The sequence below is a fragment of the Dasypus novemcinctus genome, chromosome 21 (genome assembly GCF_030445035.2).
Source record: "Dasypus novemcinctus isolate mDasNov1 chromosome 21, mDasNov1.1.hap2, whole genome shotgun sequence".
Taxonomy (NCBI): Eukaryota; Metazoa; Chordata; class Mammalia; order Cingulata; family Dasypodidae; genus Dasypus; species Dasypus novemcinctus.
This window is the reverse complement of record NC_080693.1, coordinates 41,464,992-41,537,080: the sequence shown is the minus strand read 5'-3', so window position 1 is coordinate 41,537,080 and position 72,089 is coordinate 41,464,992. Positions and strand designations below refer to the sequence as shown.

The 72,089-nt window shown below is 43.2% G+C and overlaps 1 long non-coding RNA gene across 2 annotated transcripts; it reads left to right on the top strand.

Annotated features, from left to right (window-relative positions):
* The first annotated feature begins 55,584 nt into the window (after nt 1–55,584).
* On the top strand, nt 55,585–68,406 carry LOC131274850 (uncharacterized). 2 transcript variants are annotated; one of them, XR_011646996.1, is made up of 3 exons: nt 55,585–55,647; nt 67,084–67,184; nt 68,233–68,406. It is a non-coding gene; the product is annotated as an uncharacterized lncRNA (long non-coding RNA). The 2 variants fall into 2 exon arrangements; XR_009182174.2 differs by lacking the exon at nt 55,585–55,647 and adding an exon at nt 64,496–64,649 and having other exon boundaries at nt 68,233–68,405.
* Nucleotides 68,407–72,089: the final 3,683 nt, after the last annotated feature.

Below are 72,089 nucleotides of genomic sequence, written 5' to 3'. Positions count from 1 at the left end.
AGTAAACCCAAGGTTGAGGCCAGTCCTGAAAGAAACATAAGCAAAGGAAAACTCACTTTAGAATTATCATCACAACAACAAGCATATAGGAGGCTAAAGTTTGACTTAAGCAACCATAGACAAAGGTAAATTTAATTTAGAATTACCATTATAATAGCAAGCATACACAAGGGTGAGGCTAGACCTGAAGTAACTGTAAACAAAGGTAAATTAGTCTAAGATTATCACTACAATAGTACGTTTAGGCTACCCAGTAATAGCAGTTTCAGATATTATCCTTTTGCTGTTTTAGAATTTAAAAGCATTAATTGTTAGGTACAGTTTCTAGTAAGTTTTTACTTCAAAACAAATTGGGCACTTTCATTTATTGACTAAGCAATTAAACCTATTTTATTAATAACCTTAACATTGTTAAGTTTTTCTGCTTTTACAGCAGTTGAACTAACTCCACTTGTGATTTCTTCTATACATAAAGTCCAGGGAAATGGACTTGGCCCAGTGGTTAGGGCGTCCGTCTACCAAATGGGAGGTCCACGGTTCAAACCCCGGGCCTCCTTGACCCGTGTGGAGCTGGCCCATGCGCAGTGCTGATGCGCGCAAGGAGTGCTGTGCCACACAGGGGTGTTCCCCACGTAGGGGAGCCCCACGCGCAAGGAGTGCACCCCATAAGGAGAGCCGCCCAGCACCAAAGAAAGTGCAGCCTGCCTAAGAATGGCGCCACCCACACAGAGAAATGACACAACAAGATGACACAGCCAAAAGAAACACAGATTCCCATGCCACTGACAACAGAAGTGGACAAAGAAGACGCAGCAAATAGACACAGAACAGACAACGGGGTGGGGCGGAAGGGGAGATAAATAAATAAATAAATAAATCTTTAAAAAAAAAATCCAATTGCAAGATAGTATTGATATTTAAAGAATCACTTTTGTTTACCTTTCACTGTTATCCAATTTCTAATAGGCAAAACCCAAATATGATTTTTGAACTCCTAGGCACAAGCAGACTGACAAAGTTAAAGCAAGCACAGATTATAACAGAAGAGAGAATTTTATACTTTCTTAGACAGGGAAACACCTGCCTTTACAATCACCTTCATACAAGGCTCCCAGGGACCACCCATAGCAAAAACCTCATGTGGAACCCTCTAGCTTCATTCCTCCAGGAAAATCCCTGGGCAGCAGCTAGGCCTGGAGCTGAGGGCATCCAGGGAAGCACTGCACCCAGTAAGACATGAATTGGGGCTGCATCTCCATCAGCTACATCTTGCAAGGGATAAAGTCCTGCAGGGCTTTTTTTTCCCTGGAAGGATTGGAGTATTGTAAAGGGATTGGCAAGTGAAACCTGCTAGTAAGATAGGGAATCAGTGGATGGACCTGGAACCTGGCAAGAAATCCACGTGGACATCAATATCCCCCAGATGGCTGCTGGAAGACCCCGCCCACAAGATTCTGTCATTCGAAAGAGTTTCTCTTGAAGCCAGGAGAAGCCCCCGATATTCCCCAAGGACTTTATCACTGGGCCCTTATGGGGGATTGATGGGTGGGTTAATCAATCAAAACAGCAAACAGCTAGAACTCCTCCCCTGCTGTTAGCAAAGTGGTGGAATAATTAACAGCTCAAAAACCAGGCGTGCTTTCTCGTTTTTGGACCCCTGTTCCTGCCCTCTGCGCCCTGCTCTTGCTATTTTTCTTCTGCCATGAATGACCACACAAGTAAAACCTCGGCATTTATAATCTATAATGGGGAACTGTAGTCTGTGAATCAGCCCGCTTTATCACTTTTCAGCCCTTTCCTCCTCACCTGGGACCCATGGTCTGTTATTTTCTCTCAATTTTCTTCCCTCTCTACCTGAATGAATTCCTGACCTAACTCACCCAACATGCTCTAGAAATTCATTTCTCCAGCATAGTCAAGAACCTAGACAAAATCTGGTAACACAAGTAGCTAGGGAGGCCATGAACTTTTTAATCATGGGCCGGAGTCAGGGGAGAGGTTTAGTAAACAGCCTAGATCTTGATTTTCCATTCACTCCCCTTATTAGGCACAACTGAGGCTAGAGAGGTCTGGAGTGGCAGGTCAGGACCAAATAAGTGGTTCCCATGTTAATTAAGAAATAAACAATCTTACCGGCCATGTCAAGGGTCACCTGAGTCTCCTCCTGGCTGATGGTTCACACGTGGCTTCAAACCCTTTCAGTCCTGCCCTGGGGCAAGGCCCTGGTGGGACATCTTGGGGCCAGGAGCTGCCTCTCCACACTTGAATGTTCCTCCTTCCATGGAGCCTGGATTTGGGTGGCCCCAAGGTGACAGGGTGACTTTAATGGCAGCAGCTAAAAGGTGAGCCTATCCCCCAGCCTATCCCTCCTCACCTATTTTCTCCTCAGTGGCACAGTCTCAACTATTGAAAAATGAGAAGGCTGTTTCTAAAAGGGAGTTAATGGGAGTTTGGGGGCCCAGGGAAAGTTTTTGCAGCTTCCTAAGGATACCCTAGGCAGACTGGCTAATGAAGTGAGTTCCCAGAAGGATCTGTCCTTCCCTGGAATCAGGATCTACCAAAGGGTAATTTTTTTATTGCCTCCACCAGCTTTCCTTGAAATGAGCTGGGTTTTCATCCTGCCTCTGAGTAATTTCCTTGAGCTTATTGAAATTGACTTGTTTGGTAGTGTATTTCCTCATCTTCTTAAGGGTGAAACACACGTTCTCTGGCCCTCAGATTTGCCTGTCCCTTCCTTCCTTCTTGCATAGGTTTAATTGGAATTTAGGGTCCCATACAGAGGCCACTCTTGACTGTCCTCTAAATTGTACTGTGGCCACGTGGTGTGGCAGGGAAAGACTACCCTCCTCCTTTTTAGACCATCAGTAGGGAGGTAGTCCCAATTCCTGAGAAGACACCCACTGGGGGGTCTGCTAGAATCCTGGAGAGGCTGCCCATTATCGTAGGGGAGGATAAACGTGTTGGTCAGCCCGGGTGGCGTCCCACTGTTAGCCCTGACTGAATGGATTGCTCACTGAGCCAACATCCTGGTGAACTAGGCTAGTGAGATAAGGAATCAATAGATGGATCTGGAACCTGGCAGAGTCCACATGGACATCAGTAACCCCCAAGATGGCTGCTGGAAGACCCTCCCCAAGATTCTGCCATTCAGAACAAAGACTTCTTCTGGAAGCCAGGAGAAGCCCAGATATTCCCCAAGGACTTTATCACTGGGCCTTCATAAGGGATTGATGGGCGAGGTAATCCATCAAAACAGCTAGAACTCCTCCTATGCCATTAGCAAAGGGGTGGAATAATTAGTGGTTCAAAACCCAGCATGAGGAGTGGACATGCTCTCTCACTTCTGGACCCCGATACTGGCTGCCTTCTCCACCATTTGGATCACTACGCAAGTAAACCTGGGCATTTATGATCTATAATGGCGAATTGCAGTCTGTAAATCAGCTCTCTTTATCACTTTTCAACCCCTTCCCTTCTACCTGGGACCCCTGATCTATTATTTTCTCCCATTTCTCCTCCCTCCCTGCCTGAATAAATTATTGGCCTAACTCACCTGATGTACTCTTGAAATTCATTTCTGGGCGGCAGATTTGGCCCAGTGGTTAGGGTGTCCGTCTACCACATGGGAGGTCCGCGGTTCAAACCCCGGGCCCCCTTGACCTGTGTAGAGCTGGCCCATGCGCAGTGCTAATGCGCGCAAGGAGTGCCGCGCCACGCAGGGGTGTCCCCCACATAGGGGAGCCCCATGCGCAAGGAGCACGCCCCATAAGGAGAGCCGCCCAGCGCGAAAGAAAGTGCAGCCTGCTCGGAAATGGCACCACACACACGGATTGCGGACACAACAAGATGATGCAGCAAAAAAAAAAAGAAACACAGATTCCCGTGCCGCTGACAACAACAGAAGCAGACAAAAGAAGATGCAGCAAATGGACAAAGAGAACAGACAACCAGGGTAGGGGGGAAAGGGGACAGAAATAAATAAATCTTAAAAAAAAAAAAAAGAAAATTCATTTCTGCAGCATAGTCAGTAACCTAGACAAAATCTGGTAACACTGGAGGTCAGGAGCCCTGCTCACTGTCCCCACATTCTGGGGATTGAGAGTTTTATATCTCTGGGTATCCCCACAGCCTTAGAGGTCTTGGGAGACATCTGGGTCCAGTTCCCAGACCAAAGATCCCAAGCCAGTCTTTCTCCCTAGGAATAGAACTGGCTAGGGACCCTTCTTTTGACCCAATTACAGATGTTTGAGGAAGTGGCTGTGAGAAAGAGCTCATTTTATGGCCACTGCCAGAGACTCAGTTTTGTAGTTAAAACCACATATTAAGAGGCACATTAAAATGCCAGAGAATGATTATTCTGTAGCTGTATTAGTCAGTCAAAAGGGTGCTGATGCAAAAACAGAAACCTGCTGGGCATTATAAGGGTATTTATTTGGGGTAGGAGCTTACAGATACCAGGCCATAAAGCATAAGTTACTTCCCTCACCAAAGTCTATTTGGAGCAAGATGGCTGCTGACATCTGCAAAGGTTTAGGCTTCCTGGGTTCCTATGTTCCTGGGGCTTGCTTTTCTCTGGGTTCAAGGTTCCTTTCTTCCTGGGGCTGGCTTCTCTTTCCTCTGCATGCTGACTTCCTGGGGCTCTAGCTTAAGTCTTCAGCATCAAACTCCAATATCAGAAACCCCCCAACGCTGTTCTTTGCCATGCCTTTTATCTGTGAGTTCCCACCCACCAAGGGGTGGGGACTCAACGCCCTAATAATAACTCAATCATGCTCAGGTACAGATCAAATTACAAACATAATCCAATATCTATTTTTGGAATTCATAACCATATCAAACTGCTACAGTAGCTTTTAGGCAAACGGCCTTGGAGGTCCTGAAGGTAATGGATTAAGAGGAACCCCAGGGCCCAGGGTGAAAGTCTTGGGGGTATTGCTAATAAAACAAAAAAGGGCACTAATTTAAAAGCCTATTGGGAAGTGGATTTGGCCCAACGGATAGGGCGTTTGCCTGCCACATGGAATGTCCAAAGTTCAAACCCAGGGTCTCCTGACCCATGGGATGAGCTGGCCCACGCACAGTGCTGATGTGTGCAAGGAGTGCTGTGCCATGCAGGGGTGTCCCCCACGTAGGGGAGCCCCATGTGCAAGGAGTGCACCCTGTAAGGAGAGCTGCTCCACACGAAAAAAGTGCAGACAGCCCAGGAATGGCGCCGCATGCATGGACAGCTGATGCAGCAAGATGATGCAACAAAAAGAGACACAGATTCCCGGTGCTGCTGACAAGAATACAAGCAGACACAGAATACACAGCAAATGGACACAGAGAAAAGACAGCTGGCGGGGGAGAGGGGGGAGAAATTTTTTTTTTTAATCTTAAAAAAAAAAAAAAAAAGCCTATGGGAGAAGCAGACTTGGCCCAGTGGATAGGGCATCCGTCTACCACATGGGAGGTCCGTTGTTCAAACCCTGGTCTTCCCTGACCCGTGTGGAGCTGGCCCATGCGCAGTGCTGATGTGCGCAAGGAGTGCTCTACCACGCAGGGGTGTCCCCCGCATAGGGGAGCCCCACGTGCAAGGAGTGCGCCCCGTAAGGAGAGCCGCCCAGCGCGAAAGAAAGTGCCGCCTGCCCAAAAATGGCACCGCACACACGGAGAGCTGACACAACAAGATGACGCAACAAAAAGAAACACAGATTCCCGTGCTGCTGACAACAACAGAAGTGGACAAAAAGAAGAACACGCAGCAAAATGGACACAGAGAACAGACAACTGGGGTGGGAGGGAAGGGGAGAGAAATAAATAAAAAATCTTAAAAAACCTATGGAGCGTGGATGTAGCTCAGTGGTTAAGTGCCTGCTTCCTAAGTACAAGGTCCTGGCTCAATTCCTGGTACCTCCTAAAAAAAAATGCCTAAAAGAATTTAAGGACATACCATAAAGTAGGCAAGGGAGTAAAGAGTTTATTAAGAAACAAGAAAACTAAGAAAAATACACAATCCCAGCACAGGTGTGGGCTTGCTACAGGGTGAGAAGCTTGTGTGGGGTCCCAGGATAAGCCTTCTTAAGACCTTTCCTTTTCCCTTTTCCTAATGTTGGGAGGGGCCCCAGCTGTTTGCTGTTCTGATTGGTTGCCTTTTGGTCCCCACCTGTTAGCTCTCAGGGGACCAATGATGAGGCCTTTTGTTTGGAGTTACCCAGGACCAATGGGGAGGTCTGTCTGGAGTTATTTGGGGCTTCCCCTTGGCCCCGGAAAGAGTTCCAAGTGGGACTGTGTGTCCAGGGTCTTGGTGGGGTCTTTCCAGCTTTGTTCTTAATAGTGGGCTTCCCTCAGGGGGTTTTTGGGTGGGATCTCAGGGCCATGTTCCCTGCCAGGTCCCAGCTGTGACTACCTTCCCTTTTCTCCTATATTAACCTGCCTCAGTATGTGCAGAAAGGACATTCATCCAGCTTAGACAAGGTTTTGTTATGTTGTGGAATGATATAGGAGTGAGGCATGGAGCCAATCACAGGAAAGAAGAGGTGCTCAGTGGAGAAACAAGCACAGACAGTTGTGTTTGGAATTTTAACTGTGGAGTAGATGGTAGCTGGATTGGAACATGGAGTGAAGGCATAGTTGTGTGACAATTGGAGCAATCCAGTAGTGAGGGAGATGGCTATGATCCTGGAGATGGTAATTAGAGAAGTGAAGTCTTTGATTAGATAAGAAGAGGCATTATCTAGAATGTAAATGGAGGGGTCAGACACAAATAGAAGCAGACATAGTTTGTTCCATTAATACAGGAGGTAAGGCAGAATAGATGGATACAAATATATAGGGCTAGAAGAGGAGGGAATTTTTGTCCATTTGCATGCATTTTCTCAATGAAGGAACTGATTAAATAGCCAGTGAGACATGAATGGTGGTAGGTAGGGTGAAAGGTAGGTGTGATGGGAGATTTGAAGAAAGCAGGGTGAAACAGTCATCTTAGAGAATGGGAAAGTGGATTTACTAGGGAAATGTGAGATTTCCAGGTAGTGTTGAGTACGTGAGCTGGCCTGCTGTCCCAGGAGAAGAATGAGAGATGTGGGATATAGCCAAATCATCCCAGCCAACCCCAGTCAAACCAGTCAACCTCAGATGCAGGAGTGAATCCAACCAAGATCAGCAGAGCTGCACAATTGAGTCTAACCTAAGTCAGTTGACCTGCTAACTGACCTGCAGATCAGTGAGAATGATTATTGTTTTTAAGGCACTGAGTTTGGGAGAGGTTATTGCGACTATAAATATCTTCTATAGGGAAAAAGGATAAGAAGGGAAGAGGGGACATGAAGAGGTGATGAATAATGAAAATGGATTGGACTCAAATATTTGTTGGGGGTGGGAGTACTAATTACATGAGCTAGAAATCTATATGGACACAATAACTCTGGTTAGATAATGCCACAGAAATGGTTTCATTCTGAAGCAGGATAGTTTTGGAAGCAGTCATCCATTATTCCCCACACAATTGCCAGAAATGAACAACAAAGTTATTTAGATCTTTATCCTGCGGTACTGGAATTTCAGGAACAGAAAGCAGCCAGGAAAAGATAGTAAAAAACCCTTTGTTCTCACCCCAGAAGTAGTGGTTTGGAGCTGAATGTAACTCAGAAAAACATGTTCTTAAACCTGATCCATTCCTGTGAGTGTGAACTCACTGTAAGAACTTTTGATTAAGGTGTGGCCCATCCCAATCAGGATGGGTCTTAATTCTATTACTGGAGTCCTTTATAAGCAGAAAGAAATTCAGACAGAGAGAGAAAAGGCCATGGAAAGCAGCTAAGGTCAATGGAACCAGGAAGAGACAGGGGAGGACAGGAGAGGCCACAAACATTGCCATGTGACAGAGAAGCCACAGGACCTAGGATCACTGGCACCAGCTCCCAGAACCAGTCTTTAGGAAGAAAGCATCACCTTGATAATGCCTTGATTTGGACTTTTTCCTAGCCTCAAAACCATGAGCTAATAAATTCCAATTGTTTATGCCAACCCATTGCATTGTATTTGTTTGAGCAGCCAAGGAAACTAAAGCACCAGGCATTGGAATGAAGAAGGCATTTGGGAATGGTCACTGAAGGACTCTAAGGTTCATAGTTCACCCAAGCAGATAAGGATGTCCTCCTCCTAAAACATACAGATTATACTTGTAACAAGAGTTAAGAATTAAATGAGGGAAACCGATGTGGCTCAGGCATTTGGGCTCCCATCGAACCCATCCAAGGTTTGATGCCCAGGGCCTCCTAGTGAAGGCAAGCTGGCCTGTGTGGTGAGCTGGCCCACATGGAGTGCTGGCCCACGCGGGAGTGTCACCCTGTGTGGGAATGCCTCCCCACACAGGAGTGCCTCCCCATGCAGGAATGCCGCCCCGTGCAGGAGTGCCGGCCAACACAGAGAAGCTGGCACTACAGGATGATGCAACAAGAGACACAGAAGAGAAACAATAAGAAGATGTAGCAGAACAGGGAGCTGAGGTGGTACAAGAGAAAGATCATCTGTCTCTCACTCTGGAAGTTCCCAGGATCAGTTCCTGGAGCTTCCTAATGAGAATACAAGCAGACACAGGAAAGAACACACAGTAAATGGACAGAGAGTAGACAATGGGGGATGGGGTAAGAAATTTTTAAAAAAGGATTAAATGATTATGATTACTGAAACACTATATAGATGCCTTTTTCCTTTCTAGTATATTACAGACTAGCCAAAAGTTAATACCTGAAATTACTGAAATTGGCTAGACTGGCCTTACCCTTGTGTGTACTTGCTATTGTGATGGTAACACTGTCCCCTGTTTGAATCTAAATAGGGGAGGCAGAGCTTAGGTCATTAGGCCATCTGACCTTCTTGCTATGCCCTGACAATAAACTCTTTCTCTCTTTGAAACCCAGATGTCTTTGGAATTGGTCATTGTGAAGCACATTGGGCAAAGAACCCTGCTTTTGCTTGGTAACAAGGCCAGCAGGTACACATCCTCCCCATAAGCAGCTACCTATTTAACTTATACTCATGTCTCAAACAGGGATTTAGCGAGAGTGGTCATCCCTGTGCTGCAGCATTTTTTCCTTTGGAACAAGATCCATCTTCTGTGCACATTTCAGCACAAAGTCCACCAGATCCAACAGGCACCCTTGGACAAGTTCCAGATCTTTGTCCAGCTGAAAAGCACAACAGACTTTCCAGAACTCCACACTGCCTCTGCAGAAGGAAGCGGGTCCTGGTGTGATGGAGTGCCGAGATGACTCCATCCCTGGTGGGCCTTTAGCCTCTTCCCTTCTTGAAACCCCAACTCCTCCTCTCTTAACCTTGAAGGCACACAGCGCTGTTCTGTCCATGGGACAACATACAGCTGATCAGCAGCTGCAGCATCCTGGGAGGAGAGGAGCTAGTATTGCCTCTACTCCCCTGCTCTTTGCCCCTTCCAAGGTGAGATAATTAAATCCTAATCACAGAACCAGCCTCCTGCCAATTGTTTCTTCAGGTGCCAATCAACACTGACTCCCACAGCTTGCCTGCGTTGCTTACCAGAAAGAGAGCCCCAATCCTGTTCCCAGTGCTACTCAAGGTGGGTTCCATGAGCCAACAGCATCAGCATCACCTGGGAGCTTGTTAGAAATTCACATTCTTGGACCCCAACCCAGACCTACTGAAACGGAAACTCAGACTGCGGCTCAGCAAACTGGGGTTTAACAAGTCCTCCAGGTGATTCTTATACATGACGTTGGAGAACTCCTGATCTAACAGCATCTCCTTAACAGCCTGCCCTGTCAAATTGAAGGTCTGGCAAATGAAGGCTGGTGGTTACACTTGTGAATTAAGTGAAATAGACCTCGTGGATGTCCAATATCCATTCCATGCTGGGGAGAGACATCCTTCATCTGTGCAGTTCCCTTCTATGTTCTCCTACCCACTCCTGCCTCCACCCACAAAGAGAGTCTAAGGTTAACCTTTGAGGCTGACTTAATATACAGGTGTGTAAACAAGCTGTTCCTCAGATGACCTGTGTAGCCTTAACACTCCTATAACTCCTTGTTCCTAGTCACTTTGATGCACCCCCCAAATTTACAGTGGCAGAAGTCAAGCCTAGCTTTCCAGCCAAGAAAGTAAGAGAATTGAAGGTTTGGTAGTGAAATAGCACCTGCCAGATGCTGCTAGCAAGAATCAGCCTGGGGTGGGGAGTAAATATTGGTGCGTTGAATGAATGAACGTGTGTTTCACACCAGTGTGGCACATGAGTTTGGGTGTGAGATACAGCCCAACTTGTTTATAATCATGTTCTTTCCAACCCTTATTGAGGAATTATTTAGTATCTTAATGATATTCAAGTTTTGTTTTTAATGAAGAACATTTCCACCTTTTTCAACTTATAAATATTTTTAAAGCAAGGTATTATTGATTTGTGTTTTCAAGATGTTCTAGACCTGGAGGAAGGGGCATTTTTCTAATTTGTCCAAAGCCAAAGGGGTGCTGATGCAAAATAACAGAAATTAGTTGGTTTTTATAAAGGGTATTTGGGGTAGGAACTTACAGATACCAGGTCAAAAAGCATAAGCTACTTCCCTCACCAAAGTCTATTTTCATGTGCTGGAGCAAGATGGCTGCTGACATCTGTGAGGGTTCAGGTTTCCTGGATTCCTCTCTTCCAGGGTCTTGCTTCTCTCTGGGCTCAGGTTTCCTCTATTCCTGGGGCTTGCTTCTGTTTCCTCTGTGAGCTTACTTCTTGGAGTTCCAGCTTAGGGCTCCAGCTTAAGGCTTCAGCCTCAAACTCCAACATCAAAAACCCCCAACTCTGTCCTTTGCCATGCCTTTTATCTGTGAGTCCCAGTGGACTCAGTGCCCTAATGACGTGGCCCAATCAAAGCCCTAATCATAACCTAATCATGCCCAGGTACAGACCAGATTACAAACATAATCCATTACCTATTTTTGGAATTCATAACCACATCAAACTGCTACAGCAATCCATGGCCCTGACTGTACGTACCTTCTTTCTCTGTCCAGTGGGCCTGATGTCCATTGTCCTGGCAGGACCAATGTAATCAGGTGGTCAGGAGTGCAGAAGGCAGGACTGTTGTTCTTGCTGGCCTCGGTCACGGGCTGGCCTCGGTCACGGGCTGGCCTCGGTCACGGGCTGGCCTCGGTCACGGGCTGGCTTGGTCACGGGCTGGCCTCGGTCACGGGCTGGCCTCGGTCACGGGCTGGCCTCGGTCACGGGCTGGCCTTGGTCACGGGCTGGCGGGCAGACATGGCCACACCCTTTGCTGAAACTCAAGCTTGCTACACCACAGCCCCAGTGTTCTCAGCTTTGCCACAGACACGGCCCATAAGAAAAGACTCAGCTGAAAACTGTAAAGCCTGGCAAGCTAGTGGTGCGAGACTGAGTATATGTAGGTGTGGATGTTATTTGTTTTAAATTTTCATTCAGTTCTCTTGGTAAAATTGTCTAACAACTAAAAAAGTGACACATTTTTATTTTAAAAAAGCAAAATGCGCTGAGTTATGTAATGTATAAAGTAAAAGTTTCCTTTTCCTCCAACTCCTCTAGTCCACTTCCCAGAAGATAACCACTGTTGGTTATTTGCTGTGGCTCCTTCCAGAATTTTCTCTGATTTTACAAATACAAATACAAGTATATCTGTAACTCACATATATCCAGGTGTAAAATGTTAGAAAATTTAGCAATATATTTCCTAAAGAAATAATTAAGAAGAATTTATTTTAAGGAAATAGTTAAGGAGGCACCCTATGATATAGCTCAAGGATATTAATCTTGTACTTATTATTAACAGTAGCCCCAAATGACTGATGATCTAAATCTGTAACAGTAGAAGGTGTAGAAAGTAGAGTATATCCATGCACTGGAATGCAATGTTACTATTTAAAATGTGTTAGAATTGTATTTATTGATTAGGGATGGTGTATGACACTATGTTAGTAAAAAATCATACATACACACTAGTTTCTTACGTTCTTTTTGGTTTATTTATATATTTATCTCTATTGCTATAAGTTCTTTAAGTGCATTAATCGGTCCTTAATTATCTCCTAGCACTCAGCATAGTGCCAGGCATCTAATAACCACAAAGTAAACACTTTTTCATTGTTAAATCTGAAAAAGTATACAACTATGTTTGTATATGTGTGTATGTATGAATTATGGGAGGTTTTATTTAAAATGTTAATGTGGTTTTCTGGGTGGTGAGATCATGAATAATTTATCTTTCCTGATTTTTGCTATACTATGCATGCGTTATTTGTGTAACATAATAAAAGAAGACAGCTCTCTGCTCAAAAAGTTGGGATACACAGCTCTACAGCTTGCTTTTCCCTTGGAAGGGGCAAGCTGGAAAGCAAGATGATGAGGAAAAACAGTGAAGGAAGGGAAGTCTGGGCATAGTTACACACACAGTCCTGCTGGGTCAGGCGTGGTCTGGGGACCCAGACAGGGCTTAGTGCTTTTACCTGGTTCCTGGGCTGGAGAGCAGATGCCACCACATCCCTTCCCAATGCGTCATTCCCCGGCTCCACAGGCCGGCCTTCTTTGGCAGTCCACACAGATTCCTAACATTAGAAAAGACTCAGTATACACCAATAAGCCTCAGGGGTGAGTATCTGGCAGCGTGGTGACTGTTAGGCAATGGACCCACTTCTAGAAAGTACATATTATATAGTGTAATGAACTTTGGAATAGGATACAATATAGAAATAAGGATATCTTAGTATATTCATAGAGGAAATAATGTTTGCCAAATATTAATGGTGATTATCTCAAGGTGATGGAAGTATAGGCATATTTAGCCCTTTTATTCATAGTTCTATAATATTTTAACTCTTGCAAAAACGTACCACAAAAATCATATAAATTAAAATATAAAGAAAAGTCAGGAAAAGTAGCTTCAGCTTTTTGGCCAAAGTTGTTGATCCGCAGGGAAACAGAAGGCGGAGATTTTTATACTTAGCAACTACTTGTGTGCCAGTTCAGCAAAAACAGGGTTCTTATGAGGCTGGGGCTCAGAGAAGAGAACTGACTTGCCCACACTCAAGGTTTGTGAGTCCAGGCTGACCTGGTCCTGAAGTCCATAGTGGATAGGGCCCTTCTCTCGGATCCCCCCACAGATATATACACACCCACGGGGATTCAAGAATGCTGATGGATTGGTTCTACTGGGGCCTTGAGGGCCCAAATGTCTTTGGGGAGGGGCAATAAGAGGTTTTTGGGGAGGCTAATGGTGGGCTCTCAGGCAAGCACCCATGAACACTTGAGGAGCCCTCTGCATCCCTTACCTCCCAGGCATCTGGGGCAGTCCAGCTGGGCCATTTCAAATGCTCTCCACCCCTGCCCTGCAAAGATGACATTTTCCCTCCTGGGAGCTAGGGTGGCACATCCACCCTACTCGGTTCCCAGTTAAGGCCTCTGTCACCAGGGAAATGGTTCTCAACCTGAAGTAGAGGTCAGTGAAGTGTCTGTGCTGAATAACAGGTCTGTACTGACTGTCCCAAACCTCGCTCTCTGAATGCAGCAGGGCCTGGGTGCCCCTGGGGTGTCCTCCTGCTTGTGACACCCGCCCAGGGTGCATGGCAGAAGCGAATTCCAGGGTTTTCCGGCTGCTGAAGTCCAACACTTGGCTAACTTCATTGCATCCCCTCCCTCCTTTGGGATTGGAGGGGCAAATATACCACATACTTAGAATGGCAGAGAAGTAATTGATCAAGGACAATTTTGAGTAGAAGCCACCTTGTGTCGTGTCACTGAAGCTGTAAAACTGAGCTTCCTGGAGAAACCATTACAGTCCCAGGTCAAGGACTCAATGTCCCCATGTGATCCCGGCAGCAGCAGAAGCACAGCCTGAGTCCCTCTTTGGCCTTTGTAACCAGTGTCCTGGTTCTGAGGAATTTCTCCTCTTGTTTAAGTGACTTGGCTGAGTTTGCCACTTTTGCTTTTGAGTCAAATATCAGGATCAAGACCTTAATCATCACCAATTTTCAGACAAAGGAACCATATTGGGCAGGAAAGAAAATCAGTCTGAGAGAGTAAAAGTTTGGTCTGGGACACTGGATGAGGTCTAAAGGGAGCGACGGTTTGGGATGTGGTTGTTATAGGACCTCTCAAATGTTTTTCCAGTCCCTGCTGCCCAGAGAATGGAGCAGAGAGGCTGCTAGGGAAATGAGTAGGGTGCAGTGGAAGAGCAGGCCAACCATAAGGGCCTGTGCCACCAAACCCTTTTTAAGAGGGGACCAAGTGGGCCCCAGTAGTAGAGTGCTTACAAAGATTAAATGTTTCCCAAGGCTCAGAGCAATATCTTAAAACATAGTCTGGATCCCATATGATGTTGCCACTACTGCCAACTAAGAGATTAGAGAGTGTTCCCTGTTAACTTCTTCCTTCCCCAACACTACTTTTTAAAAATTTGCTTTTACTGTAGAAGCAAAATTTTTCTTTTTGCTTAGACTGAAAAGAGATCTTCCACTTTCCTTGCATTTATAGATGTTCAAGGATCCCTACATTTTTAGATGATGGGTTCTCTTCTTTAGAATTTTAAGAAATTATTTAATTTAAAATAATTTTAATTCTTTTTAAAATACAAAAAAAAATGGGCTCAGTGCCAGATGCATTATCTACGTTAGTGCATGTAATCCTTATAACAACCCTTGGAGACAGGTGCTATTCCCATTTTACAGGTGAGAAAACTGAGTTTAAGTGCTTTGCCCTAAATCACACATTGGTGAGCTGCAGAGCTGGGGTCCAAAGGCTGGGGGTCTGTGCGCCTCCCACTCTGCCAACCACAGATCTGCGGGTAAACCCTGACTTTGCCACTCACTGGTTACATAACCATGAGCAAGTCGAAGGTCACTGAGACCCCAGGAGCCTCAGTTTCTTCATCTGGGGTAATTAAGGAGGTACACAAAATTTAGCTAGAAGAATCATCACTGAGGCATTGATTAGTATAGCAAAACAAATAAACACACCTAAAATGTCCACCAAAAGGAGATTTACTGAAGTAATCGGTGTATTTATGTGGTAGAAAAATATTAAATATTTATTGATGCACTTGGGGGATTATTGCTGTTCCTTAAAAATAAATAAAAATAAATAAATACTTATTTACAGGGAGAAATGTACACAACAAAACTTAAGTTACAAAAAAGTATTTACAGGATGACTATTTTTGGGTTAAAAATATATAATGCTATTGAAATTTACTGGACAACCAAAATTTTGAGGGTTATACTTTTTTGTTGTTCATCAGTTTTTTGTGATATTTAATGAGCATTACTGGTAAGGTGAAAAAAAGAAAATAATGCAGGGTCTTCTTATTTATTAATTTTTATTTCTCCCCTCCCCGCCCCCCACTCTGCCGTTTTTGCCATCTGTGTCCATTCACTGTGTGATCTTCTGTGTCTATTTCTCTTTTTGTTTTCTCATTTTCTCCTCTAGGATTCACCAGGACTCGATCCTGGGGACCTCTGATGTGGAGAGTGGTTCCCTGTCACTTGCGCCACCTCAGTTCCTGGTTTCTGTTGTGTCTCGCCCTTACATTCCCCTTTGTCTCTCTTTTTGTTGCATCATCATCTTGCTGTGTGGCTTGCCACGCAGACACGTGGCTTGCAGCACGGGCGCTTGGCTCACCATGTGGGCAGTGGCTTTCTGTGTTGGCACTGGCCCGTGGCACGGGCATGCCTTTTACCAGGAGGCCCCGGGGACCAAACCTGGGTCCTCCCCTATGGTAGATGGAAGCCCAATCACTTGAGCGACATCCGCTTCCTGCAAGGTCTTTTTAAAGGGAACCTGCCCTGACACCTGTTTTTCCTCTGAAAGGGCAGGAGAGGAGGAGGAAGCCCTGGGAAGGCCTAGAGGTTTCTGTCTCATTTCTGAGGAGGAGCAGGGCTCTGGAAAAGCTCAGCAGAGCTGAGTCTCTCGGGTCACACCTGCTTGGGGATCAGACAGGGCTCCTGCTCTTACCTGCATCAGGGACCAGGCAGGGGCAGGTGGGACACGGCCACAGTCCCTCCTGAGGCACTGGCTTCCCACTCAGTTGACAGCTGTCCCAGTCTGACCTGCACTGGTGCTCAAAGACGCCTCACAGACGCCTGACAGAGAAGGAAAACCTAAGTCTCAGGTGTGGGAGGCAGGATGGGACTGGGGCAAAGAGTGAATGGAATCTACATTTTACCTCTTCAATAAAGTATATAAATTATAAAATGTCTACTATTGCTGAAAAAAAGTTCCCAGTCTATACAGGACATTACAGTCCTTTACAGATTATATATATATTTTACAATGTGTGTGGTGTAATGGGATTATTACTCTGAGATGGTGCGCTATTGATGTTTTGTCCCTGATTCCTTCTGGTTTCCAGTTGCTCAGGGGCTCCCCCACTCATTGTATCATTGGTATCCCCTGTTCCATGGGGAGGGTACATCAGCCCAGAATAAAGAAACCAGGGCTCAGCATTGGGTTTCAAAGGAGACTGTTGAATTAGACCATCATAGACCTTGAAAGAGAAAGGGTTTCCTAAATTTCAGAAGGCCCCTTTATGTATAAGATTTACCTTAGACATCCGAGTGACAGCGTAGAAAGGATATAACTTATGATGTGAGTTCCTGCCCCACAGAATGGCAGAGAGCCCTTCTGAATGATGAGAAGGGGTAGGGGAAGGAGGGAGAGAGGAGGGAGAGGGCAGGAAGGGGTGGGGAGACCGCAGGGGAATGCTGAGTTCAGAGGTCAGCCTGTGGGGATAGCCATGCCTGCCACCCATGAAGGCTGGAGGCTGCAGGCCCGGAGGCCAGCTCCAGATCAGCGGTCCCTTCCCCTGCCTCACAGACGTGTGCAAGCTTCCCCTACTCCCACAGACCGTTTTGGGAAGGATGAAGGAAGGGAAAGGGAAGTTTGATCTTTGAGTTGATTGAAGATTTACCTCCAAGAGATGGTTTACACCAGAACAGACCAAATTCCCTTTAACAGATAACTTTAGGTCACCAAACTCCCTCCAACCTCCACCTGCTCCCGGCCTTGATTAGAGGGAGCGGGTTTAAGAAAACAAGTCAGAGAGAAGAAGGCTATGCGACTGTTCTACACATCTGACTTGGGAGGTGTATATTTTGACACCTTTTCCCAGTCCTGCCACAATGCCGTCTTTCAGTGCTGCCAGCAAGTAAGATTCGCTCTTGGTGTTTGAGGTAATTGTTGTAAAGAACGTGACCCTGAGCTCTTTCTACTGCTCCATGCAGACACTGTGTCTGGATTCTGGTTCTGCCTCTTACTGTCTGCATGCTCTTAGGCAACTCAGACCTTTCTGAGCTCACTTTCTTAATCTATGAAGTAAGAGAAATGACATTTATGGCAGAAACTGTCCTGAGGATTAAATGGGATGCGTCACGTGTGATCTACTGCAGTCTAGTGGGGGGAGGGCAGGGATGCTGCTGAACATCCCACAAGGTATAGGACAGCCTCATGGCAAAGAAATGTCTGGCCCCAGATGTCAATAGTGCCAGACTGAGAAACCCTGGTATGGGGGAAAGAGAATAAACTTGGAAGCTTGGCAGACCTGGATTCAAATTCTGGCTCTACCACCTTTAGCTGAGTGACCTTAAAAAAGTCTATGAACTCTCTGAGACTCAGTTTCCTCATTTGTAAAATGGGGAAGATAAAAATACCAACCTCATAAGGTTTAGGAAGATTAAAATGCGTCCTTGAATCGACCTGCCACACAGAAGGTGCCAGGTAGGTTTCTTTCTTCTTCTTCTTCTTCTTCAGTTCTCTTCCAACTCTGGCAGATGCGTTCTTGTTGTGAAGACATGGTGAATACCCCTGCACAAAACCTGTCTATACAATGAGTATAAATATCTCACATGCAGGTGACACCCTTTCTATTTTTCAAATGCATGTAAAATGATTTACTACTTGTTTAAAATTGTTGTCATTCGTTGGATAAGAAAAGTACGGCCAACCTTTCGGTGATCACAAAACATTTTGACATGAAAAGGCTCATCATAAGCAACTTGGCAATGTATACTTCAGAACATACATGCCCTTTGACTCAGAGTTACCATGATCCCACGCCTAGGAATTAGTCCAAAGAAAATAATCAAAGCTGTGCAGAAAGATTGAACTCCAACAGTGTCCAATGCAGTGGTGTATGTCAGGGGTTGGCAAACTGCAGCCAGTGTCCAGGAGAGTGGGCTAAAGCCAGCCTACCACCTGTTTTTGTAAATAAGGTTTCATTGGAAAACCTATTTATGTATCATCTATGGCTTCTTTTCCCACAAATCAAGGAGTTGCAACAAAGACTTTATGACCTACGAAGACAAAATATTAATATTTACCATCTAGCCCTCTAGGGAAAAGTTTGCCAATGCCTGATATATGTAAGAAAAGGTTAAAAAAAAAAAACACTAAGTATTTCATAATGAAGAATTAGGAAGTAAAATGTGTTACATATAAGAGTGTGGATATGTGGATATGTATATATTTATAAATATCTTGTTTGGAAATAACGTTAACATATGTTGCAAATCTTAGAAAACTGTCCAATGTATATATTGTTAATTGAAAAACAGGAAATTTACAAAATGTATATGGAGTGTGAACACCAACAGAAGAGAATAAAATAAGCATGTGAACCAACATAAGTAAGGCTATCTCTTGTTGATAGTATTGCAGATTTTTAAAAAATCTTGTTTTTCCGTAGATTCTAACTGTTCTATAATGAGCATGAATACATATGTATTCCTTAAGAAACTGAAAATAACTCCTTTCTCCAGGTTTCTCATACTTGAAAATGTTGGGCTAAATGGTCCTGGGACAGACATTTCCTTTGAGAAAGGCAGGGGAAGCACCAGGAATTGAGCTGATTTCTGTTGCGTTTTTAGGAACCACACAATTGTGAAAGGCGAGTCTTGGCCAAAACCCTGAATTCCCCAATATATCCCCAGGAGGAGGAAGTCAGACCTCACCCACTGGAGTGACAGGAAGCAGATGTGCCCCCAGCACTACCTTCTCACAGCCCCGTCTTCTCTGCATTGGTGCACAGATGCCTGATGGGAGGAGACACGCAGCTAAATGGTGTAAACTGAGGCAGGTACCTGTGGGGAATTGTGACTGGAGATCTTCCTTAAAAACTGGGTACCCACATGTCCCTTCAAATATGGTAGAATCAATGCACTTTCTGCTGGCATCATGAAAAATCTTTATATCTTGTAACTTTATTAACCACAGTTTATGGAATGGTTTTCTGTTTAAAATCTTACATGATCCCCCCCAAAAAGGTAATGTTTATGTAAGAGGATTGGGGTAATTCCAGACCTTCCTCAAAGGAACCAGGAAATGTCCTGGAGTCCTTCAAAGGCCTTCAAGGTGCAGTCCTTCCAGGAGCCAGACTACCTGGATGTGAAATTAGCCCTGCCAGCCCTAGATGTGTGGCCTGCAGAAATCTGTAGATGGGGGGCAGTGGGCAGGGGACTTAGAATAGTGCCTGGAAAAGAATAAGCCCTCAAGAAATGTTTACTCATTAAATAAAATGATTGAAAACAATTAGTGACCTACATATTTGCTGCCAATTTTTAATATTTATGAAAACAAATATTTATAACATTTGCTCATATAGTTCCCCTTGTACAGAAAATCAAATTCATTACAGCCATTTGTGCAATAGCAAAAAATGTCAAGCAAATAAAATGGCCATCAAAGGCATTGGTTAAATAAATTATAGTAAATTCATTCATTGGTAATTATATAATCTGAAAAGAATGAGATATAGTTATATGTTGACATAGAAAGGTATCCCCAATTCATGTTAAATGGTAAAAGACATAAAATATTATGTATAATAGAATTCTTTACATGAGAGAATTAATTTATATATGCAAATGCAGGGCCTAGTGAAGCACCTGTGCTAATTACATTAGGCTACACAGAGCTGGGTTAGACCTTATTCTCCCACACATTATCTCTGTGGCCTTGGGTTAGTCACTTAACTACTGTAAACCCCAGTTTCTTCCCTTACAAAATGGTAATATTATTAAATACTCTGCAGGGTAACTCTGAGATTTAAACGTGATAATCTCAGAAAGGCCTGGCAAATAGTAGGAGCTCAGAACTTAGTGTTTCGTTCAACAGAGACGACATGTCTTTTGGGGACATCTGTTAACACGCGGGGTTGGTAAATCCTGATACACATCAAATATGGTACAATAAGTATGTGCCATTGTTTTTTTATTTTTTTTTATTTTTTATTTTTTTAATTTTTTTAAAGATTTATTTATTTATTTAATTTCCCCCCCTCCCCTGGTTGTCTGTTCTTGGTGTCTATTTGTTGCGTCTTGTTTCTTTGTCTGCTTTTTGTTTCTTTGTCCGCTTCTGTTGTCCTCAGCGGCACAGGAAGTGTGGGCGGTGCCATTCCTGGGCAGGCTGCTCTTTCTTTTCACGCTGGGCGGCTCTCCTTAGGGGGGCACTCCTTGCGCGTGGGGCTCCCCTACGCGGGGGACACCCTTGCGTGGCACGGCACTCCTTGCGCGCATCAGCACTGCGCATGGCCAGCTCCACACGGGTCGAGGAGGCCCTGGGTTTGAACCGCGGACCTCCCATGTGGTAGACGGACGCCCTAACCACTGGGCCAAAGTCCGTTTCCCCCATTGTTTTTTTAAACACGTGTGGCATCTGTTGTAGCCAGTGAATGACAAAGCAATTGAACAGCATTACTGGGTCAACGGTACTTCAATTACCATGTAGGTTGCTTGATTTTTTTTTTTTTTTTTTACATTTTAAAGCATCCTCATGGAGCAATTTGAAAATATGAATCAAGACTTTAAAAAGTGTGCAGGTTTTGTGGATGGGCCTCCAGAATGGGAGAGGCCACCGCGGGGCCAGGATTGAAGCTGAGATCTGTGGGACTCCAGCCAGAGTATTTCTCACCACCACGTGGGGGTGGCGCTCCCAAATGATACAAGGCAACTTCAGAGACGCAGCTCCTCTGGCTCTCCTTCGCCCAGGGTTTTCCCTTCCATTTAGTGAGAACTTGTCATGTGCCAGGCTCATCGTTGACTGGTTACCACCACTGATCTCCTTTATTCTCCAGATCCTTGGGAGGGAGGCATCCTTAGCCTCCCTTTACAGAAACTGAGGATAGTTTGTGTAACTCACATGAGACCGCAGAGCTCGCAAAAGGTGGACATAAAATTGAACTAAGTCAATCTGACTTCCAAAGAAAGATTTTAAAAGACACCTCACCGCGCTGTGGCGCCCAGGCTCTGGGGAGCTGGAAGCCGCCGTCACTGCAAAGCGGGATCATGACACGCCCCAGAATTACCTCGTGACCTCCCGTCTCACGCCGAAGGATGGGGAAGGGGAGGGGGTTGTGGAGCAAACCTAGCCCACCAACCAAAGGCAGGGACACCCCACAGGGACGGAACTCGCCTGCTCCAGTTCGCTTTCTCGTCTGTAAAAAGGGGGTGATGTGAATACCTACATCACAAAAGGCTCTGAAGAATAAATACAATAATGTATTTGAAAAGACCTGGCACAGCAAGGTTGCCAAATATGTGCTCTGGGGATGCCAACTTATTGCTAAGAATTGCTGAAACATTCCCTAAAATGTATTTCACACACATAATTGAGGTTATTTTTTCTTTAAATATATATGATTTGAAACTAAGCACATATAAATTTATTAATGTCAAATAATGAAAAATTAAAATATATCCAGCATTTTGGAGTTTATCAAACTTTTTTTTTGATCAATCATCTAACAGTATTTTGTTTGTATATTTACTCCTCCTCCCGAGATGGCTCGCTCATCTGTCTGTTCATTATTTCTACTTCTTATCTGCTCACTGTACCTGCTCACTGTGTCTGTTCATTGTGTCTGCTTGTTGTTTGCACGTCTTTTTTTTTTTCTTTAAGAGGCACTAGGAGTGAAAGTTGGGACCTCCCATGTGGGAGTTTGATGCCCAACTGCTTGGGCCATATCCACTCCCTGCTCAATGTGTCTGATCGTTGTGTCAGCTTGTTGCATCCGCTCATTTTCTTTAGGAGGCACCAGGTTATAGGACCTGGGACCTCCTATGTGGAAGGTGGGCACCCAACTGGTTGAGCCACATCTACTTCCCCTATCAAACCTTTTGACATAAAAAATATATCTTCATAAAAGAAATAAGACAGTTTAGATTTAAAAAACATGCATGCCTTTTGACTCAGAAACATTTCAAGGAATATTTCCTAAGGAAATAGAGGGTGCCCAGAAAGATTTAGTTCTAAGGGAATTCTTTGATAGCAAAAGAGTAGAGAAGATTAAAAGTCCATTGGTCAAAATTAGTAAAGTATAAAATGTATTAGCAAAATTTTATTAGTAAGCAAAATGTGGCATATATGCTCATGATGAAAATGCTTTGAAGACTTTGGGGAAAAAATGGAGTTGTAGAAATGCATTCATAGTTATGGAAAGCTGTTCACTATATATTGTTGAGTGAGAAAAAGGGGACAGTTAAAAATATTTGTTGAATATGCTGCCATGATTATTTTGCACACACACACACACACACACTCTGAACAAAATGCATGGAAGGATATGAACAAACATGTATCCATTTTTCTTTCCTGGTAATGAGATTATAGGAAAGTTTTACTATCTTTTTCCCCCTGTAGTTTCTGACTTACTGATGTGTATACATTCTTTGAGAAATATGAAATAATCATTTTTTTTCAGGCTTCTCACTGAAAATGCTGGTGAAAGGGTCTCATGACCCGCCTTTGCTTCAGGAAGGGACTGAGCAGAGGGAGACCTCAGGCATTCTGGTGTACTGCTGTCATTTTTCTCAGTGGCCACACAATTTTGAAAGTCCTCAGCCCCTGGGAGAGGCCAGGGTGGAGGACGTCAGGCCTTCCTTACTCGAGGCATGTCAGGGGCAGATGTGGCTGCTGTTTTCCTTCCCCACAGCCCCAGTCTTCGGGGATGCCTGACAAGAGGAGAGGCCCAGGAAAGCCTGCAGGTATCAAACATGGGGTGCGTGGAGGACAGCGAATGGAGGCATTTCTCACGACGTTGGGTTCATGACACACGTCTTCTCTAATACATGACATCATTTATAGGCTATCTGTTGGCATCATGAAAAAAAGTTCCTATCCTGTAACTTCATAAAATTCCCAGTGGATAACTACTTTTCTGTTTAAAATCTGACTGGACTCTCCCAGCAAGTGGTGCCTAAGCATGAGAATTAGGGTGCTTGCACGGGAGGTGCCTCGGTGGAACCAGGAAGCCAGAGCATCTGGGTCTGAGATCGAGCTGCCTCGTCCTACCTGTGTGATCCGCCTTCACCTACCTGTGCCTCCATGTTCTTATCTAGAGAATGGGGATAACAATGGATTCAGAAAGAAGATTTCAAAATTTAAATGTTTTAAGATCTGTAAATACCTAGAACAGTGCCTGGCAACATTGAGTCCGTAGAAATGTTCGTTATGTAAAATCAGTGTGCAACATGGACATTCTAAAAATGCATTGCCGGATTTCAAAGTATCTGTTAAAATAAATATTCATAACTTTTGGCCCAATAATTTCTGTTCAGTAACACATCCTAAATGATTTATACAACTGTACAAAATATTAATATAAGATCACATTAGTTAGAGCATTTGCATAATGGCAAGGAGTAGCAAACAATTAGAATGCCCACCAAAAGGGGATGGGTTCAATGAGTTATGTTAAATCCATTCGGTGGCATGCATATGACCCTGAAAGCGAATGAGACGTTTCCACATCTCTAGGTGGCTAGGAAAAGATGGGCCCAATTATGTAAAATGAAACGCCATGTGATATGTCATTTGTATTAAAGGCATGTGATACACTTTAATTTTAGCACATATAAGCCACAGTGGACAGGGCATGCTACTTCTATTATGCAGCAAGCACAGACTAGGGTTGGAATCTCAGTTCTACCACTCATCTGTGTAGCCTCAAGAAGTCATTCATCAGTCAAAGCTTCAATTCTTTAATCTATAAAATGATGACAATATCAATTATTCTGCTGGATTGTTTAAGGTTTTTTTTTGTTTTTTTTTTAATTTTATTTTATTTATTCATTTTTTAAAAAATATTACATTCAAAAAATATGAGGTCCCCATTCACCCCCACCGCCCCCACCCCACCACTCCCCCCACAGTAACACTCTCCCCCATCATCATGACACATCCATTGCATCTGGTGAGTACATCTCTGGGCATCGCTACACCCCATGGCCTGTGGTCCACACCATAGCCCACACTCTCCCACGTTCCATCCAGTGGGCCATGGGAGGACATACAATGTCCAGCAATTGTTCCTGCAGCACCACTCAGGACATCTCCAAGTCCCGAAAATGCCTCCACATCTCATCTCTTCCTCCCATTCCCTGCACCCAGCAGCCACCATGGCCACTTTTTCCACACCAATGCCACATTTTCTCAATTATTAACCACAATAGTTCATGAATAGAATATCATTAAGTCCACTCTAATCCTTACTGTATTCCTCCTTCCTGTGGACTTTGGCTTGGTTGTGTCCATTCCACATCTGAGGTTGCGGCTCGCTGGGTGAGGAGTCCGCAGAGGGGCCGCAGGCAAGTAACGACGAGGGGAAGAACCCACATGGAGACAGGCTGATGGCGCAGGTCTGATTTAATGAGGAAGTGCTTGACAATATAAGCCCGAGGGAACGGGGGTGGGGCTAGCATGGGGTGAGAGCGGATTGGTGCGCACGGGCAGAATACCCTTATATGGCCAGGAGATGCAGCGCTGCAGACTAGTGGGTAGAGACGAGGCAGAGGTGGCCCGGCGAGGGGGCATAGCCGGGGGCAATGTGAGGGCGGAGTCACCCGTACCAGGCGGAGGGCGTAGTCACCCATTCCCGCCACCCCTCCTGGGCAGCTGTGGCACCTTACAGCTGCCCCAGGCTGGCCACAGAGGTTAACCATACCTTGGCCTGCTTCCTCTCCTCACACATCTATGTCAAGAGGGGGCTTAGATTCCACATGGATACTGGATGCAATCCTCCTGCTTTTAGTTGTAGGCACTCTAGGCTCCATGGTGTGGTGGTTGACATTCTTCAACTCCATGTTAGCTGAGTGGGATAAGTCCAATAAATCAGAGTGTAGGAGCTGAAGCCTGTTGAGGCTCAGGGCCTGGCTATCATATTGTCAGTCCAGAGATTCAAATCCCCTAGATATATCTTAAACCCCAGCACCAACTATAATTTCAGTAAAGTAGCATGAATGGCTTGTGAAAAGAGATCACATCTGAGTCCAGCTCCATCACACAGAGACACCAGCTCCAAAGAAGGGCCAACTGACATGGCAGTGAACTCCATCTGCCATGACCATCGAACCTGTGGGTCTCTTTAACCCTCAAAAGAACCAATACCTGGGGTTGTATCTACTTTATCTGTCTCTGGGACTCTGCTCAGGTGTGCATAAGGGCAATCCTTCTGACAACCTGCAGACTCTTTTTTAGAGACTCATAGCCATATAAACTCATTTGTCCTTTCCATTTCCCCCTCACTTTAGGTCAAACAGCATTTTTAACTCCTGTTATTATATGTAGACTGGGATATTCTGCTGGTCCATGTTGAACCTTTAATTCAAAGTCATTTTCTAGTTACGTCATCAGCTGGTACTTGTTAGTGATCCCTCAGTGCCAGGGAGGCTCATCCCCGGGTGTCATGTCCCATGCTGGGGGAAAGGCATTGTATTTACATGCTGAGTTTGGCTTTGAGACTGGCCACATTTGAGTAACACGGAGGCTGTCAGGAGGGAACTCTTAGGCACAGTGCTGCTCTAGGCCTTGTTCTTATTTCAGGTGTATAGGCTCACAAGCATAGTCATTAGTGTCAGGGGCTCACTGTTGGACCCTCATTCCTTCCGGGTCCTTGCTGTTGCACCAGGGGACTGCCACTGCTCCCCTAGGGACCACAACAGAGCCTCCCCCCAGCCAGTAACCCAGTACCCCCCCCAGGTGTTGTTTTTAATTGTTTCCACTATTAGTATATCCAAACATTTCCATGCACCCTGGACACGTGCCCTGTATAACTCCCTGTCAACCATATGTCCCCTGTCAATAACATCCCATACCAGTATTACTCCGCTGCCATTGTTGAACCACTCTGTGATCCAAAACTTCCTGAAAAGTGAAGCCCAATATAATGTCAGGTTCCCTTACTAGTAAAATGGAATATAACGATGAGTTTAAAGGTTAGATATAGAATACATATTGATTTGGAAAAATTCTACATCCTCTCTTTTTCTTTTCTTCTTTCCCTAATTATTGAGCTTCTCTTCACAAGAGCCTTAGATCACAGTAATTCATATATACAATATACAGTACTACCACATATCCATTATAAAACCTTTTCCCTTCCACAGCAATAATCTTTTAACTTATTCATATCATATTTACTGAAACTGATGTACAGATATTGAGAAAATAGCTTTCAAACAAGGTAACATTTGTGTTTACATTGTGGTTTAAACTTTAGGCTATACAGTTTTCTAAATTTTTTAGTTATCCTATGTTTTACATTATGGTTTACATTATTAGTCTGTCATCCCCTATATGTTTTTGGTGTAATATTACATGTTTTATATCCATCCTTGTGTACTCTTGTGAAACATTTCTTTTGCCCTCACATTTACTTTGGTTCCATCTATTCAATATCTATTTCCCCCTCCCCTTGGGGCCCACAGTGACAGTCAATCTTCATTTCTTGAGGAGCCATGTTCAGAGATACTTGCAACAGTGTTGAGGGCTTGACTTGCTCAACTGCACTAATGCCCACCCTTTCTCTTGAGAGATACAGTTCCCTCTATTTGATGGCATTAGTCCTCCCCAGGTTGTGGGTCTACCTTCACTCTCATTATATGGGTCTCTACCCTATGGTATAACCCACTCTGGCAAAATGAGCATTCAGATATTCCCTAGGAGTCTGTCCTGCATCAGATTATCCCCTTTGAGTATCTTAAACAGGTAACTTTCCTAATTATATTTTGAAAAGGTTTTCTCAGCATTATACTCTCAACCAACACCTGACAATCTATTATGTTCGTGTGTTGCCCCACCCTCCCCTCAATTTCTTGGGCAATATTACCCATCCGCCCATCCCTAGCCCCCCTCAAACCCCGAAAGCCCCACCCAAAGGTAACCCTATGCCCCCATTTTATCCCTTCCTTGTACACACACTTACCTCCAGCTTATCATAGATTTCACCCATGTAGATGTCAGCTTACATCCTTCCTCTACCCCCTGATTTCCTGTAAGCCTATCTTCCAGTCTCTAGCTCTCTGAGGCAGCTTGCTTATTTCCTATCATTGAGGTCATGTAGTATTTGTCCTTCAATGCCTGGGTTGCTTCACTCAACATAAGGTTCTCCAAATTCATCTGTGGGAGGAGGGGCACCCGGCTTGCCTCAGTGGCAAACAGCGGGGCAAGAGGTGACACCGCCTCTGCCCACTGGGCCTAGACAAGGTGACCACGCCTGACTAGGCCTTTGCTGCTAACGGCTAGCCGGCACCGCCCTCCCCCTTCCTATCTCCTGCCTAGCCCAGCTCTCACTTCCCCTCCCCCCTCCCTTAAACCTAATCTCTTAGTATGCTGTTTGCCCAGCAACAGCTTCAGCCTATCAAGAGTTAGCACATACTCTACTGGCCAATCACTAGCCCAATGCCAGAACATTGCCTTATATGGAAACAGCATTTGCCCTAGCCAATCAGAACCTGCCACACCACTCCCCAATCCTATAAATCTGCATCCCCCTCCGCAATAGACCAGACTTGTGCCATCAGCCTGTCTCCGCCACTTCTTCCTGGGTTGTGCGCCCTCCACGCCTTCGGAGTCCCCGAGGGAAGCCTCAGCGGCCGTACGAGGCTTTCTTCCCCACGCCAGGGACCCCTCTCGTCCCACAACGGGACCCCACTCGTCCCTTAACAGGGACCCCACTCGTCCCTTAACAGGGACCCCTCTCGTCCCACAATGGGACCCCACCCATCCCTTAACAGGGACCCCCGCTCGTCCCACAACGGGACCCCACTCATCCCTTAACAGGGACCCCGCTCGTCCCACAACGGGACCCCACTTGTCCCGCAACAGGGACCCCGTTTCGTCCCTCATTCATCCATGTTGTCACGTGTGTTTGTAATGTATTTGTTCTTAAAGCTGAGTAGTATTCCATTGTATGTATATACCACATTTTATTGATCCACTCATCTGCTGATGGGCATTTGGGTCGATTCCAACTTTTGGCGATAGTGAACAATGCTGCTATGAACATTTGTGTGCATATATCGGTTTGTGTCCCTGCCTTCAGTTCTGCTGGGTGTATACCCAGCAGTGGAATTGCTGGGTCATATGGCAAATCTATGGCTAGTTTTTTTGAGAAATTGCTGAACTGTCCTCCAGAGTGGCTGGATCCTTCTGCATCCCCACCAGCAGTGGATGTGTTCCCATTCCTCCACATCCCCTCCAGCATTAGTATTCTTCTGTTTTTTTCATAGCTGCCAATCTTAGGGGAGTAAGATGGTATCTCATTGTAGTTTTGATTTGCATTTCCCTGATAGCTAAAGATTTGGAGCATTTTATCATGTGCTTTTTAGCCATTTGTATTTCTTCTTTGGAGAAGTGTCTGTTTAAATCTTTTTCCCATTTTTTAAATGGGTTGTTTATCTTTGTATTTTCAAGATATAGGAGTTCTTTATATATGCAAGTTATAAGTCTCTTATTGGATATATGGTTGCCAAATATTTTCTCCCATTGTGTAGGTTCCCTTTTTACTTTCTTTTTTTTTTTTTTTTTTTTTAAAGATTTATTTATTTATTTAATTTCCCCCTCTCCCCTGGTTGTCTGTTCTTGGTGTCTATTTGCTGCATCTTGTTTCTTTGTCTGCTTTTGTTTCTTTGTCCGCTTCTGTTGTCGTCAGCGGCACAGGAAGTGTGGGTGGCACCATTCCTGGGCAGGCTGCACTTTCTTTTCACGCTGGGCGGCTTTCCTCACGGGCGCACTCCTTGCGCGTGGGGGCTCCCCCACGCGGGGGACACCCTTGCGTGGCAAGGCACTCCTTGCGCGCATCAGCACTGCGCATGGCCAGCTCCACACGGATCAAGGAGGCCCGGGGTTTGAACCGCGGACCTCCCATATGGTAGACGGACGCCCTAACCACTGGGCCAAAGTCCGTTTCCCCCTTTTTACTTTCTTGACAAACTACTTGGAGGTGCAGAAAGCTTTAATTTTGAGGAAGTTCCATTTATCTATTTGTTCTTTTGCTGCTCGTGCTTTTGGTGTGAAGTTCATGAAGCCATTTCCTATTACAAGGTCTTGTAGATGTTTCCCTACACTGCTTTCCAAGGTCTTTATGGTCTTGGCTCTTATATTTAGGTCTTTGATCCATCTTGATTTGATCTTTGTATAAGGTGTGAGATGGTAATCCTCTTTCATTCTTCTACATATGGATATCCAGTTCTCTAGGCACTGTTTGTTGACTAGGCCATTCTCTCCCAGTTGAGAGGGTTTAGTGGCTTTATCGAATATTATATGGCTATATATATGAGGTTCTATATCAGAACTTTCAATTTGATTCCATTGGTCTGTGTGTCTCTCCTAATGCCAATACCATGCTGTTTTCACTACTGTAGCTTTGTAGTATGTTTTGAAGTCAGGTAGTGTGATTCCTCCAATTTCGTTTTTCTTTTTCAATATGTCTTTGGCTATTCGGGGCCTCTTTCCTTTCCAAATAAATTTCATAGTTAGTTTTTCTAATTCCTTAAAGAAGGCCGTGTTGATTTTTATTGGGATTGCATTGAATGTGTAGATCAGTTTTGGTAGGATAGACATCTTAATAATGTTTAGTCTTCCTATCCATGAACAGGGAATATTCTTCCATTTATTTAGGTCTTCTTTGATTTCCTTGAAAAGTCTTGTATAGTTCTTGGTGTATAAATTTTTTACATCTTTAGTTAAATTTATTCCTAAATATATGATTTTTTAATTTACTATTGTGAATGGTATTTGTTTCTTGATTTCCTCCTGATCTTGCTCATTATTGGTGTACAGAAATGCTACTGATTTTTGTGCATTGATCTTATAACCTGCAACTTTACTGAACTCATTTATGAGTTCTAGAAGCTTTGTTGTAGACCTCTCAGGGTTTTCTATGTATAGGATCATGTCATCTGCAAATAATGAAATTTTGACTTCTTCCTTTCCAATTTGAATGCCTTTTATATCTGGTTCTTGCCACAGTGCTCAAGCAAGTACTTCTAAGACAATGTTAAATAGAAGGGAATGAATCCCACTTGGTTGTGGTGTATAATTCATTTAATGTGTTGTCAAATACGATTAGCAAGTATTTTATTAAGTATTTTTGCGTCTAGGTTCATTAGAGAGATTGGTCTGTAATTTTCCTTTCTTGTGGTGTCTTTGTTTGGCTTTGGTACTAGGGTAATGTTGGCATCATAGAATGAGTTAGGCAATGTTCCTTCTGTTTCAATTTTTTGGAAGAGTTTCAGCAGGATTGGTGTTAATTCTTTCTGGAATGTTTTGTAGAATTCACCTGTGAAGCCTTCTGGCCCTGGGCTCTTCTTAGTTGGGAGGTTTTTAATGACTGATTCTATCTCTTTACTTTTGCTTGGTTTGTTGAGATCTTCAATTTCTTCTTTCGTCTATATAGGCTGCTTATGTGTTTCTAGGAATTTGTCCATTTCCTCTGAATTGTTGTTTTTGTTGGAATATAGTTTTTCAAATTATCCTCTTATGATAGTCTTTATTTCTGTGGGGCCAGTGGTGATATCTCCTTTCTCATTTCTTATTTTGTGTATTTGTATCTTCTCTCTTTTTTTCTTTGTTAGTCTCGCTAAAGGTTTGTCAAAAAACCAGCTCTTGGTCTAGTTTATCTTTTCAAGTGCTTTCTTATTTTCTATTTCATTTAGTTCTGCTCTTATCTTTGTTATTTCCTTCCTTCTTCTTCCTGTGGGATTACTTTGTTGTTTTTTTTCTCTAATTCCTCCAAGTGTGCAGTTAGTTCTTCAATTTTTGCTCTTTCTTCTTTTTTGATATATGAATTTATGGCTATAAATTTCCCTCTCAGTACTGCTTTTGCTGCATCCCATAAATTTTGGTATGTTGTGTTATCATTATCATTTGTTTCAATGTAGTCATTGATTTCTTTTGAGATTTCCTCTTTGACCCACTGTTTTTCTAAGAGTGTGCTGTTTAATTTCCATATCTTGGTGTGAAATCTGGGCCTCTGGCCCTTGCATATTTCCAGCTTCACTCCACTGTGGTCAGAGATATTATTTTGTATGATTTCGATCTTTCTGAATTCATTAAGCCTTTCTTTGTGGCCTAGCATATGGCCTATCTTGGAGAATGATCCATGTGCACTTGAGAAAAATGTATATCCTGCTGTGTTTGGGTGTAATGATCTGTATATGTCTATTAGATCCAGCTCCTCTAATATACTCTTCAAATATTTTGTTTCTTTAGTGATTCTCTTTTGAGATGTTCTGTCCAGAGTTGATAGTGGTGTATTAAAATCCCCCACTATAATTGTAGATGCATCTATTTCACTTAGTTTTTCCAGCGTTTGCCTCATGTATTTAGAGGCGCCCTTGTTAGGAGCATAAATATTTATGATTGTTCATTCTTCTTGACAGATTGTCCCTTTCACTAATACGTAGTATCCTTTTTTGTCTCTCACAATTGTTTCACATTTAAAGTCTATTTTGTCTGATATTAATATAGCTACTCCTGCCTTTTTTTGGTTATTGTTTGCTTGTAAGATTGTTTTCTAACCATTCACTTTCAGCCTCCATGAGTCTCTGGGTCTAAGATGTGTCTCTTGTAGACAGCATATAGATGGGTCATATTTCCTTATCCAATGTCCCAGTGTGAATCTTTTGATAGGTGAGTTTAATCCGTTGACATTCAGTGTTATTACTTTCAAGGAATTATTTATGTTAGCCATATTTTGATTGGACTTGTGTTTGTCATAGTTTGTTTGTTTGTTTCTTTTTTCTTCTCTTTTTGTCTTTTTTGTTGCTCTTACACTCTCCTCCAACTCTGCCTGTCCTGTTTTTTCCTTTCTTCCTGCAGAACTCCCTTTAGAATTTCTTGAAGGGGAGGTTTCTTGTTGGCATACTCTTTCAATTTCTGTTTATCTGTGAATATTTTGAACTCTCCATCATTTTTGAATGCTAGTTTAGCTGGATAGAGTATTCTTGGTTGGAAATTTTTTTCTTTTAGTACCTTGACTATATCATACCACTGCCTTCTTGCCTCCATGGTTTCAGATGAGAAATCAGCACTTACTCTTATGGAGCTTCCCTTGTATGTGATGGTTTTCTTTTCTCTTGCTGCTTTTAAATTTTCTCTTTGTCTTGAGTGTTGGATAATTGGACAAGTATATGTCTTGGGGTGGGCCTGTTGGGGTTTATGATGTTTGGGGTGCGTTGTGCTTCTTGGATATGTACATCTGTCTCTTTCAGTAGATTTGGGAAGTTTTCAGCCATTATTTTCTGCAACACTCCTTCTGATCCCTTTCCCTTCTCTTCTCCTTCTGGGATGCCTATAATACGTATGTTTGTGCGTTTTGCATTGTCATTCAGGTCCCTAAGTCCTAGCTGGATTTTTTCTATCTTTTTATCAATCAATTCTACTATCTGTTTGATTTCCGATGTACTGTCTTCCACATTGCTAATTCTCTGCTCTGCCCCTTCTAATCTGCTGCTATTTGCTGCAAGTGTATTTTTAATTTCTTGAGCTGTGGTGTTCATTCCCATCATATCTGTTATCTTTTTGCGTATGTCTGCAATTTCCCCTCCAAGTATTGTCTTCATATTGTTAAACTCTTCCTTTACTTCATTAAATTTGTCTGTGATATATGTTCTGAGACCTTTATTTACTTGTGCAAAGTTCTGCTCCCCTTCCTGGTTTTTAGTTTGTTCATTGGATTCAGCCATGTTTTCCTGATTACTGGTTTGGTTTGTAGATTTTTGTTGCTGTCTGGTCATCATTTTATCTTGACGGGTTTAATCAGTTCCTTAGCTTCTTTGTTTAGTCTTGGGGATTAATTAGCTGTTATTTTTGTGTAAGTGTTATATCTTTTCTTTGTCACTTTGTTCTTCTTATTCTAATTTCTTATTGCTGGCTGAGTTCACTTTGAAGGAAAGTATTAGGGCCAGGGAAAGGCAATTGTGTAAGAAAGGAAAATGTGTAAAGTAGTATTGGTAATAAATGTTAACAGAGCAACAGTATGAGATCTGGGAGGATGGATATTAGATTCATGTAAGTTGTGTAGAGTTATACAGTAAGTAGAGTACCTATAATGAGGTAGTCGACTGAATACGGGAGGAATATGGTATGAATTAAAAAGCTAGTGTTTTCATGAGAGAGGGAAAGAGAAAAGAAAGGCAATAGTTTCAAGAGTGGATAAAAGACAGAAAACAAAACAAAGGTATTAAAAATTAAGAGTTAGACAATTTGGGGATCAAAGAAAGGGAGGTGGAATATAGGAGAGACAGTAGATGATGGAGGATATCAAGATGTGGGGGAAAGGGGATAGTGTAGGTAGTAGCCAAAATCAATTCACATAGAAATGAGGCAACGGAGGATGAGGAAACCCAGCAAATGTGAGGTGTTCCCTGCAGCACCTATTGTATAATTAAGATAAAATAAAATAAGAAGAAAATGAGGGACAAGAGAAAAGACAGAAAAAAGAAAAAAAAAGAGAGAAGAAAGAAAGAAAGAAAAGGGGGGGTGGGTAAAGAAAAGGGAGGGGAATGAGTAATGAAAAGAAAAGAAGGTATAGAACACCAACAACAGCAACAACAAAAAACCCCTAAATAAATGAAAAAAAAAAGACCTTGGGGGATACAATGGGAGAAAAGACTAGGAAACAATGCAATATTAGCAACCAGGACAATACAAAAATTAAAAATTAAAAATTAAAAAAAAAATGCAAACGTTGAGGGCTAGGACAATCAAGGACCTCAGATGGGCCTCAGGGCGTGGTGGATTCAGGGATGGAAAATCTGTGATATTGCAGACTCAAGAGGTGTGAGTCTCTGGGGTGTGGGCCACCAGGGTTTAGGGCACACAGACCTGGCAACCTCATATCCGGTTAACAGGGAGCCTGGGAGCACCACAGTGCAACACAGCCTTCAGGGATCCCCGCAGCTGGGTGCCAGCCCTATGGGAGAGGTCACATCCACAAACTCTGACCTATGTGTCCGAAACCCGCAATTCCCCCTCTCTCTAGGGTCTCTTCTGTGGCTGTATCACCAATTCGACTTCAGGACACCTCCCACCCTGCAAGCCCCTGAAACAGCCAGTTGGGGGCACCTTCTATATTGCAGCCAATTTAAGGATGCTGCAGATCCGCAGCCAGGCCTAGGGGGCGGGGCTCTAGCCGGAAGCGCTGTATCAGTGTCCCGAAACCGAAAATCCCATGTCTTGCAAAAGATTCCCCTAATCGGCTTCCAGATGCCTCCCACCCTACAATCCCCCGAAATAGCCTCCTGGTGACGTCTCTTTACTGCAAGCGATTTAAGGCCGCTGCAGATCAGCAGCTGGCCTTGGGAGCGGGGCTATAGCGGGAAGCGCTATTATTCATGTCAGAAATCAAAAATTCCCCGCCTGGCAAAAAACTCCCATCTGTCTCATCAAATTGGTTTGTGAAGCCCTCCTGCCCTGTTAGCCCCTTAACAGCCGGCTCAGGGCTTATGAATTCCTCAGTACCACAGAGCCTCCAGGAATCGCTGCTGTGGTGCCGGTGCCGCGGTTCCGCCCGCCCCAGGGGGGAGCGTCCGGCGCGCAGCCCCTAACTCCGTGTAAGAGAGCCTCAATTTTATCTTTTACATGAATTTTCTCTGTTATCTTCCCACCAAATTGATGTCCAGACACCTCCTGCCCTGCAAAATCCTGAAACAGCCTGGTCCTGAAGAATTTCTAATGCTGCCCAGCTGCTTCTTTGAAGGAGAGACTATCAGGTGCACTCACTCAACCACCATCTTGCCCCCCACCCTTAAGGTTTTTTTTTTTCTTTTTTATTGCCTTTTATTTTTAAAATTTCTTTTGTTTTTTGTGTTTAAGGTTTAAATGAAATAATCTTGTTGCACATCCCTAGTAACTGGTCAGAGCTCAGCAAGAGGTATTTGTTCCCATTGTGAGACTTTGTGGGTCAGCAGAGTGTGCCTGAGGCTGATAAATCCATATAGAGACCAAATTTTGTCTGCAGACTAAATAAATAATAGGCTACTATTTTCAAATAATAAGTAGAGACTGTTAATAAATTAAACAAATTTCCCAGAAGCATTACTACATGCATATATATGAAAATGCAGAAAAAAATCCAAAATGATAACCTACCAAATGATAGTAGTTAGTAAAATCTCTTGAGAATAGAGCTGGGAATAGAGCAAGATTGGGAAATTTTAAGTAGTCAAGAGGTCTTTTGTCTTATCTGAAATGAGATTAAGGTAAGGAGAAGGTATTCATATATTACTTGAGCAATTAAGAAACAAAAGAAGAAAGAAAAGAACCCTAAAATACAGAGAATAAATTGGTGAGTTGCAATACTGGAGTCAGGAAAAGCAGTTAGGAGACCTTATTAATATTAGTTTGTAGGGATTTGGTACCCTCTACCAAATCTGCCTCCCATGCACCACTGAAGCTCCTTTAAGCTATCTGAAATTCCTTTTATTTATTTATTTTTGCCACAGGATTTAAGATCCATCCACTGGAGATCTTGTTGTTGGGGAGAGAAATGGGCAAGTTTGTCCCTGGGGGCCACGTACTCATTCTTCTGATTGGGTACCACTGAAAGGCATTCACTCCCTCTTCCCACTTTAACACCTTTAGAAGAAATAAAATGCAAGAACTTCTCCTGTAATAAGTCCAAAAAAAAAAAAAAAAAAGCTGCCAGTTCTTGTGTATAAACGAACTTTCAGCTTTTCCTCTTATAACCAGAAGAGAGAAAACCCAGATGTTCATTATACCTAGTCACATGATTTGTAAATGAGTCCAACCTCCCCAGGTCTCCCAGTTTCTCTTATTTCTTTACTTTCCTCATCTTTCTAAAGCCCTTGCAAATGTCCTGACGTACTTTAACTCCTCTCTCTAACAATCCTTGCTAGAAAAACCCCACTGTTGGATACATCCAACTCTGCACCTTCTCTTTCCCTGTACCTGATTGCAAATGAATGCAGTCACCCAACAAGCATGGATGCCACCGTAATCCATGGTCGACAGCCTCATTTAGGACCTCATGCTGCCCTCCAGTTTCTAACACATGCTCCCCCTCTGCATGGGCTCTGCATAGGCTGTTGTTAATCTTTCCCAGGCACCTCAAACCTCAATCTCTTTTAAGTCCTTCATGCTCAGGTGACTTGGCCTCCTGCTTTGCAGAGAAAATGTTTTAACCTCAAATTCCATTTCTCTAATATGCTTTTCAGGCTATCTAGTTCTTCCTGAGTTAACCTTGGTCATATATCAATCTGGGCCCAATCAGAAGAAGATAGCCACACAGTAATTTGAACGTGGAAGTTTTAATATAAAGAAGAATTAACTATAACAGGGGATAAGAGTAACATGAGATGGGCTAATAAGAAGTAAAGAGAATTCTAAAGAATATAGGAGTGGCAGATAAAAGGAGCAGCCACTAACCCTAGGGCTGAGATGAGATACCCAAGGAAGACCCTCCCCCAGCCTCTCAGGGCTGAGGTCCAGACCTTGTGGCAGAGGGTACGGCCAGGGCTAATAGAAGGGCAAACAGATCTCTCTGGAAGTCCACCCTCTAGGGTGCTGGGGAAAGCTGTTCGTGAGGAGGTGTCTCACCAGAGGCTTTGCTCCAAAACTGCCCAAGAGGGTGTTGGGAGAAACTCCTGGCCACTGGGTGATGAGCTCTGCTGGAGCTGAGCACTGGAGAAACACTTGCATTGCAGGGCTTAGAGTCACTGCTACCAAACATCCTTGGGAAGGATGCCAAGGGAAGCTGCTGGCCACTGTGCGCTGCAGGAGCAGAGAACTGGAGAAGCTGCAGGTGCTTCAGGAAGTACACACCTTTCATCCTGAATTGTCTCTCCAGTGCCCTCTGTTGACAAAGTTTTAGAGTCATTGGGCAGAGGAAAAATTGTTTAAAGGGCCCATATCTATTTTCCCAGAACAGTCTAAAAGGATAAATTAGGAGCTGAGAGGCAGTAAGTCAATAATTGGCACAGAGAGATTACATCTTTCAAGGAATTTGGTCATTTCATTAAAGTTGTCAATTTTTCATAAAGTCGTTCATTCCAATTCCTTATTCTTTTAACATCTGTCAAATATTAAGAGATGTGACATCATCTCTTGTTCCTGATTTTGGTAATTTGTGTTTTCTCTAGTTCCTGATCAGTCTGGCTACAGGCTTACCAATTTTATTGATCATCTCAAAGAAGTATCTTTTGGTTCTATTGATTTTCTCTATTTTTCTTGTTTCCTGTTCTGCTGATTACTACTCTCATCTTTGTTATTTCCCTTCTTCTGCTTACTTCAGTTTTAATGTGCACTTCTCTTTTGAGTTTCTTAAGGAGCAACAAAAAAATGCAGCCTTTCTTCCTTTCTAATATAAGCAGCGAAAGCAATACATTTACATTTAAGGCATCCCACAAAATTTGATGTTGTATTTTCATTTTTCTTCAGTTCAAAATACTTTATTTCTCTTTTGATTTCTTCTTTGACCTATGGGTTATTTATTTATTTATTTTTGCTCTTTGTTTTGCTTGTTATTTTTTTGTCTTTATTTTTTTAATGTTACATTAAAAAAATATGAGGTCCCCATATACCCCCCACCCCCCTCACTCCACTCCTCCCCCCATAGCAACAATCTTGTCCATCATCATGAGACATTCATTGCATTTGGTGAATACATCTCTGAGCACCGATGTACCTCATGGTCAGTGGTCCATATCATAGCCCACACACTCCCACGTTCCACCCAGTGGGCCATGAGAGGACATACAATGTCCTATGGGTTATTTAGATGCATGTTATTTGGTTTCCAAATTTGGGAAATTTCCAGATATCTTTCTGCAATTTTTTTTAATTGTGTTTTTTAAAAAATTAATTTGTTGAAATATATCACCCACATACAAACATACATAAACAATAAGTGTATAGTAATAGTTGTGAACTTACAAAACAAACATATATAACATCATACAGGACTCTCATAACTTACCCTACCACCAACACCTTACATTGTTGTTAAATATTGTCTTTAAAAAAAAAAAGATAAATAGATCACATAAAAAGTTACATTAAAAAACATAAATGGTTCCCATATACCCCACTCCTCACCCCACTCCCACTCCTCCCACATCAACATTCCCTTTCATCAGTAAGGCACAGTCATTGCATTTGGTGAATGTACCCTGGAGGCAGTGCTCTACTATTGTTTTTAGCTTAGTTCCATTGTGATTAGAGAACAAACTTTGATTTGAGTCCTTCCAAATTTATTGCTACTCTTTTTATGACCCCAAATGTGGTCTAGTTTGGTAAATATTCCATGTGCACTTGAAAAACAAGTTTTGTCATGCCATGGGGTAGAAAAGACTGTAAATGCCAATTAGGTCAAGTTGGTTGATAGTGTTGTTCAGGTCTCCTATATTCTTCCATATAAGAGAATATATTCTTTTCTGTCCACTCTATCAAATTTTGAGAGAGGGGCTTTGAAATCTCTAATGCTAATTGTGGATCTGACTATTTTTCCTTGCAGTTATGTCACTTTTTCTCTGTTAGGTGCATAAATATTTAGATTTATGTGATGTAGGCTATGGATGGGAGGCTCTTTGTCTCTTCGGAGATAACCTTAACCTAAGCTGTCTGTCCTGACTTGTGGGTGTGGAATGGTAAGAGGCTGCAGTCCTGCCATTGGTGACCATGGCAATGACTCCAGTCCCAGGAAACAGTTTAACAATGCAAAGTCTATAAACTTTAAATATTCAGGAAAAATGCAAACCAAATGTGCTAAAACACTTATCTAGAATGTATGAAGTCCATGCTAAAAGCTTACCTAGGATATGGAAGATATATGCTAATTCAAGCCTATTGAGAACTGAAACAAAAGGACCATTTGGCCTTTCCTCTCTGTATAAAAGGAACTTGAAAATCTTGTTTGGGGCTGGGGATTGAAACAGAAAGCTCCCGAGTCCGGCCGGCAGTCAATAAACCATTTTTCCTTCTCAAAATCATTCCTGAGTCCTGGCCTCTCTATACACAAATAATTGAACCTCTCTCAAATTCTACAACATTTTTGGGGGCTCTCCCAGGGTTGCAAATGAAGGCCAGAGATGGTAGCATTTTGCTGCCCCTTCCAAATCCCCAAGGAAGCCGGGAGGACTAGGGTGAACCCCAAATCTGGGTGCCCCTGGATTAAGTTTAATCCAGAAAAGATGTGGGCTCCACTAGAATCTTCCAACAAAAATTGAGGGCCATGGAAGGTCTGAAGAGAAAGATTCTGGGGACGAAAAAGAACTCTGAACATGGAAGAAGGTAAGACTCCCCAGGTGAGCACAGTCTGGAGAACCCTAGCTTTAATTGCTAGGAGGGGGAGGCTGATCATCTCCCGAGAGAACCCTAGTAGCCCAGAAAATTGGGGGGAAGCCATTCTCTCTAGGTCTGGAAAAAGGAGGAAAACCATGAAAAAGCCTGGTGTTTTGGGTTTGTCTAACTGCATGTTAGAATCTGGTACTGGTCTTATATCCACTGAAGGAGTGGAGGCTTGATTTTAATAGGAAGGGTTGTTTATAAGTTCGAGCCCTAATGTCCTGGAGAAAAAACTGGAAAAAACCTGGTGTTTTAGGTTTGTCTAACTGCATGTTAGAATCTGGTACTGGTCTTATATCCACTGAAGGAGTGGAGGCTTGATTATAATAGGAAGGGTTGTTGATAGGTTCGAGTCCTAACATCCTGGAAATTTGTCTGGGTTTTTAAAAAACTTGGTTACAGGAAAATGAATCAGCTTTTCTAGTGAAGCTTGGTCTGGGTGTAAAGTTAAACAGTGAAAAAGGTCAGCTGGAATCTTTTGTTATGGTGCTGAATTGCGAATGAATTGTCTTTATACCAGATGTTAATGTTAAGCGTTCTTTCTAAGGTTTGTGATGGCTGTGGGGCAGCCATGCTAAAAAACATATATATAGAACTTGTGGGTCAGATTAGTGACCTTTGTGCTTCTGTCTGTGTCAGCTCAATGCTGTTGGAGTTGTGTGGTTATGTACAGTGGTGGGATTTAGTTGAGCTGGAACTCTCCCTTGCCATTGGCAAGGGGGTGAATTGATTATGGGGCAAAACTGTGGAGTCTGGATGTTTGCGCATGCTCTGCTGCCTTGTCTCTGGTCTGCCCCTTTGCGGGGGCTTAGAGGCCGTCTGTGTCCATGTCACACATCCGAGTTTGTTGGGGCTGCCCTAGTCAGGGTGGCTGGGTCCCCGGGAGGGGTGCCGAATTGAGTAGGTTCTGCCTGCCCATTTTGGCAGAAAGCTGGAAAGGGGGGAGTGGCTTGCCCCTTTCCAGTGAGTCCACACCTTCTATTCATAAGCCGCATTCCTATTTGATTGTTGTGCATCCGACTACCTGGAAGGAGGAAGGTAAAGGGGATGAAGAGCAAAATCAGAATGAATGCAGTAAAGTTCCCTCCCTAGGGCGTAAAAGCCCAGAATACATTTGCATTCTGCTCAGATTCTTTGAATATCTCTCTCTCTGTAAGACTGTAGAAATACTTTGAAATGTTTTAAAACTGTAAACTCGTCTGAAGAAAGGAGGCTATTGCTTGAAGCAATAGATCTCTAATCACTTGATAGCTTTTTCATTGGTCTGACTGGGAACTTCAGGGTTGTGAGACTACAGAGGAAAAAGAAAAAGAAAGGAATGAAATGCCACTTTGAAATCTATGTTTGGCTTTTGTCAGTTGCTGGTGCCTAAGAATTCACAGTAAAAAGGTAAAAACGTAGTTTAAAATGAATCTTTAAATGCCAGTACTCTCTTGCTGGTGAATTAAATGCATAACTTGCAGATGAGAATTTGTTCCATTACTAAGAAAAGGCAGGACTTTAAAGAATTGTTACTAATAAAATTCTTGTAGCTTCATTAATAAAGGTATCGAATTCACCTTAAGGTTAAAAAAATTAATAAAAACTATAACTAAGACTTAAGATCATTTATAAATGCATTTATATTATAAAACAGTAGAAAGATAATAACTGAAATTATAACTGGGTGAATTTAGCCTGAAACTATTATTGTAAGTGTAAATTCTAAACTAACCTTACCTTCTACTTCAAGCCTAGCCTCACCCTGTTATAGTTCAGTGATATTGACCAGACTCAGACTTTGAATAAAGTTCCAATTGAGAGCTTTATTAGCCACATGGCGACTGCCTCATCCTATGCAGAAGAGAGAGCAGCCCCGAGTCTCAGGGAAGCGGTGGTTTTATAGCCTTTTAGGAAGGGGAGCGTTTGCGAGCAAGCAAGCAGGCACAGAAGCAGAACACTGCAGTTAGCTGAAGATAGCGTATCTATTTTTTCTTTTTTTTAAAGCCCCTTCTGTAAGCATCCCCATGTTATTTATTGGCCCTTTCCTTGGGGACAGCCCTAAGTTATTTATTGGCACTCTCCTTGGAGGCAGCCCTAAGTTACTTATTTGCACTCTTCTTGGAGGCAGCCCTAAGTTACTTATTTATCTGAAGTCACTTGCAATTCCTATTTCCTAATGTAGTTCTATTCCTATTTTCCCAATGTGACCTTACCCTTACAACCCCTTGCCTTTGCCTATGGTTATTTCATAACAGCTCCTATCCTACTAGTATTAGTAATCCTGCTTTCTCTCATGAATCCAAGTGTAAACTAAATTGCTGCCTGGTGGAATTCTTAGCTCTTGAGTTTAAACAGCCACTGGAGTCTTATTATCTCCCAGGACTGGGGGGAATAAAGGAAGTCTTCTGCTTTAACCGTCAGTGTTCCTAAGAGTGGCAATTCATGAGAGAAACCAGTCTGTCTCCCTGAAGCTTCAAGAATTAATCTTGTTGCTTATCCAAAATTCTGCTAAATTCAAGGTAAAATATAAAGTTCTGAAACAAAAAAAGAATTGTGTTAAAACATTGGCAACATTTTGGTTACAAGCCATTATTAAGAAACAAAATTCTTGTGTAAAACTGCATGGTCATAGTGTAAAACTGCACAGTCATAGTGCAAATTAAGAAAAGTTTCAGGAATCTTTGAAATGTTTTGCAGCCACACTTATTTTGTAAAAAAAATGGAAGTTTTAAGTAACTAAAGTTATGTTTTTGTGTCAAACTATTCATGTCTGCCTATTTGCTCAAATTGTTGAAGTTAAATATGCAGTTAGATAATTAATATATATATCTGGACCCCAAATTAAGCTAAACAGTATATAAAATAATGCAAATTATAAGTAACATCAATGAGTTATGTTTCTGTGTCTAACTCTATTTGTGTCTGCCCATTTGCTCAGTGTATGTCTTCATACATCAGGATGATAATATCAAATTAACAAGTGAAATTCCTAAAAGAGCTCTATTCAAATTGTTAAAATTAAATATGCAGTTATATATGTGAATAAATATTCTTGGAGCCCAAATTAGACTAAGCAGGATGAAAAAGTCATATAGAAATCTGATTATAGGATCTATTGGGAAAGGCCCTCTTCTTTGCAAGAGCTTTGAAGGCAAGACTAGGTGTGGCAGATTAAACCTATCTACTAGGGCAGAGAAATAAGAATCAGTTTGCCCTGTAATTTCCCAGTTTAAACCTTTTGTCAGCCATAAAATAAAGGTAATTAGTGGCTCTGTTAACAAATTTCAGTAAGTAAAGAAAAGTCCATAAAAACTATGACGAGATCTTTCCTGGATTATGATTAAACAAATTAAGTAATTGTGTAATGTGTTTTGAAACCTGGTAGTCAGTATCCTTTTAAAAATTACTCATTTTCATAACTTAAACAAAAGAAGTTTTAGCTTCCTGTAAAGATAAAAAGAGAACATTCCTTGCATAAACTATAATGGTTTCAATTTTATTTAGCTTAAGTGTAATCTCCCATAGTTAACTTATAAACTAAATTAACATTATATGTACAAAATTTTTAGAGTAATAAAATTTTAAGTTCACGTTAATAAAATTAAGCTAAAAAAAAAAGACTGTAGATATGCTCTCTTAAAGAAATAAAGTAAATTTCTCTTGTTATTATAATTTAATAAGTTTATTTAAATGTAAGGTAACTAGTCAATGTGGTTGTAGTCAATTATAAAAAGTTTGTAAAACATCTTCCAAACTGAAAACATTTAAATAGTTCTAGTTCTAGAAGTCATTATTAACTAAAAACTTGAATTGGTATTGATTGCAAAAAAAAAAAACCTTTGTGGTAATAAAACCTGTCTGAAGGCCACCGCAAAGTGCAAACTTAAGTAAGTGGTATTAAAAAGTTATCTTGATTCTATTGGGAATCTTCTGTTTTCATTTTAACAATGAAAAATATTTTTTTCCCTCTATTACTAAAGTAAAATACTATTATCTTCATGGTAAAATTATATAAGTAAACAGTCATTTGATATATGATGTATTGCATTAAATTGTTTAAAATATATATAAAAACAAGGAATAAATTTAAACATTGTCAAACTCTTTTGTGCATTCAAACCAGGCCTTGAATACATTACAGGTTGCCTCTCCATGTGAGTTATTGGCTAGGCTGGTCACTGACCCCTCAATTAGAAATATTTGCTATATCAGCCTCTGGTTCTGCTCCTGAAGTGGATGGAAACTACGTTGCAGTTTCAAGCTCCTGCAGCAGCCAATGATGACTCTGTACAGCCAAGTGTACAATGGATATCACCTCCAGACTGGCACCATTCCATAGTGCCAGAGAGCACTATGCACCAGGCTGGGAGAATACTGGAAACTCTCTCTAGGATCAACGATGCTGCGACTTGCTCACTGCGTGAAGAACATGCTAAGTGGAGCCATGATACCAGGATACTGTAAGTAAAACTTAAACACAATTGGCATTATCGCCTGCTCCCATGCAGAGATAACATGTAAAGTATTACAAACCTGAAACTTAAAACTATTAATTACAACTCTGAATCCTTATGCATTAAGTAATACATTAGTTAATATTAGGTGATGTACTTTTATCCTATACTAAATATATGCCTAATAATTATGACGTTATCTTTTCTATTTTGAATCAAGTGAAAAAGTATATTAGACATGTTAGACTCCTAGTAAATTCATTTTCTAAACAGTTAATAAACATGCCTATAGAATAAGGTGGCAGTCTCAGCCAGGCTCAGTCAACTTACTATTTTACTGTACTCTACTGTGTAGCAGAAATGAGGCTTGCTTGCTAATAATGAGTCACCTATTGAACAAGTCAAAATACTAGAAATTGTACAATTAAAACCAAAATGTAAAAAAAAAACCTTTATTCTGTAGTTCTGATCACTCCTACAGCTAAAAACTAAGAAAATCTCCAACTTTGTGTACTAGTCCTGAATGAAACCAATTGCCCAAAAGGTGCCAATTCACCAGGAACATCTGACAGAGCACATGAGTGCCAATCACTAAACAGCTGGAAATGTCTTCAAACAAAGCTAAGTATCTATTGCAATTTCTCTCTAAAAATAAATAACTTAGAAAAAAATATGTATATATACTGTTCCCACCAGCTTTTAAAAAGGAGTGCCATCTTTATAAGCACCTAACCTTGTCTACCTCTGTAATCCAATGTCCTCTTTTAAAAACAAGTATTCCAAATTTTTTATTAAGTTTGTTTCTTTCAGAGTGAACATCTTATTAACCCTATGAAAACTTCATCCAACTTAGTACAGAAGGCCATATCCATCTTCCTCTAGTCAAAATAAAATAGAGTTTTACACCTTGTTAGGTAATGACTACAGCCCATGGCCAGCAGGAAGCAGTTACAGAAAAGAGATCATCTCCCTTTAGCACCCCTTTAAGATTAAGGGTGTAAATTCTTTAAGGGTAAAACAAAATTAATAGATGGATCTGGAGCCTGACTGAAAATCTATGTGGCGCCGGTGGCCCCGGGATGACTGCAGGGGGGCTCCTGCCCCAAAATTCTACTGTCCGGAGTGAAAACTTATAAACTTCTGGGAACAGGCTCCTGGATGCCACACTGAAAATTGATAAGTAAAGTAATCAATCAAAACAACAAACAGCCATCCACCTCATAGCTCCAACAAAAATTATACCAAAGCTTAGCAAGTTAAACTTTGGCATAAGGGGGGAAATGATGTGGGCTATGGGTGGGAGGCTCTTTGTCTCTTTGGAGATAACCTTAACCTAAGCTGTCTGTCCTGACTTGTGGGTGTGGGAAGGTAAGAAGCTGCAGTCCTGCCATTGGTGACCATGGCAACGACTGCAGTCCCAGGAAACAGTTTAACAATGCAAAGTCTATAAACTTTAAATATTCAGGAAAAATGCAAACCAAATGTGCTAAAACACTTATCTAGAATGTATGAAGTCCATGCTAAAAGCTTACCTAGGATATGGAAGATATATGCTAATTCAAGCCTATTGAGTACTGAAACAAAAGGACCATTTGGCCTTTCTTCTCTGTATAAAAGGAACTTGAAAATCTTGTTTGGGGCTGGGGATTGAAACAGAAAGCTCCCGAGTCCGGTCGGCCATCAATAAACCATTTTTCCTTCTCAAAATCATTCCTTAGTCCTGGCCTCTCTATACACAAATAATTGAACCTCTCTCAAATTCTACAACAATGTCCTCTTGATGAATTGACCACTTTATCTGTAAATGAACTTCTTAATCCTTACTAATATTCTTTTCTTTGTATTCTACTTTACTTGATTTTAATATAGCCTCTCCTGCTTTCTTTTTATTTTAAATAAACTTTATTTGAATAACTTTAGATTTATATAAAAGTTACAAAGATAGTACAGAGAGTTCCTGTATTCCTTTCACCCAGGTTTCTATTGTTAACATCTTACATAAGTATGGTACATTTGTCAAAATTAAGAAAACAACATTGGTACATTGCTATTAAGTAAACTCCAGAATTTGACTTTCACTGTCAAATTATTTTTCTGTTCCAGTACCCAATCCTGGAAGCCACATTGCATTTAGTTGTTTTGTCTCCTTCGTCATGTGACACCGCCTTGGTCTCCTCTGCTCAAATATTTTGTAAACAGCTTCTCTACTTGTGTTCGTCTGAGGTTTTTCTCATGATTAGCCTGGAATTGAGGGAAGAATACCACAGAGGCGAAGTGCCCTTCTCATCACACATCAGAGGTTAACATGCTATCAACGTAACTTAAACCGCAGGTGATGTCAGCATTGATAACTTGCTTAAGGTCATGTTCTCCAGGTTTCTCCACTGTACACTTACTGTTTTTACCTTTCATACTCCATTAATTTGGGCTTATACTAAATCTAGCCCACACACAAGGGGGGTCAGAGATTAAGCTCTACCTACCAGAAGGGGAGTATCTACTCAGTGATTTGGAATTTTTAGGGAAGATTTGTCTTTTCTCTACCATTTATTAATTTAATCCAATAATTTGCTTATATCAGCAATGACTAATGCATATTTGTTTTATTCTTTGGGTTATAGTCTAATACTGCGTTACTTACGTTTTTGCTCAAACTGTTCCAGCTTTGACCATTGGAAGCTCTTTCAGGTTGGCTCTGATGTCCCTTTGACAGGCTCCATCCTTTTGTTTTTTTCGGCACTTCCTTAGTTTCTGGTACTGCAAGATGTTCCAGGCTCATCTTGTATTTTCCCTGCCCCAGCCCTAGAATTAGCCATTTCTCCAAGGAGTCCTGGAATCTTTTATTGGAGAATGGTATTTGGCAGCTTTCTTTTGATTAATGGTAGCATGGTATATCTTTTTCCATCCTTTTACTTTTAACCTATTGTGTCTTTATGTTTAAAGGGCCTTTCTTGTCGGAAGTGTATGTTAGGGTCTTGGTTTTTAATCCATACCTGCCTTTTAATCAGAGCATTTAGACCATTTCCATATAACATGATTATTGATTTATTTGGGTTTAGGTCTATTATCTTGCTATTTGTTTTATCCATTTCCCCTTTTCTCTTTTTCTAACTTCTCTTTTAATTGATTCTATATGATTCCATTTTTTATTTTCTGCTGTCTCATTAGCTATGTCTCTTTTATTTTAGTGGTTGCTTCAGGATTTATAGTATGCATCTTTAACTCAGGGTTTCTCAATCTTGACACTATGGTCATTTTGTACCTGATAATTCTTTCTTGCGGAGACTGTGCAGAGTGTTTGGCAGCATCCCTACCTCTGTTCACTAGATGCTAGTAGCACTCCCTCTCCCAGCTGTGGCAACCGGAAATGCCTCCAGACTTAGCCCTGTGTCACCTGGAGCAAGTGGGGAGGGGGGTGGGGGGCAAGATTACTCCTGGTTGAGAAGTATTGCACTATATGTGTAAGAAGTCAGTGGCTAGATTTAGAAGTGTACAAAGTAGAAATTTTCTACTACAGCCTAGAATTTTTGTTTCTTTTTAGGGATATTGATATTACCCAAGTTTGAGGAATACTTCACTTTATCACAGTTCCTGCCAGCTGCCTCCTCCACCCTATCCCTTTACCACCAATAGCCAAAATATTTTAGTTCCTAGGAATTAGAGTACTGTTTCAAAGGAGAATGTTTAGTTTACATTTGAAATATTAATAAATCCATTGAGATGATGTTTCCCAAAACAAAGAAACCGTTTATCCTATGAGGATTTTGAAATCTTCTCCTTTGCCATATAGAAATACCTTTTGGATGAGTAAGATCTGGAAGATCTCCCATAACAGGAAATTAAAATTTATAAACATTACCTTATATGAAGAGAATAACATTAGCTGCCATTTACTGAGTATCACCCATGTGGCAGGCTCGTGGCATGTTTCACATGTTAGGTCACTTGCTCCTCAGGACAACCCTATATAGAGGATGGGTATTACTTAATGGATGGGAAAGCTGATGTTTAGAGAGGTAACGTATTAATAGCTTGCTTAAGACTGTAAAAGGCAGAACTGGGATGTGAACACTCCAAAGCCCTTGAACATAACCATTACGACACAGTTGTTGTTTTTTTAATCACAAACTGGGAACAGCCTTCAGAAACACTGGCCCCTGCCATCTAATTATCATCAGCAGGGAAACTTATTCATTAAGAATTCTGAATCTGAAGTTATTATTTCTGGTGGCTGTCCTTCATTTTAAGCTGGTTCATAGCTCAAACAGCAAATCAGCTTCATTCAGTCACAGACATTTCCCAGATTGTTCTGTAGGGCACAGGAAGTATCCCAGATACTTGTTGGCAGAGGTGGGTATCTGGGTATCGAAGCTGTACTGCCTTGCACTCTTACACCGTTTTTAGTAAAACAGGAGAAAACAAAACAGAAAACCTATATTCATCTATTTTTTTCCCCCTCCAGTCCCCTACCCACTTGGTTCAGATATGAGTTCATGCGGTGATTATTCAAATGACAGTTACTGAAATGCCCTGTTTCCTCCTGTCCGTTGGCATCTAGGGTTTTTTTTTCCTGGTTCAAGTTTATCTGCTTGACTCTGCCCACAGGGCATGTTCCCAGGCTGCTCCTCAGCCACTCAAGCAAATAGACAAGAGGAGCAGGCTGCTGCCTGGGGACAGACTCCCAGTGTGCCCACACATTATTGAGTGGCTGCTGTAGGTCAGCACTGCCCAGATGTGTCTGATAATCTGGAGAGATGATCAGCCCCCAAGGGTCTGATCTGGCATGTTTCAATTTACTGAGTGGGAAAGTAGCCTGCCTCCCAGAAAACCTGTGAAGCGATGGGAAGGGGGGATCCCAGCCCCATGATCTATTCCTGACCTCTGTGGAGCTTGGGGAAGTTCTGTCCATTTCCACGCAAACACAGCGGGAGGCTAGAACACTGAGGCTGCGGGTGTGCCTCTGTGTGTGTGTGTGTGTGTGTGTGTGTCAGTGTTGGTAATCAGGAGTCAGCCCCAGGTGCAGGAGTGCCTGGTGAATTTCCATCCTCAAGTGTCTTTGCAAGGATCAGACCACTACTGGGAAGTTAGAATGTAAGATGAGGGGTTTATTCATAATCAGAGGAGGGCATTCCTAGAAACACCTGGGAAGATGGGGGCGGGGCAGAGGAGGAGTAGAGAAATCTGCAGAAGAATGTGCAGCAAGCCAATGAAGGGTCATGCATGGTGCCTGTGCACTGCACAGCACTAGGAATTGTATGACGCTGAGGCCCTGAAAGTGTGGCATAAACGCTACTGTGACTTCCTTCCCCCGCCCAGGCTGGGAAGTCTGGGTCACTGAGGGTGTGCAGCTGTGCTCTCGATTGTGGTAGGAAAGGGAAGGAGAACCAAACCCAAAGTCTGAGGGCATCAGGTTCCAAACTTAGACCACTAAACCCAAGGGGGAGAGGAGAGAAGGAATATATTTGAACTTGCGTAGCTTAACTAACCACCAGTTAGTGCCGGGTTAGCTCGTTCCAACCACTAGCCAGAGAGAACTTCCACACTGGGGGTTCTCTGTGTTTACAGTTCAGAGATATCCTGGCCACTCTGGAACCTGGACCTGAAAGGTCACAATTACCAAATTTTTCTAGAAATTGCTTAAAGCTCCCCTATCTCTCAAGCTTTCAGAAAGACACAGATATAAATGGCCAACAGTGAATTAATGCAGACCCTTCACTGCCTACCTCTGTGGCTTCCTTGACACAACCCTGTGGAAGGTCTGACACTTGACGAAGGGAGGAATCATTACCTGCTGCTTGGGTGTCAGTCCCCAAGCCTCTGGCATTTTCAAGGCTTCCCTTGGTAGGAGCGATGAACAGAGCTGCCTTCCAAGCTTTGACTCAGGATCCATTACATGTACTTAGGTGGGACACTGGAACCAGGGCTGGGTGGTAGAGGGGTCTGGCTTCCCATCTTGGCTAATGCACGTAAGGGATGAGTGGCCTTGGAAACTTACACATTATGAGTGCCTGGCTCTTGGTAGAGGTGTAACAGTTTGGCATTATTTCTGAATTCCAAAAATAGATATTGAATTATGTTTTTGAACTGGTCTTTTCCTCTGGGCATATTAGATTATATTGGATTCAGAGGTTTCTCTTTTACTTGATTAAATAATGATTAAGGCTTTGATTGGGCCACAGCAGTAGGACATTGAGTTGGGTGGGGATTCACACTGCAGAGAAGAGAGATTGGAGTTTTGATCCTGGAACCCAGGAAGTAAACACACAGAGAAGCAGATACATGAGGAAAGATGGAAGGCTCAATTGGACACAGCAGAAGCCCCAGGAAGAGAGACAAGCTGTTGACCTGATAGTTTGCAGCTGCAGAGACCAGAGCCCAGAGCAGCTGAGACTGGAGAGAAAAGAGACCTGGGAAGAGAGGATCCTAGGAAGCCTGAACCCTTGTAGATGTCGGCAGCCATCTTTTTCCAACACGTGGCAAAAGACTTTGGTGAGGGAAGTAACTTAGGCTTTATGGCCTGGTAACTGTAAGCTTCTACCCAAATAAATATCCTTTACAAAAGCCAACAGATTTCTGGTCTTTTGCATCAGCACCCCTTTGTCTGACTAATTCAAGTAGCTAGGTAAATATTGGCTTCTTTTCGCTCTAAATGAAACTGTATTTTCAGCCAGAATATTTTTTACTATCTCCCCTATGACCTATTGACTTCCTTCTCCTCCAGAGCAGTGACCCTAGAGAGCCCCAGGTAATTATATGCCTTAATGATCTGTAGATCCTAAAGTCATCCACGTTGGGGTGTGAAAGGTTTTCATAACCTTGGACTCAAGAAGAAAGATGACATGACATTTATTCTGACCAGGTGAGTCACATAAGGTAAGTACACAGCCTCTGGTCTCACAGCCTAGTGAGGAGCTTCATCACCAATTGCTGAGCAGAGAGAAGGGCCCTCTTTGCCCTTGGTGGAGGAAGCACACTGATTGCAAGCAAATGCAGGTGGCATGGCTTGAAGGATGTCAGTGAGGAGAGGCTGGTGAGCAGGACATCTTCTTTGCTCTCAGCATCGCCAGCACCTGGTAGAGAGCCCTGTCCACATGGTACTCATTAGTATAGTATGTCCTCCTTAAGATGGTGCCGGTCGTAGTGATGTGGGCTATGGGTGGGAGACTCTTTGTCTCTTCAGAGATAACCTAAACTATCTGTGACTCGTGGGTGTGGGATGATGAAAGGTTGCAGTCCTGCCCTTGGTGAGCAGGAGACAGTTTAACAATGCAAGGTCTATAAACTTTAAGTATTCAGGGGAAATGCAAAGAAAATATGCTAAAAGCTTATCGAATGCCTGAGGTCGATGCTAAAAGCTTACTAAGATGTGGAAATATATGCTAATTCAAACCTATTGAGAACTGAAACAAAAGGACCATTTGGCCTTTCCTCTCTGTATAAAAGGAACTAAAAAATCTTGTTCAGGGCTCGGGATTCAAACAGAAAGTTCCCGAGTCCGGCCGTCCGTCAATAAACCATTTTTCCTTCTCAAAATCATTCCTGAGTCCTGGCCTCTCTATACTCAAATAATTGAACTTCTCTCAAATTCTACAACAGTAGGAGCTCCTGCGCGCATCTTAATTAGTAACACTAAACAAGGCTGGATAGGGTTAAGCAAGAGTTTATTCAAAATGAAGATTTTATAAAAGAAACCATGCTGCAATTCTACCTGAAAGGCTCAGAACTCAAACCTTCAAACCAGAGCCATTGTTGGTTCCCGTCATCCAGTGCTGTGGTTCGAGGAGTCAAGAATAGCCAGGAAAGGACTATGGAAGTGCCCATCCTTACCCAGGGCATGGAAATTCCAGAGGGCTTTCCTGGGGCAAGTCACTGGGCAAGGTAGGAAGGACCTCACCTCTCACTCACTGCCCCTAGAGATGCTGGTGTAAAATACAAAGTTGGTCATTCCATTTCTGCTTGACCATCCCCAGGGGGTTTCCACGGACCATGAAAGCCCCTCAGAGTCCCTCTAAAGCTTCCTCTAACCCCACCCCTACCCCACCTCCGTGCTGCAACCCCCAGCCCATTCCATCTCTAGGCTGTGTCCCAACTGCTCCTGTTGCCTGGACCCTGGCTCGCCCACCCGCTCTGGAGATCTCAGTCTCACCCTCAAGCTCCAGTTCACATAGCTCACACTGTCTAACTATATCCCAACTTCCCGGGAAGAGCTAATAATACCTCTTTATACTGCCACAGAATTTTGTACAAGTCTCTGCCACAGCAATTTGCAGATTATATTGTAAATATTTACATGTGTCTGACTCGCTGAGCTTGCCTTACATGTGTTCTTATTCCAGCACCCAGCACAGTGCGTGGTGTTGACGGGTAATCAATGCTTATGTACTCTATTCAGTACCCCATCCCCCACCCCAACCAGGCAGAAGGGACATTGCTCAAGGGCAATGTTTGGGCAGTGTGGAAGGCCCTCAGAGTATTTGATCCTGGGAAACTAGGGGCATGGTTTTGTGTCTCAACTGAGCAGGTAGAAGACTGGAAGGAAGCTGCCTTCCCTGGGATGAGGATTCTTTTACTTAAGGTGACCCATGTCCTGAGTTGGGTAGGACAATCCCAGTTCTCCTGCCATTTGTTACCAACTGCTTTTCCCCAGGGGGTATACAGACTTCTGTGTGCAGAGGGCAGGTGAGTATTCCTTTTGCTCTGACAAAGAGAGGGGGTCTGTCCTCCACCCCTGCATGGGGCTCACTGCTTCCCCTATGCTCACTGCTTGAATGGCAACCCTACGGAAGAGTCCACATGCATTGCTGCAGCTTTTCCAATCCACAGGACATTTATTATCCCCAGTGCATGTTGCAGAGCAAGGTTCCATTTGGCACTTCTGGGCAGGTCCCAGGTCTTAGTGACTCTATAATATACAACAATTATTCTAGAATCAAGGCTTGTCACTTAGAGTAAGACCAGACTCAGAGGCATCAGTGAAGCTCTCAGACCCCAGCAGCCTGTGTTTGCTGATGCTTCTCTCTTCCCAGCGCCTGTCAGCTTCACATACTCTTACTTCTTCCACTGGCTTGTACTATCCTATCATAGGAGAATATTTTGCTACAAAGAAGCCTCAAGGTCCTGAGAGAAGCAAATTCTGCAGAAGCTCAACCCTTCTTCTTGCCATTTCTGGGAACAGGTTATGAAATGTGGCCAGCTTCCTTCCCCTGGCCTCATTCCAACTGTATGTATCCAGGATCCCATGTATCTGCTCAAAAGGAACCTAATCACCTAGCAGGGGGACAGCCCATACTATCCTCCACCTACTCCAGCTGCAACAAAACTCTACTCAACCTGCACAGAGGCTTGGAAAGAGAACATCCATATAGGTTTAAGGAACTGAACCTCAGAACTGAAAGTTCTTTACCGTCTGCTGTGGAGATACTGCCTTACTCTATGAGAGTCCCATGCCCAAGTCAGCCCCAGGTCAAAGGCTGACTTCCCATCCTTTATTTTCCCCAAGGCTGGCTCCTGGAAAGCCCTCAGCAGACTGGCTTGCTGTAACAAGTCTCTAAGCTGAGGGCCCTTGCATCCCCAAGGTGGAGAAAGCTGCCAGGACGAGGTGTTGCCTAAGCTCATGTTGGCAGGCAGTGCCACACACACACACAGAATACAGCTCGGTTTATAATCTCCCCTCATGTGGGAATGTGGCTGGGCTGGAGGTAGGGGCTTCCAGGAGCTCATGTGGTAAGCCAACTCGTTTATTCCATTTCACTGTGGGGAGAAAATATTCTGTCTGGTTCAAATGTCTTTTGAAATGCAAATCAATTTTAGTTGGAAAAAAGTTCTCAGCTAATTTCCTTATCAGTTTACTGTGACCTGACACAGATTTTCCTGGTACCTCTAAGGATAATGTTCATGGAATTTATTTTTTTAAGTGAAGGTCAAAAGTGAGGGTCTTAAGCTGTATATTACCATGACTCTAAAGCCTGTTGCAATATTTTATAAAACACACAGGAAAGAGCTTGTGGCTCAAGTGATAGGGCCTCTGCCTATAATAAGGGAGGACCTGGGTTCAATCCCTGAGGCCTCTCGGTAAAAAAGAATAGAAAGCGTGCCTGTGCAGCAGGCCAGTGCCTGCATGGTGAGTCAGTGCCTGTGCGGCAAGCCAGTGCCTGCCTGGCGGGCCGAGTGCCCTTGCAGCGAGAGTGCCCACATGGTGAGCCAGTGCCCGTGCAAGTGAGTCATGCAGCAAGATGATGACAGAATAAAAGAGAGACAAAGGGGAGAGTCAAGGTGAAGTGCAGTAGAAACCAGGAACTGAGGTGGCACAGCTAATAGGGAACCTCTTTCCATATCAGAGGTCCCCAGGACTGAACCCCGGGGAATCCTAGAGGGAAAAAAATGAGAAGAGAAGACCAAATAAAGAGAAATAGATACATAGTGAATGGATACAGATAGCAAAAACAGCAGGGTGAGGAGAGGGGGAGGGAAAGGGGGGGAAATAAATGAATAAATCTTCAAAACAAAACACAGATATACACTCACTCCTTCCTGGATTTTCTATTTTGAATTTCAAGGATGTCTCATGCCGTTTCCTTTGCCCTAACTAATGTGTATACAAAATTAGGGATGTAGCTCTGGTTCTCAGCCTAACTTTGGGGAATTAAAGGGTACTTCTTGAGTAGAAAATAATCAAACCTAAGAGTTAACTAAATAGATACCATATTTGTCCTTACAAACAGTCCTGTTAAATTATCCTGTATTAAAATAGAAGGTGTTGATTTCCCTGCAGACAATGTAGAGTTCTATGCGTCAGGGCACATACTTCATTCAGAAGGTTGTCCTAAAATGAGGCATTGTGTGTGGTGTGCCCCAACTGCACTTCCACCATTCCCAGTCTGGTCTACTCACCATTTCCATGTGCCTATCCAAACTGCTCATGCACAGGTGCCTTAGTCACCGAGGTTTAGGTAAAGGGTTTTTTGGTTTTTGTTTTTGGCCTGGAAATAAGCCAATCTTCTGTATATCCTAGGGAGAGTTATTAAGCCTAATAGTTTCTAGGTTTTTCTTGGTTTGTTGGTTCTATGGGCATCTTTTTTGTTTTCTCAGTCATTTTGCAAAGGGTGGACATGGTTTTTAAGAGAATGAGACTTTGATGTTTTCAATCCAGGGAAAGGTTCTTTTAGGGTCTGTGATTTCTTTCTGAGAGCTGAGCAGTTACTTGGGATTAAGGAAACAGACTTTGAAGGGTTCTCTTTCCAGATGACACTCTTCAACGGCAATCTCTTACAGACTTCCATTACTTAGGGCAAGGGAAATGGGGAAGTCTTGGCTCTGAGCAGGGGGAACAGCCCAGACCTGAAGACACCATTCCCTGTGACTTATGCATTTGATACCAAAAGGATTCAGTTCTGTCCTGGGTGTGCTCAGAAGCTCAGCATTTCAAAAAGGCAAATATATAATCACAGGGGCATTTGAAAAATATATTCCCAAACATTTTTTTTTCAGATGACTTTCCTTTCGAAAGGGTGCATGGGCTGAAGATGAAGGGAGAGACTCAAAGCCACCTTGCCAGAGGAGGATCAGAATTCTATGAACCTGTGACATACACAGATTCATTTCTGCTCTGATAAGAAGGTAGAGCCAACCCTAACTCGTAGTACATAATTGGTGCATAATGGGTAATTAGGAGACTACATGTATGGGCTATATATGGGAAAGGTTGGCCACCCCAAAGGCTACTGCCATTTAAGAACTTTGACCAAATTGAAAATTGTCTTACCAAAGGATACCATCCCTTTCTGTTTTAAAATTTAAATGTGAGTGAATAGATGGCCATCTCAAGGGATTCTAAGCAAACTTTTTTTTTTAGGCTTGTAAAGTTCATTGCTTATGATAGTGTAGAAAGAGCCAAGATCTAGACTATGACCAGTCTACTTCACTCACCCTTGTGTCCTTGAATTAAATATCAAATGCAGATAATCTGCACACACCTTTTCATTGAGATCTTGACACCTGACCAGGAGAACCCTCCTAGTGAAAGGAACATCTTCCCTCTTTGAGACAAAAGGACCTCATGACATAGGGCATGGAGTATTACCTAAAAGCCAAATAGACTTGGTTGAGAAGACTGCCACCCCCCACCCCCAAGAGTATGATGTTAGGCAAGTCATCTAACTTCTTGACCTCTCACCTCATTCAGCTGTAAAATTGTGCTACTAAGTGTATTAGTCAAAGGGATGCTGATGCAAAATACCAGAAATCGGTTGGTTTTTATAAAGGGTATTTATTTGGGGTAGGAGCTTACAGATACCAGGCATAAGTTACTTCCCTCACCAAAGTCTATTTGGAGCAAGATGGCTGCCGACATCTGCGAGGGTTCAGGCTTCCTGGGTTCCTACATTCCTAGGGCTTGCTTTTCTTTCCTCTATGAGTATACTTCCCAGGGCTCCAGCTTAAGTCTTCAGTATCAAACTCCAACATCAGAAACCCTCAACTCTGTTCTTTGCCACGCCTTCTATCTGTGAGACCCCACCCACCAAAGGGTGGGGACTCAATACCCTACTCACACAAGAGGTTTACATAATTCCTTAATCAAGTAAACCTATGAATCCAATATAACCTAATATGCCTAGAGGAGAAGATCAGTTTATAAACATAATCCAATATTCCTTTTTGGAATTCATCAATAATATCAAACTGCTACACTAGGTAAGACTTAGCTTTTAAAATTGCAGACAGTGTACAGTGAGATAAGTCATGTCAAAGGGCCTGCACACAGTGGGTGTTAGTTAATTCTCTTCCTCTACTGAATATGGGGGTCCACAGGACCTGGCGAATCTGTATGAACATCGTTGTCTAGAGAGTGAATAAATAAAGGGTATTTTATTTTATGAAACTTCATGAATGAGACTCAGTACTAATGCTTTCTAGTTTCTGTTCTCTCCAGTCCATATTTCCAATTCCCAGGAAGAAAGAAAATAGATTGAATCAAAGGTATCTGGATCGTTCTCTAATGTCAAGGAAGCAGTGTCACTTTGTGAAAATATGGTCATTGGGCCTTTTCCCCAAATAGATAGCATTACTGTGAGCCTTACCACTAGCTCAAGAAGACTCTGTTACATTCCATCCCTTGGCTGCCATCAAGTTCACATTCACGTTTGCGCACAATCGTTTATATGCTAAGAGGCTCCCCTAATCTGATCTTCTTTTATGTATAACCTCCAATGCACTCAAAACCTCCCAAGAGAGAAACCCAAAGACACTCCAAACTTGCTGTATCTACTGTGTGTCCTGTGTCTACTTTTCTCTGAGTCCAGGATCTCTGAAAATTTTCCATCACTCTTCTATTTTCATCCTGATCACATCCTGATATTGTATCTACAACTTTTAGAATGGCATTTTCTCCACAATCAACAGATCCTATACACAATAAGATTAGAGTTAAAAAAATAAATACTATTGAAAAATAAAGATTCTATTTAGAAATGCAAAACAAGTATTATATATTATAGTCTAGCACTAAGCAGGAAATTGTAGGGAGATTATACACTTCTTATTTTGCAAATGGTTATGCAGCTTCCATCAACATTCAGTCCAAGTTTTCCCACACTTGAGCGAACATCTCAGAAGGTCAGAATATTTTCTGAGTGAAGTGAACCAAGCCTTCAGTTTCAAGAGGCCTGAACCATTGGAGGTACTACCTGTGGGGAGTGGCATGGGCCTTCCAGTAACTTCCTGCTCTACTCATGGTGGTCTAAAGTGTATTCCAAGAAAACACCTGGCTTCTAACACTTTTTGCTTTTGCTGGTCAAGCGCCATCACTGCTGGGAGTGCTGTAACTTTCTCCTTTTAATTGTGTCTACCTGCTAGAGACAGGTTAGCCAACATAATCAGACAGTGGCCCTGGCTTCCAATTCTATGACTTCCTTATTGTGAACCCTCATGAGCATTTTCTTCCTTGGATACTAAAAGCTTATGAACAGTAAGCCCAGAATAACAGAAGTGGGAAACAAAGATTTTGAGAATGGGGGATTGTGAGATGCACTACTATGGTCTCCACTGTTGAAAAAAAATTTTTATTTTAGTAACATATGTACACCCTAAAATTTTCCCTTTGGACCACAGTCAGTGGTCTTTACTTTTGGTTCCTAGATTTGTGCCACTAACTTTGGGAGAAACAGGCACTGGTTCTGTCTTAGTTTCCTAGGGCTTCTGTGACAAAGTACCACAAACTGAGAAGCTTGAAACATCAGAAATTTGCTCTCACGGTTCTGGCGGCCAGAAGTCTGAAATCAAGGCGTCAGCAAGCCAGGCTTCCTCAGAAGCCTCTGGGGAAGAATCCTTCTTTGCCTCTTCCGGCTCCTGGTGGCTCCAGGCTTCCTTGTCTAGTAGCAGCATGAGTTCAACCTCAGCCTCCGTCCTCACGTGGCCATTTCCCTGTGTCTCTGTGTCTCAAATCTCCCTCTCCTTCCTCTTGTCAGGACACCAGTCATATTCTCATCTTGAGATCCTTCATTTATTGACATCTGCAAAGACCCTGTTTCCAAATAAGGTCACATTCATGTATATTGGGATTTATAACTTAGACGTATTTGGGGGGGGCACACAATTCAATTCACAACAGACTGAGGAGCTGTGCTGCACCCTCCAGCCAGCCTCTCTCAGTCTCAGAGCGTGGGAAGCAGGGGATCTGCCCCCACAGCTCTGCTGGCATTGGGGGCAATTGTGTACTCACAGGCAGTGCTGATAGTGACCCCTCACTTTGCAAAGGGCCTCTAAGCGAGCAGGAACCCTTTGGGTGGGGGCATTCCCCTCCAGATAATTGCCTTGTTCTTTACCACATTATGGAGAAAAAAAATAAGATTATTTGTGACTTTATTTCCTTATAAATTTATTCCAACTTCAAAAAATAAAACAATAATGCTATAGTATTTGTACCTTTATTGACCTTCCCTTGGCCTGCGACTGTCATGTGCTAAAGTTCTTGACCTCAACATGGAAAGAAATAGGAACCTCCTTCAGTCATTGAGCTGACAGTAGTACTAGCTTAAGTCCTGGAGTCTCTTCATGGTCCAGCTTATGATTTTCAGCAGGTTAAAATATGGACAGGTTCTGATCCCTCTTTATTAATTTTTAATAATCTTTATGAACCATTACACTTTTTCACTAGCACCCTAGTATAGGGAATAGAAAGTCATGCATTCCCTTTCATTAAAATTAATAAGAGTAGCTGCCAGTTTTGAGGACTATGTGCCAGAAATATATGTATGTATGTATATATTCATTTAGTCTGACCAAAAACCCTATCATATAGAAATTATGATTTCTGCTTTGTAGAAGAGGGAAGTCAGACTCAGAAAGGCAAATTAATTTTCCCAAGGTCACACAGCTAGCAAGTAGTAGAGCTGGATGCAAACAGGATCTGTTACACCCAAAGCTCTAACTCTTACCTACTGTGCTATATTTGCCATTGGGCTTATTTTCACGACCTTGGAGTAGCCTTAGTAAATAGCCAGAAATAGAGTCACAAGCTGTTCCTCAACTCTCTTAAAACCACAGTTATAATTTTTGGTGGATGACCCTTCCCCCCTTCTTTTTTTCCCCTTCTTTTTTTTAGGAGGTCCCTGGGATTAAACTCTGGGGGACCTCATACATGCAGAGCAGGGGTTCATCCACTGAGCTATATTCGTTCCCTGACTCTTAATTTCAATTTGAGCTCTCAAATCCTCTACAGCAAGCAGCTTAGCTCAAAGCAGTTGTTCTTTGCTAAGGAAATCTGGATAATTAGTGCCACAGAAGATGAAGTAGAATCTATGACCTAAAAACCCATTGATCTTGCCCCAGAGAAGACTGAAAATTGCTTCCTAAGAAATTTGACCTAGCCTGACTGTCATGTGTGCTAGTTAACAGCACTGTCCTTGGAGTTTGATTCTGGTTCTGCCACTTAACTATTATTTGGAGTATGCTATGAAACCTCACTGTGCCTTAGTTTCCTTATCTGTAAAATGCAGTAACAACACATTCCTGTATTGGAAACCATGCGGGGTGTCTTCCTAATGACAATGACTCGTTGACTGGACTTAGCAGCTATGGCTGTCCTATCAGTCAGGAGCACACCTGCCCCAAACCGGGCCAATCAAATTCCCTTTCCTGGCATTCTGGATCTGGAATTGAGTAAATCTAGCACAGTCTTTGCCAATCTGGAACTGAGGGGCTGTGAAGTGACCACATTACCTCCCAGTGTGGAGGTTGAGAAACAGAGGAAGATGGGCAAAGAGAGTGGAAGATGAAGTACATTTGTCAGAGAAGCAGAGAGGCATGAGTGACACCCTTGCACCTTCATAAGAAATGCCAGTTTTGTCTTAAGCTGCTTCTGTTACTTGCATTCACAGTCCTCACTGACAAACCACCTCAGAGACTGTTAGGAGGATGACATATAAAGAGCTTACCTGGAATGAAGTAAATGGTCAATAAGTAGCATTTATAAATTTTTACGGCACATTGGGATGGGCTTCTCTTTGGGCCCGGGTCTTGGTGAGCTTCTTAGTTTTCACAAGAGAAAACAAAGTCTTTTAGGCTCTATCAGTCAACAAGGCTTAGATGTCTAACTGGCAGCACAAAAGAGGGGCAGCTCCAGGTAATTCCAGGGAGAACAAAAAGAAGGCTATCTTAACTTCAACATGTCTTTAAGTTTTGTGCAATTTTCAAAAAATTTATTTCAAGGTTTAGCATTGGGAGATTGTCACTATAATATTTCCTGTGCTTAGGTCCTCTAAAAGATTCCACCTTGCTCTGGCTCTGTTACAGAATTTTCACACCAGCCAGTCTCAGCTTTGAGCTGGGAGTGACTGAGTTAAGGCAGTTTGCAAAATCGTTTTCTGAACAACTTAAAACTGTGCCCCTTAACCCATCCAGAGATACTAGCGGTTTATGGGGCTGGTGACAAAGGAAGCATCAAGGATGATGAAAGGGACTTTTCCTATAGCCCAAGAATTAGGAACCAGAGCCCCTGGTGAAACATGAAGTCCTCCACTCTCTAAAGAGGAACCAACCATCTCTCCAAAGGCCTATCAAGAGGCTGTAGACTTGTCCTTCCAACCCCAACCAGGGCAGTCCTCCTCCTACCTCACAGCAAGATAACTTTGGGAAGAGTCAAGTGGATGCAGCACTCACGGCCAAATGTTCTATCCCCCTCGATATGGGAGGGAAGAGGACATGGTCGCCCAGGAAAGCCAAGGTGTGTGCTTCAGATAACCCCTGCTCTAGACTGAGCGCCTGCAAGAAGGGGGAATGAGACCTGCCTCTGGCTGATTGGTTACTACCTTCCATGCCTCACCCCCTCCCCAGTACTGCACCATGTGGACATCTTGGAAGACTCTGATGTTGAATCAGGAGTTGGGATTCTCAGAAGGGAACTTGAACTAAGTGAAGAGGAACTTTACCCCAAGGCAATTACATATGTCATGGCAGCAAAGCCATCTGCCTCAGCACCCACAGCAGAAAGAATCAGACCAAGGCTGCAGGAGCTCTCCTGCCAGCTCCCCTCCTGCCTTCCCCTGCCCTCAAGACCAGAGGCCCTCACCCAGGAGGATGGAAGAGGGGAAGAGAAAGCTCAGACCACACCCTCTCCCACCCCAGGCTCCCACCACAGGCATGGTCAGTGCTGCCTGGAAGGGAAGTGGAGAGACAGGAGAGAAAGGGCTTCTCAAAATAGATTGCCAGGTCCTGGCTTTTATGATATATTGAGCCAGATCTGGATGTAAGCAGGAGAAGAATGTCAGAACTGACTATTGAAACGGGCTCACAGCTCTGGTCTCGAGGAAAGAGCAGAGACTTGCAGAAGGCAAAACTAGATTCAAATTCCACATTTGCCACTTAGTATAATAACTATAACTGTGTGACCATACGTACATTCCTGAACCTCTCTGAGCATCAATTTCCCCAAATGTATGATGATGATCATTATGGCAGCCACAAGAATGGGCCTTGCAGACCTCCAACTTCAGGGAATAGAGTTGACCAACGACTCTAGCTGCTGCCCTCAGAAATGCACAGCAGCAATTGTTCTGAAACTTCTTTTCCCTCAAGCTTCTCCCAGCCTGTGACTAAGTGCGGGAGGAATTGTAATACAGGCCATTTCCTCTAACATCTGACTTTGGCTGATGAACCCCCCAGCAGTCTTGCCAAATCTTCTCTACCTTGCAGGGCAGTCTAGAACACTTCCACCCAATCGCCATCCCTCTCTCCTGCACTCACACCAGAGTCGCAAGCCTTTCTCTGCCTCCCTCCCCATTTTCTCTCACCCAGGCCTTTGCCCTAATAAAATCCCTGTACACTTTTCTCTTGGAATCTGCTTTTTATAGGACTCAGACTAACACAGTGATGGTGATTACCTCCAAGTGTTGTTACAACGCTTAGTAAGTATAAAACTGAAAATGCTTAACTCCCCAATTTACTGATACAGGTTTTCCTAAGTTAGAGTTGAAGCCAGAAGCCACAGATTTTAATTAGCAATTTAATGACGATAGTGAAGAATGGGAGGAAAGAGAATTGGAAGGAGAGAGGGAGGGTGGAAGTGTTGGCACAAGGCTTTGGGGCTATAAATCTGAGTCAGCCATGCCATTTTTTAAATGTAGATAAGGTTGTAACTTAGAAAATATTTACAAGATCTTTACATTGAAAATACTAATAACAGAAAGTAGGATGGAAATTGTTTTGCATCACAATATCTTTTCTTCACCTTATCATCATTATTTTGAGTAAATTATTTTTTTCTTTAGTTAGGAAAGTAAAAAGAATTTATTTGGGAAATGGGGGAAGAACAGAGCTTGCTGAGAAATGGAAGAGAAAAAATGAAAATACACACCAAGATTTGGTGTGGGCTCCTCTAGGCAGAGAGAACCCACTCTGCCTTGTGTGGTCACCTTTTAAACTGTTCATTATTCCTCCCTCTTGCTAATGCTAAGGGGAGGGGCCCCAGCTGTTACTGGTTACCCTACCGATGGTGGGGGCCAATGGCGAGGCCTGTTTGGAATATCCGAGGCCAAAGGGAGGTCCCAGAAAGAGAAACTGGGACCTCAAGGTTAAACTCAAGGTCTCAGCAAGGTCTTGCAGCCATGTTGTCTGTCGGCCATGTTGTGGCTCATCTTCTTGTTTCCCTAGCCAACCTGCCTCAACTGCCCCCTCAGAGAGTGCACACCCTTATTCTTAAGGGGGTGCTGAGGAGTGATGATCATTCTTCTGTAGTTACTTCCTGCTGGTTAGGGCAGTAGTCCCTGCCTGACAGGGCATAAACCTCTTTGGCTATTCTACTGAGGTTGAGGGAAGACAGATCCAACACTGTGGTTGGAACTGGCTGAAATACCGTGACTAATATCTTGCTTTGGAAGGCATTGATTCTGGAAGAAATAAACTTAGTTATAATTTTGAAGATATATGGCCCCACTAAAAGGATAAAGAAGATGGTGGTAAGTGAGCCAAGAACCTAGATAGAATCTGATAACAATAGGGTGTTGAGTCCCCACCCTTTGGTGGGCGGGGACTCGCAGATAAAAGGCATTGCAAAGGACAGAGCTCAGGGCTTTTCATGTTGGAGTTTTGATGTTGGAGTTTGATGCTGAAGCTAGAGCTCCAGGGAAAGAGAGCCATTCACCTGATAGTCTACAGCTGACCTTGTGGAGACAGGCAAGGCCTACAGAGGTTCACAGTCTATAGCTGACCTTGTAGAGGAAACAAAGGAGCTGAGCCCAGAGGGACCCAGGAAGCCTGAACCCTCGAGACGTTGGCAGCCATCTTGCTCCAACACATGAAAACAGACTTTTGAGGGAAATGTATTATGCTTTATGGCCTAGTATCTGTAAGCTCCTACCCCAAATAAATACCCTTTATAAAAACCAACCAATTTCTGGTATTTTGCATCAGCACCCCTTTGGCTGACTAATACAAACCATTAGACAGTTCAGATCCCCATAGAAGTGGGGATGGGCAACTATTTTTCTCCTTTGTCAATTATGGTGCAAATAAAAATAAATGGAGATTATAACTGGAATATTTTAAGAAGCAATGCAAATTGTTGACGTTTTCCCCAGGAGGGAAGTGTGTAAGCCCCTGGATTGCCATTTCTATGAGGACAGGCAAGGCCTTTGCTTTTCCTTAGCATTTTATGCCTCAGGCCAGCGGTGCCTGGCCCAGAGCAGTCGCTCAATACTTGTATGGAAAATGAAGGAGCCAATGAAAGCGCAACATGAAAGGCAGTGCCAGCTCCCGCCCCACCTGCTTTTCTTGGTCACTTGAAGCTTCCCTGGTTTAGGCGTCTTATTTCCCGCTGAGGAGGGTGATCCCTTGGCCCAGAGCCTGACTTAGGTTACATGTCATTACCTAGGGTGCTCGGCGTCTGACTTCCCCAGGAGGGGCTGTTTCGGGGCAGGGCTTAGGGCCAGTTCCAGCCCCTCCCTGGCCTTGCACTGCACTCGGTGCACGGGGGTATAAATTCCAGGTGCCCTCGGCCCTCTGCACTTCAGCACAGGCTGCCGACAGCAACATGAAGCTGGGAGGCTTCCTGCTCCTTGTGGCCCTCCTCACCCTCAGCCTAGAGGCGCAGCAGCTCCAGGCTGCCGCGACACCATTGAGAATTGTGGGTGAGTCCGGGCTACAGGCAGCCCCATTCTTCTCCATTTTTCTTCTAATGCTTGCAGGGGAGGAAGGGAAGGAAGGGAGAAGGAAGACGGGAGCCGCTGCAGGGGCACATCCTCACTGCGGCCGCCTGGTTCCAGCCAGGGGTCTCTCTGCTGCTGCCTCCACTTTCGCCCCCTCCTTTTCCCTGGTCACCCCTGCAGCTGACTCACCCAATTCCCCTCTGCAACTCTGCTCCACAGGCTCCCCTCCATCTCCCAGCTTCTCCCTCTACTCCTGCTTCTTCCCTCCTGCTACAAACACATTGAGCCACTAGAGAAACCATTGTCTTTGTCATGTTAAACACTAATCGCCTTAATCTTTTCCTTCTACCACCACCAGTCTCAAAGGAGTAGTCTGAATCCCCTGACCTCATTTCCCCATAACTCATTCCTTAATCCAGTAAGACTGACTATAGCTTCCATCCTGCCCCCATCTCTCTTGATCATTTCTACTGTATGTTTTCCATCTCCTAAAATCTGATTGGCTCAGATTCAACTCTTACTCTTACTTCTTTGTTCCTCTTGCCCCACGTTAAACTGCTTGCCAAGTGTTGCCCATTCTTCCTTGAAACCACCTCTTGCACCCGTTCCTTCCTTTCCACCCTCACTGCCCTCAGTTTCCACCTCCCCCATTACTCCACAGACCACTGCAATAGTTTCCTAATGGCTCTCCCCTGCCAACTCCCTTCCTTCTGGATGCTGACCCTTTCTGTGCTGTCACGCAAGAACACTTCTCCCAGGGAAACAGCAGTCAGATTCCTCTCTGGCCTCCAAATGAAGTCGAAACTCCTTCCCCAGGGCCTCAAGATCTGCCCTCTGCAATTGCGCAGCTCCCACACTTTTCCTGGTTTTTAGATCGTGCCCTTACATGCGTCCAGCCCTCCAGGTGGCATGCACCGTTCACTATTACTGCCTTCTATGTCAGGGCTGGGACTGGAGTGAGGAGGGAGGCACCTAGGGCACAAAATCCCAGGGCTGTGCAAGTGCCTCACCAGCCTCAACCTCGTCTCAGCTGTTTTGTATAATTCATGAACTTTGCCTGGTAAATCTTTCTTCTCAGAACACTCCACCACCACCCTCAGGACAAGCTGGGAAAGCTTCCTGCAAGACTTGCCTTTTCCATCTGCCTAACTAAACCTAAGGTCTGGTCTCTTCAGAGCCCCTTTAGTCTTCTGGACATACCTCTCTCTGGACACTTATCACACACTGCCTTGTTTTTAGTACTTTGAACAGGTCTTATCTCCATTACTAGACTGTGAGCTACCAGAAGGCAATGGCCCTGTCTTATACCTTCGAGTCTCCTGAATAGCTAACACTATGCTGTCTACATAGTGAGAAATCAGCAGATATATTCCTAATGACCAAGCTGCTGTGAGTGGGGGCAGGGGTCTTCAACCCTCTCATCATAAATTGACCACATCTAATTGGAGCAAGGAAGGATCACACCGATTTTCTCTGAGGCCTGCAAGGACCTGGTCAACATCCCACTAGGTCCCTTCTTGCATCTCAGGCACTGCTGGTGAACCACAGCTCTCTTTCTCTTTAAGCCTGGACAGGGCATCCTGAGCCTTTTTGACTCAGCCATCAAAGAGCCACTTCCTTGATTGGCACTGACACTGGAGAATCAAACTCATTTCTCCTCCTGGATCCAAGGACCCCATTTTACAGATGAGGCAACAAAGGCCCAGAGACATGCAGAGACAAATTCAGATGGAGAAGCTCCAGCTGAGTCTCCAGTCAATGCACAGCACACATTTGCCTGGGCTTCTGCACACGTTTTGCCAGAAGCCCCTGCGGGGTGTCAGCCAGCTTCTTGGACCTACTTCATTGGTCCTGAAAAATCGTCCTTGATGCTCGGGGCTCTTGGAGAGCCTCAGGTCATGAGTGACTCCTGAAATCTGGAGGAGCACTCTTCACGTCGGGGTCACCTTCACATGTGGCACAGTGCCAGGCAGGTGTGGAAGGAATCCCACTTCATACCTTCTAGTGGACAAGTGACCCTGTCAGCCCAGACCCACTTCATAGGGGGCCACAAAGCCCCCCATGGCACTTGGTGGATGCGAGTCTCCCCTTTTCCTCTCCTTTCCCTGCAGAGTGGAAGTGAGCACAGTTCAGTCATCCCAGTCCTTAGCTTCTTTGCGGCTCACCTCCAGAACACAATACCCCACATCTTTGAAGTAGGTCTTACTTGAGATCAAGTGAGAGTATTCATGTGAATGCGTGGTTTGTAGCTGAAATATTTAAGACATAATGAGAATAATTCTGCCAGCAATCATCTCAATTCTATTATATATTGAACTAAAAGGAAAGAGTGGGACTGACTCCTTACTCAAGGGCTGTCCTCCCCCAGCACCGGTACCTGAGGCACAGGAGTTCTCACAGCCCTGTTCCAATGTAGGTGCCTGTGTGGAATTCTGCAGTAGTGACCTGGACTGTGATACAGGAGAGCGGTGTGTCAGCAATGGGTGCGGCCACATCTGTGCTGCAGAGTAAGGACAGGTACGAACAGGCCCTTCCCTGCTTCCCCAAATGTTGTCCAACGCCGGCAGGTTGTACACTTGGCCCCAGTGGAACTTTCCAGAGATAGATGAAAAATAGCCCCATCTCTTTGGGCCCTCTCCCTCTACAATTACTTCTCCCAAGAGAAAATTGTGTCTGTCATAGGATGATGATTTTCAAACGTTTAAAATAATTTTCATTACCCAGGAATCCTGGGGGAAAATCATACTCTTCAGTTGAGCAAAAAGAGGATGAAAATCACCCATACTCTCCACTTCAGAATGATGCCTGATTAGTATATTGGTGCATATTTTAAAAACACACACACATAGTATTTATATTAAAATGAGGTCATATTGTACCTATTTTTATTCCCTGATTATTTCGCTTAAAAGTAGCTGGTGAGCAACATTCAAAATCAATGTTTCTCTACTATCATCTTTAATCAGAATTTAATCAGTTTATTTAATTTATCAGAATTTAATCAATTTAATCAGAAGTCCATCATCTATCTGTGCACATAACACCTTTTACTTGGCAACCTCCATTAAGACACACTTAAGATAGTCCCTATTTCTATACGAGTAATACAGTATGCATACCCTTACTTATTTTCTTGGTATAAGTTCCAGGAATTATAATTGCTGCCAAAGGATATGCTCTTTTTAAGGCCTTTGCTATACATTGTCATGTTGACCTATGAGAACTTTCCTGTGAAAAGGTTCAGGGGCCTTACATGACAGGTTCTTTACCTACAGGTAGCCATCATTTAAAAATAGAAAAGCATAATGAAAAGTTGCCATGATTCAGAGTTGTTTACAAATTCAGTTGTATTAAATACAACAGAATCGGCCCATACTTTGAAAAGACCACCCAAGTTCAGAACATACTGTTTGTCCAATCCATGCACAGTCCAGCAGGTGGCCTTGCTGGCTTCTTGCATGGTACCAGTTCCCAGAAGTGGGAACCTTCGCCTCTAATTGCAGTCTGTGGCTCCAGGTGGCAGAAGCAGTAGGTCTCAGACCTAGTTTTCTTGTCTCTTTCTCAGATGAAGACTATCATAAGGAGCAGCCCTCTCTAGGCACAGTTCATCCCTTCCCTGAGTTCCTACCTTCGAAGATGTGACGGATTGGAGTTCCCCGACCAGCAAGACAGATGAAAGTGGGGGTAGATGGTGGATATGGGCAGAAGGGAAGAGGAGTTGTTTCCTTTAATAAATCATTGTTAAAAGTACCCAGACAACTTGAGTTATTTGGTTAGGGGTGCCGAGGAGGAGGGGGACAGATGCCATCTGTTGAGCACTTGCTATGCAACTAGAACTAGATTAAACTCTCCACAAGCATCATCTAATGACAATGTCTGAGGACTCCTGTGGACCATATGTGGGATGCATAGAAGGAGACAGACTAGCGCCATTTCAACTCCTTCCCTAGAGGACCCCTTGCCCCTGAGAAAGAGTGTGTTGGAAGGGAGCCAGGGGCCAGGGGGAAGGTAGGGAGAGCAGCGGCCTGAGGGCCAGAAGCTTCACCCTCATTGTGGAGGTTGCTGCTGGGAAAGCGCAACAGAGGTGTGTCTCATCAACCCAAGAAGGTGCCTGCTAGAAGAGCCACTTGTCCCAGAGAATGTAAAACCGTCTGCAATTAACAATCTGCAACTAACAATCATGGGGTGGGGGGAATGGGGGGGTTGTTTCTCTCTTTCCTCTCCATTCGCCATCCACCAGGGCTTCAGCAAACTGGAAAAGGCAGAACAATGAAAATGGAGAAGGAAGTCAAAGATGCTTCAGGTGTGACGGCATTAAAGCACAAAAAAAGAGCCACAAAGAAATAACAGTGGAAAACAAAATTTTAACAATGTTTATATGTTTACAAGGTAATTGTTGGGGAGGGGGTGTAGCTTAGTGGTTAAGCACCTCCTTCCCATGTACAAAGTCCAGGTTCAATCCCCTGTACCTCCTAAAAACAAAAAACGTAAAAAGAGATTGTAAATATTAGCTTTGCTGATTGTGAGAACCAAAGCATCGCTTGCTCAGGTGAGGGCTGTTGGATTCATTTGTTCTCCCCTGTTAGACTTATTTTCCTCAACAACCTATTTTTTATTCTTCTAAGGTAAGAGCCAAGACACAATGCAGGAGTGAAATGAAATGGAGCTGTTAAAGAGCTAGGAGTAAGTGTTGGCTTATCCTTTGGGTTCTTGACCTAAGGTCCAGGGATAAACTTCATGCCATTTTACCCAGGATTTCATGGGCATGTGGATTTTTCTAGCTAGAATAGCTTTCACCAGATTTTAAAGGGAGCAATCTCTCACAATGGTTTAAGAACCCCTAGTCTACCTAGCTGGTTAACCAGAGCCCAGTCCTGGCCCCAGGATCAGCTTATAGTGGTAAACTTAAACCAAACCAACAAAACTGAAGAATCTTGTTTCTCAGGCACATCATACCCTCTTGGGTCCAGGTCTAGTTCAGCTAAGATTCTTCAAGCTGCACTCGGATCTGAAACTACCTATTTCTCAGGCTGTAGCAGAAGCTATGCACTTCTCACTGTGGATCTCAACAAAGAGGTGAGCAAACCAGAACCTCATAGAGGTTTAGTGCTGGAAATACCTGGTAATCATTCCAGTCCAATCCCCTCCTTCTGTGGGTAAGTTGGGCCCTGTAGGAGATGCAAACAAAACATCACCAAGGCCATGATCCTTGCCCTCAAGGAGCTTGTGATCTAGCCTGTTCTCTAAAACGAACACACCTTATACACTTTAGAGGGTAAGACAGGGGTTATCTGGCACTGTGTGACGTGTGAGGGGCAGATGTCAAGTGTGAGGGATTCACATTGGCAGGGGAAGTTAGACAGGGGTTCACAGAGAAGGAGACAATTTTAGAAAGCACACTGAGTGGCCAGAGCCTCACCTACATGCTCTTATTGATCCTCATAACCACTCTCTGAAGTTGCCCCCCACCATCAAGTCTCTGCATCTTTCAGAGAAAAACAAATTTAGCTGCATTTCCAGACTTCTTTGAAGTTAGGTGTAGGCATGTCACCAAGTTCTGGCCCAAAAAAATGTAAGAGAGAATGGGATCTACACCTTTTGGGTCATGTCCTTAAGGGGAAGGGACCTCCACGCTTACTTCTGGAATATGGATATGGTAGTGAGCCATCATGAGCTACGGGGAAAAGGTCAACACCCTAGGAAGAAGGAGCAAAAGTTAAATTGGGGCCTGGTCTCCAACTCTGGGATGTCACCACATGAGACTTGGGTGGCATATGCTTAGGTATTATGTAAGAGATCAATTTCTCTTAAGTCACTTTTCTTTGGGGTCCTTATTACACTAATTGAACCCATGCCTATCAAATGCATCATACTTAACCTCATAATCTTACTGAGGAAGAAACTGAGGCTCAAGCCAAATGACAGAGTGATCCTATTATAGTTCAGCTAATTCTTCAAGCTGCTACCAGAGAAAAGGGAAAGCTTCCCCCTCATCCTAGCTTCAGGCTACCTCATAAGCCCTCATTTCTTATCCAGGAATTAAGGTTGTCCTAGGTGATTAATTATAGGCCTGTTCATATCCTTGGGGGAGCCACACTCCATTCACAAGGGTACATTCTATCAGAACTTAATAGACCAGCATTGGTACATTTGACCATATCTGAGTCATTCAGTCTTAAATAACACTCTGTGTGGGTTATCCATGTTGCAACCTAGCATGAGCCACACCAAACCCACATCAGCTCCTTTTCATGGTCTCTTTCATACAACCTCCACTGTGTTTATCATCAGACCTGTGCATCCTTCTAGCATGGTTGTTGGACATCTCTTATGCACTGCTTCAAATATTCTTGGCTTTGCATTCTTATTCTAATGATTGCAACAGCAACCACTTCATTTCAGGCATCCACTAGCTTGACACAAGTGTAATTTGTCAAAGCCTTGGCTACGTAGTACTCCAAGACCCTCATTTTTGCCTTCAGTCTTCTTTGACTATATAAAATGGAACTCCTGCAGGAACCACCAAGCACTCATGCATGTTCAGCCCAAAAGCAATGGAGCACTCATGCCTCATGGGGCAACCCTTGACCAACAGAAGTCAAAAGCTAACAGATACTCCATAAGGCTTCTCAGAAAATCCCGAGGATGGAGCAACGTTACCCCTTTGCAATGGCTGACTCTATAATCCATATTTATATTGATCCTCCATCCTTCCTTGCTCATTCCTTAACAAATCACGCACAAATCAACCTCCTCTCAGGCTCTGCTTTCAAGGCCCAGGCTAAGACACCCAGTGACTGCATCTCAGTTCCTGATCTTCTCTGAGCAAATGCTTGAATATCACAGATACACACACATAAATGCACATATAAAGCACACATATACACACAACCCAAGAATAAGCCATAATATATAAGCATAGTAGAATATAAATCCAAACAAAAATAAACATATTTCCTGAACGAAGCCCAAAGTCTTCAGAGACCTATCTCTCCACAGTTTTCCTCACTGAACAGAAGTGCTCTAATCTCAGGATAAAATATATACATTTAGTTAATTTCAAGGTTTTCCCTAAGAGGATTTACTTTATATTTGCATAACTCAAAGGCCCTGGAGATGGTTTCGCAGTCTGTAGCCCTTACCTCTTGAGTGACTGAAAACTGTTCAAATTTTTTTTTTTTCTTTTCACAGCTTTTAAAATGGCTATTTTATTTTCCAACTTTTTGTCCTTAAAGTTTCAGAAAATCTTGGGATGTCTAATCTCAACCAGATCCCTTAGGCAGGTTGTATTCTAATCAAAATTTAGAAAATCTTTCCTTAGCTTTCAAGGACTTTTTCTTTACTTACTGAAATTTGGCATTTGGATTGTTAATTGCCCTCATTTTAAGATTGTTGAATGGTTTAAATTGGGGAACTACAGGA